Raw genomic sequence first — 72,089 nt, 5'->3', positions numbered from 1 at the left:
ATTAGGGGGGGAGGGGAATTTTCTACTATTTTTGGCTTTTTCTGGACTGTAGGAAATTAAAGAAAATGAAGGATTGGAAGTCTCTCACCGAACAACCTTGCTCTGACTACCAACTGATACGAACCCGCTAGGGTTTGTTCCTGATCTTTCAATGAGAGGCGTGGGATAACTCGACTGATGGAGGAGACGATGTTCACGGTCCGACTACAGCCTTCCAAGGATGCTGTGCCTTAGCAACCGATACACCACCTCCTATGGTTGCCGCGATCTTGTGGAGCGCGACACCCGGCCACTAGGGCACTCATCCTGCAAGAAATCGTAGAACTAGCAAGAACAAGTAGAACAAGTACTGCAGATACGAGATGTAATTGAAGGTCTCAAACGGAATCTCAAATATGGTGGGGTTCCAAAAACAAGTAGACGGGCGGCTGGATCAGCACGCGCACCTACAAGGAAGTAGCAAAAGCTAAACTTGCATCTAACAAAACCCGAGTGTTCTTGGCAGTGGCTAAAGGTTATAAAGAAGTGGGAGAATGACCACAAGGGTGTTGGGGTCCTGTTCCAACCCTAGGACATGTCCGAATTGAACTCAAATTGATACATGGCTCATTGGGCCAAAATAGGGTGACGCAGCACCATGGCTGAAAAAGACTCTGTAGTAAATCGACAATTGCGGTTGACTCCGAACAGATATGGAGGTGATTCTAGATCCTTTGGAAAGTAGATTTGATAAGCTTTTCAGAAAGTACTTGAACAACTAAAACGGAGTCTGGATGAAGCCGTGGCAGCGGTCACAAGTCGTGTCTGTCTGCAGTCCGAAGCCAGCCTGCGTGATGCCTCTTCCCTTTTGATCCAATCCATTGTTCCTGAGTAAAACAAGAGTCCACATGTATCCATTGTCTAAATATGATGAACCTGAGCTTAAGAGTGAACTTACATGATGAGTAAGCCGATGAGCACGAGCGCGAGTAATAGGACCAAGTGATGTTGTCGAAGTAGATACTGGTGTAGGTATGGATGTATCGTTGGTGGCAATGTCCTCATCACGTTCGTTGCAAAAAATTCCAACGTGACTTCGTTGCACGAACTTGTGAAGTCTGAAACGCCCCAAAACATGAGTTTGAGTATAATAGAGTAGATCGGGCGTGTTCGTTGCGATAAATTCCAACACGACTTTGTTGCACGAACTAATGCATTAATCGCACCAGTTTGGCCTATTTTGCACCGAATTATGTGCATTAACGAAACGGTTCAAAACGCCCCAAAACATGAGTTTGAGTACAATAGAGTGGATCGGGCGCGTTCATTGCGATAAATTCCAACAGAACTTCGTTGCAAGAACTAATGCATTAATCGCACCAGTTCGGCCTATTTTGCACCCAAGTATGTGCAATAACGAAACGGTCTGAAACGCCCCAAAACATGAGTTTGAGTCCAATAGGGTGGATCGGTTGCGTTCGTTGTGAAAAATTCAGACATAACTTTGTTGCATGAACTAATGCATTAATCGCACGAGTTTTGCACTGAAGTTCATGCAGTAACAAAACGGTCCAAAATGCCCCAAAACATGAGTTTGGGGTCCAATTGGGTGGATCAGGTGCGCTCGTTGCGAAAAGTTTCGACGCGACTTCATTGCACGAACTAATGCACTAATCGCACTAGTTCGGCCCGTTTTGCACCGAAGTTGGTGCAGTAATGAAACGGTTCGAAATGCCACAAAACTTGAGTTTGAGTCCAATAGGGTGGATCGGGTGCATTTGTTGAGAAAAATTTCGATGCGACTTTGTTGCACGAACTTGTGCGTTAATGGAACTAATTCAGGACATTTTGCACCGAAGCTAGTGCACTAACGAAACGGTCTGAAACACTCTAAAACATGAGTTTGGCATCCAATGGGGTAGATTGGGTGCGTTCATTGCGAAAAATTCTAACGCGACTTCGTTGCACGAACTTGTGAAGTCCGAAACGCCCCAATAGGGTGTATTGGGTGCGTTCGTTGTGACAAATTCCAACGCGACTTCGTTGCACAAATTAATGCATTAATCACACCACTTCGACCTGTTTTGCACCGAAGTTTGTGCAGTAATGAAATGGCCTGAAACGCCCCAAAACATGAGTTTGAGTCCAAGAGGGTGGATCGGGTGCGTTCATTGCGACAAATTCTACCGCGATTTCGTTGCACGAACTAATACATTAATCGCTCCAGTTCGGCCCATTTTGCACCGAAGTTTGTGCAATAACGAAACGGTCTGAAATGTCCCAAAACATGAGTTTGAGTCCAATAGGGTGGATCGGGTGCATTCATTGCGAAAAATTCTGACATAACTTCGTTGCATGAACTAATACATTAATCGCACCAGTTCGGCCTGTTTTGCGCCGAAGTTCGTGGAGTAACAAAACAGTCCAAAGCGCCTCAAAACATGAGTTTGGAATCCAATGGGGTGGATCGGGTGCGTTCGTTGCGAAAAGTTCCGACGCGACTTCGTTGCACGAACTAATACATAATCGCACCAGTTCAGCTCGTTTTGCAATGAAGTTGGTGCAGTAATGTAACAGTTCAAAATGCCCTAGAACATGAGTTTGAGTCCAATAGCGTGGATCGGGTGCATTTGTGGCGGAAAATTCCGACGCAACTTCATTGCATGAACTTGTGCATTAATTGAACCAGTTCAGCACGTTTTGCACCGAAGTTCGTGCAGTAACGAGATGGTCCGAAACGCCCTAAAACATGAGTTTCGGGTCCAATGGGGTAGATCGGGTGTGTTCGTTGCAAAAAATTCCGACGCGACTTCGTTGCACGAACTTGTGAAGTCCGAAACACCCCAAAACATGAGTTTGAGTCCAATAGAGTGGATCGGGCGCATTCGTTGCGATAAATTCCAATGCGACTTTGTTGCACGAACTAATGCATTAATCGCACCAGTTTGGTCTATGTTGCACCGAAGTATGTGCAGTAACGAAACGGTCTGAAACGCCCCAAAACATAAGTTTGAGTCCAATATGATGGATTGGTTGCATTCGTTGCGAAAAATTCTGACATAACTTCGTTGCATGAACTAATGCATTAACCGCACCAGTTCAGCCTGTTTTGCACCGAAGTTCGTGCAGTAACAAAACGGTCCAAAACGCCCAAAAACATGAGTTTGGGGTCCAATGGGGTGGATCGGGTGCGTTCGTTGGGAAAAGTTCCGACGCGACTTCATTGCACGAGCTAATGCACTAATCGCACCAGTTTGGCCCGTTTTGCATCGAAGTTGGTGTAGTAATGAAATGGTTCGAAACGCGACAAAACTTGAGTTTGAGTCTAATAGGGTGGATCGGTGGTTTGTTGCGAAAAATTCTGATTTGACTCTGTTGCACGAACTTGTGCGTTAATTGAACCAGTTCGGCACATTTTGGACCAAAGTTGGTGCAGTAACGAAACGGTCTGAAATGCCCTAAAACATGAGTTAGGGGTCTAATGGGGTAGATCGGGTGCGTTCGCCATGAAAAATTCCGACGCGCCTTCGTTGCACGAACTTGTGATGTCCGAAACACCCCAAAACATGAGTTTGAGTCCAATAGGGTTAACAAAGCAATGGAATGAAATTAGAATCCTCATACTTTCCCTCGACCACTTTACTTTATACTTAAAAATATACTTAATTAAACTAACCTTTATACGGATAAAAAATATATGAGATTCTTCCCTCGACTCAACCCGTACGGTTCAATATACAATATACCGCAGCGCGCCTCCTAGTAACTCTGTCACATTTCTCGGTCTAGCCCATCCATACCTTAACCAATCGTGACTGATTGTTTACACCTTGCGCCTTGGCTACCTATACTTACCTAACCTGGAATGTGACATGGTACCCGAAAGCCCTAAGAAATGCATGGGAAAAAAGGTAAGATTAACCCCCCAAAAAAGTGATCCAAGTCCCAAACTGAGAAGTGCTGCACCCCCTGGAAATGAGTGCATGTACATCACACCTCCTACAGTGGTTGCCAAAGCTCCGAGTGAACCCGAAATAGGCCATGGACTTGGATCTACCAAATGTAAGAATGCCTCTGAGATTCAATCATAAACCACTTTGTCCCGGTTGTATGTAAACTGATAAGAGGTTGAGTCCCAATCTTCCGAGAGGTACGGTAAACTTGATTGGTGGAGAACTCGACGTTGATGATCCAAGGCTCCGAACGAATAGAACCTCGCAATCACTACACCACAGCTCCATTGGTTATCACCTATGCCACACGAATGACCTCGCCACGAAGGCTTATCCCTGCAAGCGCAATCAAGAACACAAGGAAGAACAAGAGATGCAACCAAACAGACTTGATTACGAGATGGAGTCTCACAAATCGATGAACGGCGACACTGTTCGATGACAGATTGAATCTAAGCAAAACCCTAACCCTAAAGTATGCAAAGGAGAGATGTCCTCATCATAAACCCCATTTTCTAAAACCAACACTTTTGCTATTACTTGATGCACAATAATCTCGATATGTCTATTATGGATCTGTACTCCCTGGTATCAAGAAACCTTTAGGATCTTCTTCTTAACAAAAGAAATATGACTTTGAACTTGTGGCAGAACCAACCTGAATTACACCGGCTCAAGTACGCAAGTCCACTCTCAAGGGCTCCAACGTACTTTAAACGGTGTAATCCCTTGGCCTGTCGGGTAACGTCCCGATAAACCACCGAATGCAGGATCAAACAAGGTACCTCGCACGAAGGCGAGTTCAGAGACACAAATGCCATCATATTTCCATCACAGGCAGGTATATTACATGAGTGTTTAAAAGTAACATCAGTTTCCAACTGATGGAAATTATTACAAAAGAGTTTAAGTTTCAAGTCATGGCAGCGGAGTTTAAAACACGGATACTGTACACGTCGTCAGTACGGATATCATGCTAGCCCTGGCATGATATCACTCGGTGGGATCTGTGTTGGCCGAGGATGGGTCCCACTCCACGGACCAACCATCGGGCAGCGGGTAAGGCCATGGCATAGGCAGAGCAGGGTCGTCAAGGGGATTACCTGAACAAAAAGTCATAATGCAAGTCTGAGTATTCTAATACTCAGCAAGGCTTACCCGTTCATGGTATATATAGCCATGTAACTAGACTTATGACGGCTTTTCGGGTTTTGGGTAAAGTTTTTAGCTGAAAAGCAACAAAGAGTAGATCCTTAATTTCAACTTTTAGCTTTTGAGTTCTATGTGATTATTCATTCTAGATAAGCACCTCTAACTATTCAAGCATGGTAAAATCTTTAGCCACACATCCTCTTTGATAATCACAAAGTTGCTCTTGTTACTCTATGTGGTAAAGGGATCAAGCAGTCTCAATTTCCGCGAGAAACGGATGACTCCTGAATCGAATTTCAACCTTGCAAGGGTAAACCTAACTCACACGCTTGGAACATCCAGAGGTTGTTCCGAAGCAACCTTTTGCCTTTCATTCCGACTCGTGGATCAGATCCACCACAAGCGACTGCAGGACCATACGCACATCCAATGTGCAGGACGTACGTCTGTAGAGCGACTACACGACCGTACTCCTGGTTGCCCTGCAACACGTATTCCCACATGTTGAATCAAGTAACAGGAAAAACCAAATACGAGTGGTGGGAGGTATGTCCACTCCTCGGGCCGATTGGTTACTAGGCTTACCGCTTACCATATTTCGCGGCATGTGGCTAGTACTTTCAAACGCTTAACCACCGCTACCACACACTGCGACCTTATCAATTTCACCAACACAGGCGGGGTATCATCTCAATCATGATACCTCACATAAATCCCGTCCGTCATCCTTATAGTGGTTGCAGGAATGTAAACATTGCAACTCCTATAAAGCTCGCAAGTGACAGGAAATCACCCGACTTCTACCGGTCCTATTAGCATAGCGGCTAATCGAACTCAAGTGCTAGTATTCAATACATTGGTTCCTAGAAAAATGTAACTAGGGTTTTCCATACAATTCCTATGAACGTAATGCATAGATAGATATAAATAATATAAGTTGCAGTGTAAATAAAGTAGGGGTTATGTCCGGGGCTTGCCTTCTTGCGTGGGGTTGGGGGCAGGAGTGTCAAAGTTTTCCGAACTTTGGTTTGGAGCTTCAGTTAGATCTTCGACGGCGTTCCTGGAGTCTTCAGCTGATTCCACTCCTTGTTCCGGGATTAGTTCGTAATCACCGTCGGCGAGAGTAGTCGAGTCTACCTGATATGCAAAGTTATAACTTAAGGGATGCATATACTTTTATTTCATTTCACGATAAAGTTGCAATCCAACAAAAATATATTTTACTTACTACACATATCATTTACTTCTCTATTGGGCAGTCATTTATCGGGTATTAACAATTTTGTCTAGTTACATTAAGCAACAGGGTTGGTTACCCTAATTATTTAATTAATGGCATGGGGTAATATGTTGAGTTGGTTTTAAATATTAAACTAATTATATTTAATAGCTTTATTTAGCTGCTTTGCTAATTATTTATATTAACCCTAGGTTATTATTTAACTATGGACTTATTTTATTTAGATAAGAGTATAACATTGTCATAGCATGTTCTTTTTGTTCTGGTTATTTTACACCTGATCCTAGGTTGAGAATTTAGGGACGAGTTACATTATTCAAAAACAATACCTCAAAATATTCCCATGATTTTTGAACATTTGAATCCACATATATTAAATATATAAGGTTAAATAGGTATTATTCATAATTAAACTTACACATTATGAAATTATTATACAAACAGTAGGTTAATTATTTTTCCTAAGTCCTACATGTTAAAGCAAAACTAGCACAATTGAGTTTACATTTTCACCGTTTTTCTGCTATTTATTATGCATTTTCTTAGCCTACAATTACTTAAACTTAACATTTAAATTAGAGCACAAACTACTTAGAAACTGAAAGTCAAACTATAAGGAAAGTTGTAGATCTTAAAATGAGGATTCCAACAAATTTTAGTTTGCATTTTTATAATTTTTCCTTGAATTGATATGGAATTTCAAAGTTGACAGCACAAATAACACAAGGGGGTCCTTCTGGCACTATTCATATGTGTCTTGGCTTTGCAGACATCTCCCTAAGTTTTTGAGTCTTTCAACCCGTGGTCCTTAGCCGTGGTCAGAGGGGGAGATAGGGGTTTGACCGGCCTGTTCCGGCGACGGCGATCGCCGGCGGCGAGGGTGGAGGGGTGGGGAAGTGTCACTGAGTTCTCGCGCATCTGGGGGCGGTCGGGATCGGGTCGGGGTAGCTTGTAACAGCGGCACGGCGAGGACAGTGCGGCCGGCGGCGAAGGTGAACGGCAGGAACGGCGCTTTGGTGGTCAGGGGTGGTGAGGAAGAGGTCGGGGAGCTTCTAGACAGTGTAGGGAAGCTCGGTGTGGGACCAATTGGGGTCGTGGGGGGTCGGAGAAGGGTGCTCCACGGCGAACAGAAAGCGGCGGCGGGTGGAGATCGCCGGCACTCGTCGGGGAGCCGGTGTGGTGCACTAGGGATTCAATTGAGAGGTCGTAAAGCTCCACGGGGTCGAGAGGAGTCTACCTGAGGTGTTGTTGTGGTGCGGGAGGGCTCGGAGTGGGCTGCCCACGGTGAGCAGGAGGCGGCGGCGGAACTCGAGCTAGCCAGAGCTGTGGAAGACGAGGCTCGGATGCGGGAGGATGAAATTGGATGGGCTGTAGAGCACCAGTGGGTCACTGCGGTGCTATGGGAGCACTAGATTGGGGCGGAGTGACGGTAGCGGCGGCTGTCGACGCTGGCCAGAAGGGGCGGCGGAGGTCCGGTGAGGGGGTTGAGCTCGGGAAAGGAAAATGCTGTGGAAAAGAAGGGCGGCAACAGGTAAGCAAGATCACAGGGCGGCCGTTGGGCGTGTGTTAAGGCCAGGAGCGGTACTGTGGGTACCAGCAGGAGCTGGCAACGACGGCGAGAGCGTGGCGGTTGGCGGTGGCTCGGGAATGCGTGGCGCGCACAAGGGAGGGCAGTAGGGGAGGGGAAGTGGGCCGGGGAAAGGAGAGGACGACGCGTGGAGGTTGATCCAGCAGGAGGTGGAGCGGCGGCGGCGGCAGAGCGGCGGCTAGGGGTGAAGCTCTGCACCGGCGGCAGGGGGGCAGAGCAGAGCACGTGCCTGAGGAAGAAGAAGAGAGGGAGGGGTCCGGGGGACCTGTTTGGAAATTCCAAGAATTTCAGGGACCTCTCGGTAAAGAAAGATTTCCCGCTGATGTAGAGGTCTAATGAGGAAATTCCCAAAATGAAAGTTGGAGAGTTTTTCAAACTCTACAATATTGTTTAAGGGCTCAAGTTCAAAAACTCAAAGTTTATAGCTTTACATGTTAAATTTTGAATAAAAGTAGAATTTGAATTACTTTTGTCCTTACCAAGATGGATTTGATGTAATTTTGGATACATTTGTAAGTTTTCATGGGATGTCATGATGACTTGTATTCTTGCATTTTAGCCCTTAAGTAAACTCTGAAAGTTACTCTTATACTTCAATAATTTGCATAAGAGGACCCAAAATTTTGCATTAATTATATTTAGGTCCCTGCTTTCACATAAAGACTTATTTTTCTTAGGATTTAATCTATCTATTGCATTTTCTTTCCTATGGTGATATAAATTTGACACCTAGTGTTATATTTTTCCTAGGTTTTGGTACTATCTCCCATTTTATCCAATTAACACTTAAGGACCTATACTTTACAGAATTACAATTATACCCCTATTCCTTTGTGCTATACACATACACCATAGCAAACATACACTTTTCACACTAGAACCTAGTGTCTATATTTCTAATTACCTGAATATCACAGCTGGTTAGCTCAGCTCCAATAAAGAAAACCCAGGGTACTCCAAGTGGGGGAGTGTTGTCACACAGCTGCCCGACTAGAAGAGCTACTCGCTCTGTAGTGTTGTCACACAAGATAAGCACGTCGCCCGCCTGCTGGCCGGGCGAATCGAAGTTATCTTCTGGTCAAATGTCCACCCAGCCAAGTGCAAAAAACACAGTGGAATCACGCAACGCACGCAGCTGGTGTGCTTTTTGCCCACGAGGAAACAAGAAAACTCTTGCGACATTGCCAATGGGCATTCACACTATGTATGGGCGATCCCTCCCTATATGGATACCCTAGATGTGTGCCTACAAAATAACCAGGGAATAGACTGATCGAGATGAGGAAAGAACTGACTTTGATACGAAAGAAAGTCTGAATCTGACTATCCCAATTCAGAAAGACGGAAATTGTCAGTTGGGTTAGTCCAACCAAGAAAGAAATGGGATTCTTTGGGCATTGCTTGGGCTGACTTCATCAGTTTGGCTATCTCTAAAGATCTATTACTGCACACTTGAGAGATCTCTAGCTGGATCTCAAAGGTAATGGCATTCACATCTCGACCCGCTCGCCTCCTGAAAACTATGCCTAGAGCGATGCAGACTGTCCCATCCTTTAGGCACCTTTGGAAAGCAGCAGGCAACCCTATTTTTAAGGTAAAGCTGGCTAAAGGATGGATCGAGTAGGAAACCCCATATTCTGGTCATAACATTGATTTGAACAAAAGAAGGAAGTTTTTTATTTTTAAAAGAGAAGGGATTGGAATCATGGTAGCAGTAGAAGTTCACGCCGCTCCCGAACCGTATGTGAGCAACCTCGTACGGCTCTTCCTAAGAAGGTCGAAGCCCCTCTGTATAAAAAAGTTAGAAAAAGCCTTCGCCCTCCTATTCAACAGGGCTATTAGAGAAGCAGCTTTGTTCCTTGACTTCTTTGCTTTTGATTTTGGAAGGGTTTCATTTTTGATATCGACTTTCTTAGTTATGAGCTCACTTTCGCTGACTTCTTCCTTAGTGTAGTCTTGGTAAATACTTTAAGACTTCGTTCCTTAGCCTAGTATATATCCACAGCTGACGTGACTCCGTACTGACACCTTTCCCTTTGTAGACGGATAAATGAGTCTATAACCTTCGCTTTTCTCCTTTTACGAGTTATTTAGTAACATTTCTCTTGGACGTATCCACTGTTTTTGCTTTTTCCAGGTGAAGAGTGCACAAATGAGGGAGCTCAGACTTCCTTTCCCAATGAAATGATTCTACGAGAAAGCACCTTCTGGCGCCTCGCTCACACCAATGCGCGACTAAGGCCAGTTGAACCCTAGGAAAGACGACTTTACCTTTATGATTTTTTTCATAGATATCATTTGTTAAGTCTAGAAGTTCCTCCAGGCTTAAGTGCTTTTCCTGATACTGTGAAGTGAAATTGAAAGATATGCTTTCTTTTTCACTCAGAGGCTGCCCGGTAGTAGGAGGCTGTGTAGATTTTTTTCCGTTGCAGAAAAGAGATCCCTTACCATTTCTTTATAAAATGATGAATATGAAGTCTGGGAGGCTGCGGGTACTATGGATCCTCTGACTCCCAATCGGGTTACCTTCCCGGGTCTCGCCGGTGTTGCCTGTAGGTCGTGATGTGCCTCGAGATGGCCATCTCCTGTCCCCCTGCTCGTGGGGAATCCGCTCCTGGGGCGTCGCTCCGTATTCTAAAATTGTTGAAGAAGTTCTTGGACTTCCTCTTCTGTAAATGCTGAAGTGTCAGCAACAAGCTGATTTTTTTTAGTTCTTCAAAGCGCTCTAACAAACCCACTAAAGCGATGGGCGCCTAGCTTCGGGTTAAGCACTAGGGCAGCTCGGGTCTTTCGTGAAGAGCTTTAGCTGCTCCTCTCCTATTGGAGGTGCATCTCACGTATGGTTCCTTTGAGAAGGGTGTGATACCACCACCTATCAGGCCTGACGAGTGGTCCACAGAGCTGCATCCCTACTTACCCGGTCTATGCACATCGCTCTTTCCAGGAGATTGGCCGCCTATCCTAGATCTTCCCATTTCCAAGAAGATCCCTTGTTCGATCTGGTTTGGTATCAAGGTTCTTTTTTTGTTTCTATATATATGGGTCTCCATTCTGATTGATTCGCTTTTCGCGCAAGCACTTGGTTCGCCCTTACTATAACCATCCCACTCAATCTTTTACACCGATGTTTCGCACTCTCTCGGCCAGGTCATCATAAGAAAATACTGCCAAATCTTTCCAAAATGAGAGCCGAGCCCTTAACTCTATCAATAGAGAAATCTTCGTGTGTGGTGTGAGTTGGAATCCTAGAAAAGATCGATTGAGACTCCCTCCCCGGTGCCACGACCATGTCTCAGTCCTAGTGTGGCTGATCATCTGAAAAGACCAGCTAAGCATCATTGGCTTGGTCAGCCTTTACCTGACCAACTACCTAATACTACGTAGGCTCATCAAACAGCCTTTTGAGCTTTCTTCAGGATTTGGCCCAAATAGTTCGGCAGATTCCCAGGCGTTACGCACCCGTTCGCCACGAAAGGTAAGTGCGAAGGGCGAAGTTGTGAAGGAATAGTTGTTACTACTCTTAGTATAGTACCCACGGTCCATTTGATCATTTGCATCGGTACCTTCAATCGTCATCTTCAGTTGAAAGAGAATCGAGAAAGAGCAAACTCTAGAGGTTTTAGGCTCTCGAGAAGGAAAGACAGAGTAAACGTCTAGGCCCGCCGGCCAAATCAATAGGAAATGCTTGTCAAGTTCTGTTATTTAAAGAATAGGAAGGAAAAGAATGAGGGTGTTAAAAGACATCGGGCTGAAGCAAAAGAAGCAATCGACCTACAAGATTATCTTTCGACTATGAAAAAATTGACTCCGGAAAAATTAAACACAGAGATAAAAATCTTTAAAGAACACTTGTGGTTTTTTTGCAATAAGAAGTTTGGCGTTCAAATGCCACTTTTAGAACAAACAACTAACCTCATTACGAAAGAAGGTGAAGAGGCCTGTGTCCACTACTTAGTTGACACAATTCTACAAAGCCAAAATAAGGCTTTCACTATTGAGAACCTATGGGTTCTAAAAAAAGATTTAGAAAAAAAGGATAAATGCGATGCCATCGGGTGCGTTCATTGTGACAAATTCCAACGCGACTTCGTTGCATGAACTAATGCATTGTAACACCCTAATGTAAAATTTCCAAGATTTATAATGGATTTAATTTGGCTCCATTAATTTTCTAAGGATTTATTGTGTTCAGTTTGCATTAACCTAATTAAATTATACAAAGAATTAAAATTTATTTTAGGAACAACATGATTGTGCATTCATGCTGGTGCATATGTTTTATTGGAATGAGTGCACAGGGTTTGAATTCAAAAGTTCATTTGAATTCAAATAGATTTGAGCTTCAAAAGGAGTAGAAAAGAAAAAGAAAAGGAGAGAGAAAAGAGAAGTCAGCCCGACAGCCCATCCCTTCCCTCCTGTAGCCCAACTTCCCCCTCTTCCCTCTTGGGCCGGCCCCTTTCCCCGGCGGCCCATCTCCCACTCCCATCTCCTAGCTCGCCGCGCTCGGCCTAGCAGCCGGCCTGCTCTCCCCTTCCTCCCTCTCTCTCTGGCACAGCGACCCCACACGTCAGCGCCTTTGCTCTCTTTCCTCCTCCCCGCGCACCGGCCGCCCGAAATCTCCGGCGAGCCCTAGCGCCGGGCCCACACGCCGAGATCCCCGGCCCGGCCTTTATCTGGCTCCCGTGGACCCCCTGCACCTCATCTCCTACCCTGCAGCCGCCCCAAACCCTAGCGCCGCTGCCCCGTTCTGCTCCGCCGCACCGAGCCTCTACGCCACCGCGCACCCGTCGCTCCGGTGCACCCCAGCTCCGGCCAAGACCCGCAGCAGCTCCGCCTTGCCGCCAGGAAGCTTCCCGAGGCTTCCACTCTCAAACCCGAGCCCTGCCACGCCGGAATCGAGCCCGAGGACCGCCGCCGGTATCCTGCTCCGCCCTTGCGATTGCTCGCCGCCGGTGATCCCCGGACCTCCCTAACCCCCGTAGAACCTTCACAGGATCTCCACGAGTCGACCCACAGTGACTAGAAGCCCGGAGACGCCTACATCAGTTCTCCCCGCGAGCGCCGCCCATCCCCGCCGCTCGGCCCTCGTCGTTGGCCAGCCTGCGCTGCTTCTTTGGCCCGTTCAAGCCCTCGGTGAGCACCACATCATCCTCCTGGTCGTCTTGCGCTAGATTTCATGGACCAAGGCTCGCTCTTGTAGCCGGAACGCGCGCGCCGGCGATGCGCCGCCGTGCCGATCCGCCCCCATCGTCGTGCGCGCCGCCTGAGCCCTCTCCGAGCCCCGCAGTAGCCCCAGGTGGATCACGCATGCTGCGCTGAACCTTCCAGACCCGAGCTCAAGTAGTTTTGACCCCCGGAGCGCCGTTTAGGGCGAAGTCCGGTGAGCTGAGCCGCGCGCCGCCGCGGAAGATGATCTCCGGCGACCCAGCGCCGCCACCCCTGCAGCCCAAACCCCCTGAGCGCCCGATCTGTAACGAACGGCCAGGATTAGATCGTGACTGAGCAGACCCAGGCCACCCGATCGTGATCCAGCGGATCAGATCGACGTGTACCGGTTCGGCCTGGCTATTTTGTTAAAGAGCCCCTAGGTTTTCTCGAAATCAACCCGCAGTCCGGCGCCGTTCAAAAGTATTTGCAGATCAGCCTAGTCTTTAGTGTTTAGACCCCTGGATTCTTTTGAAATAGAACCCGCCATCCATCCCCGGTGTTTTGCGTGTTAGACCCTAGGTCTAACCTTTAATTAGGTTTAAGTCCCTAGTTTTTGCGCAGGACCCCTTAGAACCTCCTGTTTTCTTATAGAAAAGCCCCTGGACCTTGTTTTAACCCTAGTTTTCGCGTCTTAGCTCCGTTTTTGGTGGGTTTCACGCTCACGCGATCGTTGTAACGCGTAGAATAATTTTAGCTTAGTTTTGTATGCTGTTTTACTATATTGTTGTACTGTTTCTTATCTTTTGCCATTATTTGTATGTATGTGCATGTGTGGACCATGTGTTGGCGTTGCGATCATGAGTAGACGTTGAGCCATCGGAGGAGTACCAGGAGCCACTTTCTTCAGAGCCCTTTGAGCAGCAGCAGGAGAACCTTGAGGAAGGCAAGTATAACATGAATATCCTATCACTTTTAAATACAATTTCATACTACATTTTAATTCTGTATGGCTATAAAAATTTCCTAGCCACTTTTATCCTTTATATAAATACCTTGGGTTGCATCTTGGTTAGTTGTGCTAGGTGCTGCACTCTCACATATAATGGTCCTTTTTAATTAATTTGATTAATGGTATATGCAACTTGATTCCGAGAGTGGCCCTCTGTGCTGTGTGCTTGAGCGGCTCACGTCTCGTTAAAATATGTTTTTGTAGAAACATGGTTTAGGAGGCCAGCATGGTGCTTAGTGCTTGGTTGGCCACTCTCCATAAGGACCGGTTCATAGAGCGACAACCTGGGACAACCGCGCAACCACAAGACTGGAATGGGACGGTCTTGACTTACTAATTAGGTCATTTTGGTTTGGGAGTAACTTACCTGCGGGGCAAGAGGGGTGGTAAGCTTCAATGGTCCCTGCTCCTGCGGCTTGGTCTGTGCTGTGTGCTTGTACCCCCGTGAGGTGGGCCCCATCGTTGCTGATCTAGAAACCTTAGCGGTTACACCTTACTAACGTGATTCTTTGTAAAAGTCTCGTAGTGCGCTCACTAGTCATCTCACCTAAGGAAGTGTGATGAACAACTAGCGTAGCTGACGACTTGTGGGTAAAGTTGTGCAACCTCTCGAGAGTGTAAAACTGGTATACTAGCTGTGCTCACGGTCATGAGCGGCCCAGATCCTCCGTCTGATTAGTGGGGTTTACCTTTGGTGGTTTTGGCTTGGTTTTCAGTAGACTCATGGTTAATTTTGTTTAATTATTATGTAACTTGGGTTATGGTAATTCATCCACTTGTAGTAAATAGCTTAATAAAATCTGCCAAGATTAAAAGCTAATGCAGTTGAGTCAGCTAATTTTAGAGCCTCATAATTCGTGTTATACTTGTTGAGTACAAGTTGTGTACTCACACTTGTCTCCTTTACCCTTCTGTTCTCTTTGGGATATCTTCGATTGCTGCTCAGTACCAGGCAACATGGAGGACTACATCAGCGGACTTGATGATTTCTAGGCGTTGTCTCCCAGCCAACGTCCCTGTGGCGCCCTGTTCTGTATGTATCTATTTTACGCTTCCGTATCCCTTGAACTGATTCTTGATTCAGTTGTAATAAAGATATTCATTTATAATTTATACGCTCTTATTTCGAGATATGTGTTGTGATATCTTGATGATTCTATTGTATATATGCGTGACTTGATCCTGGCGCATATATGATTGCTCGATTTATGTTCTTATAAATCGGGTGTGACAGAATTGGTATCAGAGCCAGGTTGACTGTAGGACGAAGCCTAGGTAGAAATGGTCGAGTTTAGAGATTTCCTTTCTCTTACCTTGCTTCCACAAAACTCACACATTCATTTCTGATTCTATTCCTTGAGCTCTAAACCTTGATTTGCTAACCCTCTCTGTATTTTCCGAGAACTAGTCTATCTTCCATAGACGTTGGCCCACAATTTTCTGCATGTCCTCATAAGCCTAGGATGCCCTGCAAAGAAAAATACGCTAGAGTGCCTGTTTGCTTTAGTCGAGTGGAGTGATAAACTCGGCTAAAGATGTGGATATTGAGTGTTTGTGATTGTGCAAAATGTTTGATTTGGATTTTTGGTTGATTGCATAGTTTAGAAGTTGAACTTGCTGATGTAAAGCAACTTAATGCAAACTTGAATTAAGTAAAAAAAATTGAGGTAGACCGTTGGGAGGGTAAAACTGTACACTCTTTACTCTCTACTTATCCTAATATCTATCTCTTATAAATTTCGTTCTGCTGCAAACAGATGGTGAACACCAGGAGCACCGGCACCGGTTCTGGCCAGCAGGGGCAGAACAACCAGGGTACTGACCAGCCGCTGCCGATGCCTCCACCTCTGACTCCGGGGCAGTTCTTCCAGCTCCAGATGCAAATGATGGCCACCCTGAACAACACTGTTCAGACGTTGCAGCAGATCCACGCTCAGCCGCCACCTCCTCCACCGCAGCAGCCCCGCGACAGGCGTGCGGACTTTCTGAGGGGTCACCCGCCGACGTTCTCTCATGCGGCTGATCCACTCCAAGCTGATGACTGGCTTCATTCGGTGGAACGCCAGTTGGATGTCGCTTAGTGCGACGATAGGGAGCGAGTTCTATACGCAGTAGGGCAGCTGCGAGGCTCAGCTCTCGATTGGTGGGAGTCCTACCCAGCTCGGGACCGTGACGCCCTCACTTGGGTCCAGTTCCGGGAGCGTTTCAGAAACCACCACATCCCTGCCGGAGTGATGAAGATGAAGCACAAGGAGTTCCTTGCACTTAAGAAGGTAAATTAGAGTAAAATCTTTCCGCAATTCCTTTTTGAGCGCAAGCCCACCCTTGTTTATCTTCGTGAAACTGGAAATGCTGAGTAATTTCCATTCTCTTTTTTCGGTGCTTATCATTTCAGGGAGCTATGACGGTGATCGAGTACCGTGATTGTTTCCTCCAGCTCGCTCGCTACACCCCCGCTGAGGTCACCAATGTTGGCGATAAGCAGGAGCGCTTCAGGGAAGGGCTGGATGATCACCTGAAGTACGCGCTCATGAATCACCGCTTCGACAACTTCAACCATCTGGTTGACTCTGCCCTCAACACTGAGCGCAAACGCCGGGAGATTGAGGACAAGAAGAGGAAGATGGCTCCTGCTGCGTCTGGCAGCAACACTCGGCCTCGGTACCAGCACCCGCAGCAGCAGAGGCAGATCCAGTCGTACCAGCAGCGATAGCAGCAGTACCAGCCTCGTCCTCAGCAGCAGCAGGCGAGATAGGGCCAGAGGCTTCCAGCGCCTCCGGCATGCTCTGCTCCACCAGCTCCACCAGCTCCACGACAGGGAGTGCCTACTCCTCCTGCCGGACAGCAGGCTCTAGCATTCCCACGGGCGTGCTATCACTACGGCGAGCAGGGACACTACGCCAACGTTTGTCCCCAGAAGGCGCAGCTTGGACAACAGGGACGCCCAGCTTAGCCCAAGGCGCCATCCCAGGGCAGGGTGAACCACGTGACGGCCGAATCTGCGGCCGAGGCTCCCAACGTGGTTATTGGTACGTTCATGGTCAATACCCACCCTGCTACAGTGCTTTTTGATACTGGTGCTACGCATTCCTTCATTACTCGGTCTTTTGTCGAGCATCATGGCATTCATACTAGCACATTAAAGAGGGCATGTTAGTATCATCACCGGGAGGGCAGTTGAGGTCTCATATCTTCTGTCCCAGAGTCAGTGTTGTCATAAGGGGGTAGAGTTCAGTGCAAATCTGATGGTGCTAAACACCAAGGGTATCGATGTGATCTTGGGAATGGAGACCCTTGTTAGATGGGGTGTCAGGATTGATTGTGCTCAGAGGACTGTCCACTTGTCAGCACCGGATGGACAGGATGTCACAGTCAGTGCTTCGGAGCCTTCTGGATTTCTTTGCCAGATGGAGGCTAGACCCACGGATGGTATTCGCGTGGTGTCTGAATTCCCGGATGTCTTTCCTGATGATTTGCCAGGTATGCCGCCTAATCGCGATATTGAGTTTTCTATTGATCTCTTGCCTGGCGCAGCTCCTATTGCTAAACGGCCTTATCGTATGGCACCCGTTGAGCATGAGGAAGTTAAGAAGACTGTCGACGAGTTGCTAGCCAAGGGTTATATCCGTCGTAGTTTCTCTCCTTGGGCTTTCCCTGTATTGCTTGTAGAGAAGAAGGATGGCGCGAAGAAAATGTGCGTCGATTATCGGGATCTGAATGCAGTCACCATCAAGAACAAGCATCCATTGCCCCGCATTGAGGATCTCTTTGATCAGCTTCAGGGTGCTTGTGTATTCTCGAAGATTGATCTGCGTTCGGGTTATCACCAGCTGAAGATTCGTCCCGAGGATATCCTGAAGACGACATTCACCTGCAAGTACGGGCTATACGAGTATACGGTCATGTCCTTTGGCTTGACCAATGCTCCGGCTTTCTTCATGCATCTGATGAACAAAGTTTTCATGGATTATCTGGACACCTTTGTGCTGATATTCATTGATGATATCCTGGTATATTCCAAGTCAGAGGCAGAGCATGGGAAGCATCTGAGGCTCGTGTTGCAGAGGCTTAGAGAGCACAAGCTGTATGCCAAGCTCAGCAAGTGTGAATTCTGGATTGAGGAGGTTCCATTCCTCGGTCATGTCATCTCCAACGGAGGTATTGCTGTGGACCCCGGCAAGGTGAAGGATGTGCTTGACTGGGTGGTACCGCAGATAATGAAGGAAGTCTGCTCTTGTCTAGGCTAAGCAGGATATTATCGGAGGTTCATTGAGAATTTCTCCAAGATTGTGAAGCCTTTGACTTCCTTGCTAGAGAAGGGTGTGGATTTCTCTTGGACTGATGAGCGTCAGAAGGCCTTCGAGGAGCTGAAGAAGAGGTTGACTATGGCGCCAGTCCTTACTCTGCTAGACCAGAGCAAGAGGTTCACAGTGTATTGTGATGCTTCGAGGGATGGTCTTGGTTGCGTTCTGATGCAGGAAGGCAGAGTGATAGCTTATGCTTCACGGTAGTTGCGCCGGCACGAGCTGAATTATCCCACTCATGATCTGGAGTTAGCTGCAGTTGTGCATGCTCTGAAGATATGGAGGCATTACTTGTTTGGGCAGAGTGTGACATTTACACCGATCATAAGAGCCTCAAGTACATTTTCACTCAGAGTGAGCTGAACATGCGGCAGAGAAGATGGCTAGAGTTGGTCAAGGATTATGACCTGAAGATTCACTATCATCCGGGCAAGGCCAAAGTTGTAGCAGATGCTCTGAGCAGGAAGAGCTATGTTAACATAGCCGTGGCTTTTCAGATGCCTCAGGAATTATGCGAGGAATTTGAGAAGTTGAGTTTGGGTTTCTTGCATCACACCTCGGGTACATCATTCGAGGCAGAACCTACTCTAGAGGCAGAGATCAGGCAGCATCAGAAAGATGATAAGAAGCTGCAGGAGATCCGTGAACTGATCAAGATTGGCAAAGCACCTCATTTCAGAGAGGATGATCAGGGTACCTTGTGGTACAAGGGTCGGATATGTGTGCCGGATGTAGAGGATCTCAGGAAGCTGATCTTGAGTGAGGCTCATGATACAGCGTATTCCATTCATCCGGGCAGCACGAAGATGTATTATGACCTCAAGGAACGATTCTGGTGGTATGGAATGAAGCGTTCTGTTGCGGAGTACGTGGCTATCTGTGACACTTGTCAGCGTGTCAAGGCAGAGCATCAGAGACCAGCAGGTCTAGTGCAGCCATTGAAGATTCCAGAGTGGAAATGGGAGGAGATCACTATGGATTTCATCGTTGGATTGCCTCGTACTCAGAAAGGGTACAACTCCATATGGGTAGTAGTGGATCGGTTGACGAAGGTTGCCCACTTCATCCCGGTGAACACTACTTACTCTGGTGCCAGACTCGCAGAGTTGTACATCTCCAGGATCGTCTGTCTGCATGGTGTTCCGAAGAAGATCATATCTGACTGAGGATCTCAGTTCACTTCACGGTTTTGGGAGCAGTTGCATGATTCATTGGATACGAAGCTGCGTTTCAGCACCGTTTATCAACCTCAGACAGATGGGCAGACAGAGAGAACCAACCAAGTGTTGGAGGATATGCTTCGAGCCTGCGCTATTCAGTATGGTACCAGCTGGGATAAATGCCTGCCGTTTGCAGAGTTCTCGTATAACAATAGTTATCAGGCCAGTCTGAAGAAGTCTCCCTTCGAGGCTTTGTACGGTCGGAAGTGCAGAACTCCGCTATATTGGGATCAGATTGGCGAGAGGCAAGTATTTCGTCCGGATATTGTTGAGGAGGCAGAACAACTGGTTCAGCAAGTGCGAGAGAACCTGAGGGTCGCACAGACTCGTCAAAAGAGCTACACGGATGTTCGTCATCGAGATCTGACCTTTGCAGTAGGTGATCATGTGTACCTGAAGGTCTCGCCGATGAGAGGAATCCGCAGGTTTAACGTGAGAGGGAAGCTAGCCCCTCGATACATCAGTCCATTCAAGGTGTTGGAACGGAAAGGTGAGGTAGCATACTGCTTGGAGTTGCCTCCCAACCTCTCAGGAGTGCATGATGTGTTCCATGTATCCCAGCTGAAGAAGTGCTTGAGAGTGCCAGAAGAACAAGCACCGCTAGAAGGGCTGGATGTGCAGGAGGACCTGACTTACACCGAGCATCCGGTGAAGATTCTGGAGACATCTGAGAGAGTTACCAGAAACAAGAAGTTCAAGATGTGCCGTGTTCAGTGGAGTCATCACACGGAGGATGAGGCTACCTGGGAGCGAGAAGATGAGCTGAGGAAGACATATCCCGATCTCTTTGCTAGCTAGCCTATCCGAATCTCGGGACGAGATTCCTGTAAGGGGGGTAGGTTTGTAACACCCTAATGTAAAATTTCCAAGACTTATAATGGATTTAATTTGGCTCCATTAATTTTCTAAGGATTTATTGTGTTCAGTTTGCATTAACCTAATTAAATTATACAAAGAATTAAAATTTATTTTAGGGACAACATGATTGTGCATTCATGCCGGTGCATATGTTTTATTGGAATGAGTGCACAGGGTTTGAATTCAAAAGGTCATTTGAATTCAAATAGATTTGAGCTTCAAAAGGAGTAGAAAAGAAAAAGAAAAGGAGAGAGAAAAGAGAAGTCAGCCCGGCAGCCCATCCCTTCCCTCCTGCAGCTCAACTTCCCCCTCTTCCCTCTTGGGCCGGCCCCTTTCCACGGCGGCCCATCTCCCACTCCCCTCTCCCTTCCCTCCCGCGACCCAGCTCGCCGCGCTCGGCCCAGCAGCCAGCCTGCTCTCCCCTTCCTCCCTCTCTCTGGCACAGCGACCCCACACATCAGAGCCTCCCCTCTCCTCTCTTTCCTCCTCCCCACGCACCGGCCGTCCGAAATCTCCGGCGAGCCCTAGCGCCAGGCCCGCACGCCGAGATCCCCGGCCCGGCCTTTATCTGGCTCCCGTGGACCCCCTGCACCTCATCTCCTACCCTGCAGCCGCCCGAAACCCTAGCGCCGCTACCCCGTTCTGCTCCACCGCACCGAGCCTCTGCGCCGCCGTGCACCCGTCGCTCCGGTGCACCCCAGCTCTGGCCATGACCCGCAGCAGCTCTGCCTCGCCGCCAGGAAGCTTCCCGAGGCTTCCATTCTCGACCCCGAGCCCTGCCACGCCGGAATCGAGCCTGAGGACTGCCGCCGGTATCCTGCTCCGCCCTTGCGATTGCTCGCCGCCGGTGATCCCCGGACCTCCCTAACCCCCGTAGAACTTTCGCAGGTTCTCCACGAGTCAACCCACGGTGACCAGAAGCCCGGAGACGCCTACATCAGTTCTCCCTGCGAGCGCCGCCCATCCCTGCCACTCAGCCCTCGTCGCCGGCCAGCCTGCGCTGCTTCTTTGGCCCGTTCAAGCCCTCGGTGAGCACCACATCATCCTCCTGGTCATCTTGCGCTAGATTTCATGGACCAAGGCTCGCTCTTGTAGCCGGAACGCGCGCGCCGGCGATGCGCCGCCGTGCCGATCTGCCCCCGTCGTCGTGCGCGCCGCCTGAGACCTCCCCGAGCCCCGTAGTAGCCCCAGGTGGATCACGCATGCTGCGGTGAACCTTCCAGACCCGAGCTCGAGTAGTTTTGACCGCCGGAGCGCCGTTTAGGGCGAAGTCCGGTGAGCCGAGCCGCGCGCCGCCACCCCTGCAGCCCATACCCCCCGAGCGCCCGATCTGTAACGAGCGGCCAGGATTAGATCGTGACTGAGCAGACCCATGCCACCCGATCGTGATCCAGCAGATCAGATCGACGCGTACCGGTTCGGCCTGGCTATTTTGTTAAAGAGCCCCTGGGTTTTCTCGAAATCAACCCGCAGTCCGGTCTTTAGTGTTTAGACCCCTGGATTCTTTAGAAATAGAACCCGCTGTCCATCCCCAGTGTTTTTGCGTGTTAGACCCTAGGTCTAACCTTTAATTAGGTTTAAGTCCCTAGTTTTTGCGCAGGACCCCTTAGAACCTCCTATTTTCTTATAGAAAAGCCCCTGGACCTTGTTTTAACCCTAGTTTTCGCGTCTTAGCTCCGTTTTAGGTGGTTTTCGCGCTCACGCGATCGTTGTAATGCGTAGAAAAATTTTAGCTTAGTTTTGTGTGCTGGTTTACTGTATTGTTGTACTGTTTCTTATGTTTTGCCATTATTTGTATGTATGTGCATGTGTGGACCATGTGTTGGCGTTTCGATCATGAGTAGACGTTGAGCCATCGGAGGAGTACCAGGAGCCACTTTCTTCAGAGCCTTTTGAGCAGCAGTAGGAGAACCTTGAGGAAGGCAAGTATAACATGAATATCCTATCACTTTTAAATACAATTTCGTACTACATTTTAATTCTGTATGGCTATAAAAATTTCCTAGCCACTTTTATCCTTTCTATAAATACCTTGGGTTGCATCTTGGTTAGTTGTGCTAGGTGCTGCGCTCTCACATATAATGGTCCTTTGTAATTAATTTGATTAATGGTATATGCAACTTGATTCTGAGAGTGGCCCTCTGTAATGTGTGCTTGAGCGGCTCACGTCTTGTTAAAATATGATTTTGTAGAAACATGGTTTAGGGGGCTAGTATGGTGCTTAGTGCTTGGTTGGCCACTCTCCATAAGGACCGGTTCATAGAGCGACAACCTGGGACAACCGCGCAACCACAAGACTGGAATAGGACGGTCTTGACTTACTAATTAGGTCATTATGGTTTGGGAGTAACTTACCTGCGGGGCAAGAGGGGTGGTAAGCTTCAATGGTCCCTGCTCCTGCGGCTTGGTCTGTGCTGTGTGCTTGTACCCCCGTGAGGTGGGCCCCATTGTTGCTGATCTAGAAACCTTAGCGGTTACACCTTACTAATGTGATTCTTTGTAAAGGTCTCGTAGTGCGCTCGCTAGTCATCTCACCTAAGGAAGTGTGATGAATAACTAGCGTAGCTCACAACTTGTGGGTAAAGTTGTGCAACCTCTCGAGAGTGTAAAACTGGTATACTAGCCATGCTCACGGTCATGAGCAGCCCAGATCCTCCGTCTGATTAGTGGGGTTTACCTTTGGTGGTTTTGGCTTGGTTTTCAGTAGACTCATGGTTAATTTTGTTTAATTATTATGTAACTTGGGTTATGGTAATTCATCCACTTGTAGTAAATAGCCTTAATAAAATCTGCCAAGATTAAAAGCTTAGTCAGTTGAGTCAGCTAACTTTAGAGCCTCATAATTCGTGTTATACTTGTTGAGTACAAGTTGTGTACTCACACTTGTCTCCTCTACCCTTCTGTTCTCTTTGGGATATCTTCGACTGCTGCTCAGTACCAGGCAACGTGGAGGACTACATCAGCGGACTTGACGATTTCTATGCGTTGTCTCCCAGCCGACATCCCTGTGGCGCCCTATTCTGCATGTATTTATTTTACCCTTCTGCATCCCTTGAACTGATTCTTGATTCAGTTGTAATAAAGATATTCATTTATAATTTATACACTCTTATTTTGAGATACGTGTTGTGATATCTTGATGATTCTGTTGTATATATGCGTGACTTAATCCTGGCGCATATATGATTGCTCGATTTATGTTCTTATAAATCGGGTGTGACATGCATTGATGGCACCACTTCGGCCTGTTTTGCACCGAAGTTCGTGCAGTAATGAAACGGTCAGAAACGCCCCAAAACATGAGTTTGAGTCCAATAGGGTGGATCAGGTGCGTTCATTGTGACAAATTCCAACACGATTTCGTTGCACGAACTAATGCATTAATCGCACCAGTCCGGCCTGTTTTGCACCAAAGTTTGTCCAGTAAAGAAATGATCTGAAATGCCCCAAAACATGAGTCTGAGTCCAATATGGAGGATTGGGTGCGTTCGTTGCGAAAAATTTTGATATAACTTCGTTGCATGAACTAATGCATTAATCGCACCAGTTCGGCCTATTTTGCGCCGAAGTTCGTGCAGTAGCGAAATGGTCCAAACGCCCCAAAACATGAGTTTGGAGTCCAATGGGGTGGATTGGGCGCGTTCGTTGCGAAAAGTTCCGATGCGACTTCGTTGCACGAACTTGTGAAGTCCGAAATGCCCCAAAACATGCGTTTGAATCCAATAGGGTGGATCGGGTGCGTTCATTGCGACAAAGTCCAATGCGACTTCGTTGCATGAACTAATGCATTAATCACACCAGTTGGCCTGGTTTGCGCTGAAGTTTGTGCAGTAACAAAACGGTCTGAAATGCCCCAAAACATTCGTTTGAGTCCAATAGGGTTTGTCGGGTGCGTTTGTTGCGGAAAATTCCGACATAACTTCGTTGCATGAACTAATGCATTAATTGCACCAGTTCGGCCTGTTTTGCACCGAAGTTCGTGCAGTAACAAAATGGTTCAAAACGCCCCAAAACATGAGTTTGGGGTCCAATGGGGTGGATCTGGTGCGTTCGTTGCGAAAAGTTTCGACACGGCTTCGTTGCACGGACTAATGCACTAATCGCACTAGTTCGGCCCATTTTTCACCAAAGTTGGTGCAGCAACGAAACGGTTTGAAACGTCACAAAACTTGAGTTTGAGTCCAATAGGGTGGATCAGGTGCATTTGTTGCGAGTAATTTTGACGCGACTTCGTTGCACGAACTTGTGAGTTAATTGAACTAATTTGGCACGTTTTGCACTAAACTTCGTGCAGTAACGAAATGGTCTGAAATGCCCTAAAACATTTGTTTGGTGTCCAATGGGGTAGATCGGGTGCGTTGTTGTGAAAAATTCCAACGCGACTTCGTTGCACGAACTTGTGAAGTCTAAAACGCCCCAAAATATGAGTTTGAGTCCAATAGGGTGGATCGGGTGCATTCGTTGGGACAAATCCAACACAACTTCGTTGCACAAACTAATGCATTAATCGCACCAGTTCAGCCTATTTTGCACCAAAGTACGTGCAGTTATGAAACGGTACGAAACAGCCAAAAATATGAGTGTGAGTCCAATAGGGTGGATTGGGTGCGTTCGTTGCGACAAATTCCAACGCAACTTCGTTGCACGAACTAATGCATTAATCACACCAGTTCAGCCTGTTTTGTACCAAAGTTTGTGCAATAATGAAACGGTCTGAAACGCCCCAAAACATGAGTTTGAGTCCAATAGGGTGGATCAGCTCGTTTTGCGAAAAATTCCGACATGTCTTCATTGCATGAACTAATGCATTAATTGCACCAGTTCGGCCTGTTTTGCGATGAAGTTTGTGCAGTAACGAAATAGTTCAAAACGCCCCAAAATATGGGTTTGGGTCCAATGGGGTGGATCAGGTGCGTTCGTTGCGAAAAGTTCCGAAGCGACTTCGTTGCACGAACTAATGCACTAATCGCACCAGTTCGGCCCGTTTTGCACCGAAGTTGGTGCAGTAACGAAACGGTTTGAAACACTACAAAACTTGAGTTTGAGTCCAATAGGGTGGATGGGGTGCATTTGTTGCGAGAAATTTCAACGCGACTTCGTTGCACGAACTTGTGCGTTAATTGAACCAGTTCGGCACATTTTGCTCCGAAGTTCGTGCAGTAATAAAATAGTCCAAAACGCCCTAAAACAACAGTTTGGGGTCCAATGGGGTAGATCAGGTGCGTTCGTTGCGAAAAATTCTGAGGCAACTTTGTTGCACGAACTTGTGAAGTCCGAAACGCCCCAAAACATGAGTTTGATTGGGTGGATCGGGTGCGGTCGTTGTGACAAATTCCAACATGACTTCGTTGCACTAACCAATACATTAACCGCACCAGTGCGGCCTGTTTTGCATTGAAGTTCGTGCAGTAATGAAATGGTTTAAAACTCCAAAAAACATGAGTCTGAGTCCAATAGGGTGGATCGGGTGTGTTCGTTGCGACAAATTCCAAGGCGACTTCATTGCATGAACGAAACGGTCTGAAGCGCCGCAAGACATGTGTTTGAGTCCAATAAGGTGGATCGGGTGCGTTCGTTGTGAGAAATTCCAACGCGACTATGTTGCTCAAACTAATGCATTAATCGCACCAGTTCGGTCTATTTTGCACCGATGTTCATGTAGTAATGAAATGGTCTGAAACGCCCAAAAATATGAGTTTCAGTCCAATAGGGTGGATCGGGTGCGTTCGTTGCGACAAATTCCAACGCGACTTCGTGGCACGAACTTCTGAAGTCCGAAATGCCCCAAAACACGAACTAATGCATTTGTCGCACCAGTTCGGCCTATTTTGCACCGAAGTTTGTGCAGAAACGAAACGGTCTGAAATGCCCCAAAACATTAGTTTGAGTCCAATAGGGTGGATTGGGTGCGTTCGTTGCAACAAATTCCGGCATATCTTCGTTGCATGAAGTAATGCATTAATCGCACCAGTTCGGCGTGTTTTGCGTTGATGTTCGTGCAGTAATGAAATGGTCCAAAACGCCTCAAAACATGGGTTTGGGGTCCAATGGGGTGGATTTGGTGCGTTCGCTGCTAAAAGTTTCCGACGCGACTTCGTTGCACGAACTAATGCACTAATCGCACCAGTTCGGCCTGTTTTGCACCGAAGTTGGTGCAGTAACGAAATGGTTCGAAACGCCACAAAATATGAGTTTGAGTCCAATAGAGTGGATCGGATGCGTCTGTTGCGAAAAATTCCGACGCGACTTCGTTGTACGAACTTGTGCGTTAACAGAACCAGTTCGGCACGTTCTGCACCAAAGTCGTGCAGTAACAAAATGGTCCGAAACGCCGCAAAACATGAGTTTGGGGTCCAATGGGGTAGCTCGGGTGCGTTCGTTGCAAAAAAATTCCAACGCAACTTCATTGCACAAACTTGTGCGTTAATTGAACCAGTTTGGCACGTTTTGCACTGAAGTTCGTGAAGTAATGAAACGGTCTGAAATGCCCTAAAACATGTGTTTCGGGTCCAATGGGGTAGATCGGGTGCGTTCGTTGCGAAAAATTACAACACGACTTCGTGGCACGAACTTCTGCAGTCCAAAACGCCCCAAAACACGAAGTAATGCATTAGTCGCACCAATTCGGCCTTTTTCGCACTGAAGTTTATGCAATAACAAAATAGTTTGAAATGCCCCAAAATAGGAGTTTGAGTCCAATAGGGTGGATCGGGTGCGTTCGTTGTGAAAATTCCGACATAACTTCGTTGCATGAACTAATGCATTAATCGCACCAGTTCGGCCTGTTTTGCAATGAAGTTCGTGCAGTAACAAAACGGTCCAAAATGCCCCAAAACATGAGTTTGGGGTCCAATGGGGTGGATCGGGTGCTTTCACTGCTAAAAGTTCCGATGCGACTTTGTTGCATGAACCAATGCTCTAATCGCACCAAATCGGCCCGTTTTACACCGAAGTTGGAGCAGTAATGAAACAGTTTGAAACGCCACAAAATATGAGTTTGAGTCCAATAAGGTGGATCGGGTGCGTTTGTTGTGAACAATTCCGAAGCGACTTCGTTGCACAAACTTGTGCGTTAATTGCACCAGTTTGGCACGTTTTGCTTCAAAGTTTGTGCAGTAACGAAATGGTCCGATACGCCCAAAAACATGAGCTTCAGGTCTAATGGGGTAGATCGCGTGTGTTCATTCCGAAAAATTCCGACGCGACTTTGTTGCACAAATTTGTGTGTTAATTGAACCAGTTCAGCACGTTTTGCTCTGAAGTTCGTCAAGTAACGGAATGGTCCAAAACGCCCTGAAACATGAGTTTGGGGTCCAATGGGGTAGATCGGGTGCGTTCGTTGCGAAAAATTCCGACGCGACTTTGTTGCACGAGCTTCTAAAGTCCGAAAGGCCCCAAACTTGAGTTTGGGGTCCAATGGGGTAGATCGGGTGTGTTCGTTGTGACAAATTCCAATGCGATTTTGTTGTACGAACTAATGCATTAGTAGCACCAGTTCGGCCTATTTTGCACCGAAGTTTGTGCAATAACGAAATAGTTTAAAACGCCCCAAAACAGGAGTTTGAGTCCAATAGGGTGGATCGGGTACGTTCGTTGTGCAAAATCCGACATAACTTCGTTGCATGAACTAATGCATTAATCGCCCTAGTTCGGCCTGTTTTGCACCAAAGTTCGTGCAGTAAGAAAACGGTCAGAAACGCCACAAAAAATAATTTTAGGGTCCAATGGGGTGGATCGGGTGCGTTCGTTGCGAAAAGTGCCGACGCGACTTCGTTGCATGGACTAGTGCACTAATCGCACTAGTTCGGCCTGTTTTTCACCGAAGTTGGTGCAGTAACGAAATAGTTCGAAACGCCGCAAAACTTGAGTTTGAGTCCAATAAGGTGGATCGGGTGCGTTTGTTGCGAAAAGTTTCGACGCGACCTCGGTGCACGAACTTGTGTGTTAATTGATCCAATTCGGCATGTTTTTTTACCGAAGTTCGTGAAGTAACGAAACGGTCCGAAACATCCGAAAACATGAGTTTGGGGTCCAATGGGGTAGATTGGGTGCGTTCGTTGTGAAAAATTCCGATGCGACTTCGTTGCACGAACTTGTGAAGTCCGAAACGCCCCAAAACATGAGTTTGATTGGGTGGATAGGGTGCGTTCGTTGTGACAAATTCCAACACGAGTTTGTTGCACTAACCAATGCATTAATTGCACTAGTTCGGCCTGTTTTGCACCGAAGTTCGTGTAGTAATGAAATGGTCTGAAACTCCCAAAAACATGAGTTTGAGTCTAATAGGGTGGATCGGGTGTGTTCGTTGCGATAAATTCCAATGCGACTTCATTGCACGAACTTTTGCATTAATCGCACAAGTTCGGCCTGTTTTGCACCGAAGTTTGTGTAGTAATGAAACGGTCTGAAATGCCCCAATACATGAGTTTCAGTACAATAGGGTGGATCGGGTGCGTTCGTTGCGAAAAATTCCGACGTATCTTCGTTGCATGAACTATTGCATTAATCGCACCAGTTTGGCCTGTTTTGCACTGAAGTCCGTGCAGTAATGAAACGGTCTAAAATGCCTCAAAACATGAGTTTGGGGTCCAATGGGGTGCATCGGGTGCGTTCATTGCGAAAAGTTCCGACGCGACTTTGTTGCACGAACTAATGCACTAATTGCACCAGTTCGGCCCGTTTTGCATCGAAGTTGGAGCAGTAACGAAACAGTTCGAAACACCACAAAATATGAGTTTGAGTCCAATAAGGTGGATCGGGTGCGTTTGTTGCGAAAAATTCCAACGCGACTTCGTTGCACGAACTTGAGCGTTAATTCCAAAATTTTGGCATGTTTTGCTCCGAAGTTTGTGCAGTAACAAACCAGTCCGTTACGCCCCAAAACATGAGCTTGGGGTCCAATGGGGTAGATCGGGAGTGTTCGTTGCGAAAAATTTCGATGTGACTTCGTTGCACAAACTTGTGCGTTAATTGAACCAGTTCAGCACGTTTTACTCCGAAGTTCATGCAGTAACGAAACGGTCCAAAACATCCCAAAACATGAGCTTCGGGTCTAATGGGGTAGATCGGGTGCGTCCGTCGCAAAAAATTCCGACACAACTTCGTTGCACGAACTTGAGCATTAATTGCACTAGTTCGTCCCTTTTTGCACGGAAGTTCAAGTAGTAATGAATGGTCCGAAATGCCCAAAACATGAGTTTGGGTTCAAATAGGGTGGATCGGGTGCGTTCGTTGCGAAAAATCCAACGCGACTTCGTGGCCCAAGCTTGTGCATCAATTTCACTAGTTCAGCCCATTTTGTACCCAAGTTCGTGCAGTCACAAAATGGTCCAAAATGCCCAAAAACACGAGTTTGGGGTCCAATGGGGCGGATCAGGTGTGTTCGTTGCGAAAAATTCCGACGCGACTTCAGTGCACGAATTAATGCACTAATCGCTCCAGTTCGGCCAGTTTTGCACCAAGTTTGTGCAATAATGAAACAGTTTGAAACGCCCCAAAACAGAACTTTGAGTCCAATAGGGTGGATTGGGTGCGTTCATTGTGAAAAAATCCGACATAACTTTGTTGCATGAACTAATGCATTAATCGCTCCATTTCGGCCTGTTTTGCACCAAAGTTCGTGCAGTAACAAAACGGTCCAAAATGCCCCAAAACATCAGTTTGGGGTCCAATGGGGTGGATCGGGTGCGTTCGTTGCAAAAAGAGCCAACGCGACTTCATTGCACAGACAAATGCACAGAACGCACCGGTTCAGCCTGTTTTTCACCGAAGTTGGTGCAGTAAAGAAACGGTTCGAAATGCCACAAAACTTGAGTTTGAGTCCAATAAGGTGGATCGGGTGCGTTTGTTGCGAAAAATTTTGACACGACTTCGTTGCACGAACTTGTGTGTTAATTGATCCAATTCGGCATGTTTTGTACTGAAGTTTGTGAAGTAACAAAACGGTCCGAAATGCCCTAAAACATGAGTTTGGGGTCCAATGGGGCAGATCGGGGTACGTTCGTTGCGAAAAATTCTGACGCGACTTCGTTGCACGAACTTGTGAAGTCCGAAATGCCCGAAAACATGAGTTTGATTGGGTGGATTGGGTGCGTTCGTTGTGACAAATTCCAACGTGACTTTGTTGCACTAACTAATGCATTAATCGCACCTGTTCGGCCTATTTTGCTCCAAAGTTCGTGCAGTTATAAAATGGTATAAAACACCCAAAAACATGAGTTTGAGTCCAATCAGGTGGATCGGGTGTGTTCGTTGCGACAAATTCCAACGCGACTTCATCGCACAAACTTTTGCATTAATCGCACAAGTTCGGCCTGTATTGCACTGAAGTTTGTGCAGTAACGAAATGGTCTAAAACGCCCCAATACATGAGCTTGAGTCCAATAGGGTGGATCGGGTGCGTTCGTTGCGAAAAAATTCTAACATATCTTCGTTGCATGAATTATTGCATTAATCGCACCAGTTCGACCTGTTCTGCACTGAAGTCCATGCAGTAACGAAATGGTCAAAAATGCCCCAAAACATGAGTTTGGCGTCCAATGGGGAGGATCGGGTGCGTTCGTTGCGAAAAGTTCCAACGCGACTTCGTGGCACAAACTTGTACGTTGATTGCACTAGTTCGTCACGTTTTGCTCCGAAGTTTGTGGAGTAACGAAACGTTCCGAAATGGCCCAAAACATGAGCTTGGGGTCTAATGGGGTAGATCGGGTGCATTCATCGCAAAAAATTCCAACGCGACTTCATTGCACGAATTTGTGCATTAATTGCACCAGTTCGTCCATTTTTGCACGGAAGTTCAAGCAGTAAGGAACGGTCCGAAACACCCCAAAACATGAGTTTGGGTTCCAATAGGGTGGATCGGGTGCGTTCATTGCGAAAAAGCCCAAGCTTGTGCATTAATTGCACTAGTTCAGCCCATTTTGTACCGAAGTTCGTGCAGTCACAAAATGGTCCAAAACACCCAAAAACATGAGTTTGGCGTCCAATGGGGCGGATCGGGTGCGTTCGTTGCGAAAAATTCCTACGCGACTTCATTGCACGAACTAATGCACAAATCGCTCCTGTTCGGCCCGTTTTGCACCGAAATTCGCCCTAAAATAGGAGCTTGAGTCCAATAGGGTGGATCGGGTGCGTTCGTTGTGAAAAAAATCCGGCATAACTTCATTGCATGAACTAATGCATTAATTGCAGTAGTTCGGCCTGTTTTGCACCGAAGTTCGTGTAGTAACAAAACGGTCCAAAACGCCCCAAAACATGAGTTTGGGGTCCAATGGGGTGGATCGGGTGCGTTCATTGTGAAAAGTTCCAACGCGACTTCGCTGCATGACCTAATGCACTGATCGCACTAGTTTGGCCCATTTTACACTGAAGTTGGAGCAGTAACAAAACGATTCGGAATGCCACAACATGTGAGTTTGAGTCCAATAAGGTGGATCCGATGCATTTGTTGCGAAAAATTCTAACGCGACTTCGTTGCACGAACTTGTGCGTTAATTGCACCAGTTTGGCACATTTTGCTCCGAAGTTCGTGAAGTAACGATACGGTCCATTACGCCCCAAAACATGAGCTTAGGGTGTAATGGGGTAGAGTGGGTGTGTTCATTGCAAAAAATTCTAACGCAACTTCATTGCACAAACTTGTGCGCTAATTGAACCAGTTCGGCATGTTTTACTCCGAAGTTCGCGTAGTAACTAAATGGTCCGAAAGGGCTGAAAACATGAGCTTCGGGTCTAATAGGGTAGATTGGGTGCGTTCGTCGCAAAAAATTCTGACGCGACTTTGTTGCACGAACTTGTGCATTAATTGCACCAGTTCGGCCCTTTTTGCATGGAAGTTCAAGCAGTAACAAACGGTCCGAAACGCCCCCAAACATGAGTTTGGGATCAAATAGGGTGGATCCGGTGCGTTTGTTGTGAAAAATTCTAAAACGACTTTGTCGCCTGAGCTTGTGCATTAATTGCAGTAGTTCAGCCCATTTTGTATCGAAGTTCGTGTAGTAACGAAACGGACCAAAACGCACGAAAACATGAGTTTGGGGTCCAATGGGGCGGATCGGGTGCGTTCGTTGCGAACAATTCTGACGCGACTTCGTTGCACGAACTAATGCATTAATCGCACCAGTTCGGCCTTTTTTGCACCAAAGTTTGTTCAATAATGTAACAGTTTGAAACGTCCAAAAGAGGAGTTTGAGTCCAATTGGGTGGATCGGGTGCGTTCGTTGTGAAAAAAATCCGACATAACTTCCTTCCATGAACTAATGCATTAATCGCACCAGTTCAGCCTTTTTTGCCCCAAAGTTCATGGAGTAACAAAACAGTCCAAAACACCCCAAAACAAGAGTTTGGGGTCCAATGGGGTGGATCGGGTACGTTCGTTGCGAAAGTTCCGACACGACTTTGTTGCACGAACTAATGCACTAATTGCACCTGTTCGGCCCGTTTTGCACCGAAGTTGCAGCAGTAACGAAACGGTTCGAAATGCCACAAAACATGAGTTTGAGTCCAATAAGGTGGATCGTGTGTGTTTGTTGCGAAAATTCCGACGTGACTTCATTGCACGATCTTGTGTGTTAATTGCACCAGTTTGGCACGTTTTGCTCCGAAGTTTGTGGAGTAACGAAACGGTCCGTTACGCCCCCAAAATATGAGCTTGGGGTCTAATGGGGTAGATCGGGTGTGTTCATTGCGCAAAATTTAGACGCGACTTCGTTGCACAAACTTGTGCGTTAATTGCACCAGTTCGGCATGTTTTGCTCTGAAGTTTGTGCAGTAACGAAACGGTCTGAAATGGGCCAAAACATGAGCTTGGGGTCTAATGGGGTAGATCAGTTGTGGTCATCGCAAAAAATTCCGACGCGACTTCGTTGCACGAACTTGTGCATCAATTGCACCTGTTCGGCCCTTTTTGCATGGAAGTTCAAGCAGTAACGAACGGTCCGAAACGCCCCAAAACATGAGTTTGGTTTCAAATAGGGTGGATCGGGTGCGTTCGTTGCGAAAAATTCTAAAATGACTTCGTGGCCCGAGCTTGTGCATTAATTGCACTAGTTCAGCCTGTTTTGTACCGAAGTTCATGCAATAATGAAACTGTCTAAAACGTCCGAAAACATGAGTTTCGGGTCCAATGGGGCGGATCGGGTGCGTTCGTTGCGAAAAATTCCGACGCAACTTCATTGCACGAACAAATGCACTAATCGCTCAAGTTCGCCCATTTTGCACCCAAGTTCGCCCATTTTGCACCGAAGTTGGTGCAGTAACCAAACGGATCGAAATGCCACAAAACATGAATTTGAGTCTAATCGGGTGGATCGGGTGCGTTTGTTGCGAAAAATTCCGACACAACTCCGTTGCATGAACTTGTGCATTAATTGCACCAGTTCGGCACGTTTTGCTCCAAAGTTCATGCAGTAATGAAACGGTCCGTTACGCCCCAAAACATGAGCTTGGGGTCTAATGGGGTAGATCAGGTGTGTTCATTGCGAAAAATTCCGACGCGACTTCGTTGCACAAACTTGTGCGTTAGTTGCACCAGTTCGGCACGTTTTGCTCCGAAGTTTGTGTAGTAACAAAACAGTCCGAAGCGGCCAAAAATATGAGCTTGGGGTCTAATGGGGTAGATTTTGTCGCAAAAAATTCCGACGCGACTTCGTTGCACGAAATTGTGCATTAATTGCACCAGTTCAACACTTTTTGCACAGATCTTCAAGTAGACACGAGCGGTCCAAAATGCCCCAAAACATGAGTTTGGGTTCAAATAAGGTGGATTAGGTGCTTTCATTGTGAAAAATTCTAAAATGACTTCGTGGCCCGAGCTAGTGCATTAATTGCACTAGTTCATCCGATTTTGTACCGAAGTTCGTGTAGTAACGAAATGGTCCAAAACGCCCAAAAACATGAGTATGGGGTCCAATGGGGCGGATCGGGTGCGTTCGTTGCGAAAAATTCTGACGCGACTTCATTGCACGAAGTAATGCACTAATCGCTCCAGTTGGACCCGTTTTGCACCGAAGTTTGTGCAATAACGAAACAGTTTGAAATGCCCCAAAACAGGAGTTTATGTCCAATAGGGTGGATCGGGTGCGTTCGTTGTGCAAAAGTCCGACATAACTTCGTTGGATGAACTAATGCAGTAATCGCACCAGTTCGGCCTTTTTTGCCCCGAAGTTCATGTAGTAATAAAACGGTCCAAAACGCCCGAGAATATGAGTTTGGATTCCAATGGGGTGGATCGGGTTCATTCGTTGCGAAAAGTTCCGACGCGACTTTGTTGCTCAAACTAATGCACTAATTGCACCAGTTCGTTCCATTTTGCACCGAAGTTGCAGCAGTAACGAAATGTTTTGAAACGCCACAAAACATGAGTTTGAGTCCAATAAGGTAGATCGGGCGCGTTTGTTGCGAAAAATTCTGAGCGACTTCGTTGCACGAACTTGTGTGTTAATTGCACCAGTTCGGCACGTTTTGCTCCGAAGTTTGTGTAGTAACGAAACGATCCGTTACGCCCTAAAACATGAGCTTGGGGTCTAATGGGGTAGATCGGGTGTGTTCATTGCGAAAAATTTAGACGCGACTTCGTTGCACAAACTTGTGCGTTAATTGCACCACTTCGGCACGTTTTGCTCCGAAGTTCGTGCAGTAATGAAACTGTAACACCCTAAATTTTGCAAAGTACAAAAAATTTGAATAACATGATAGGTTAAAGGGGTCTTAGGGTTTTTGATAAACAATTTTCCTTAAGTATAAAAATAAATATAAGGGAAATTTATCATATGTGCACTCATGCTCTTTGCATTGTTTCATTGGTTGTAGTTTATTTGGATTTAAATTTGAATGCAAATTCCATGTTCAAACTCAAAAGCATTTGTTTTGTTTTTCTCTCTCTTTTCCCTCTCTTTTCTCTCCTTTGGGCCCAGCTCGGCCGGCCTGTTTCTTTCCCCTCTCCTTTCTTCTCTTTTTGCAGCCTGGCCCAGCCAGCGGCCCTTCTCTTCTCCGCGTGCGGCCCGCTCGCCCCCGGCCACGGCCTCTCTCCTTCTTTCCCTCTCTTTTCTCTTCCCCGCGCGTGCACGGCCCACCCCGCTCACCCCCGCTCCTCCCTCGCTCTCTCTCCCTCTCTCTCTCTCTGGCGCGTGTGCCCCACCGGTCGGACCTTCCTTCCCCGCACCAGACCGGGACTCTGCTTCGAGTCCGGCCCCCCCGCGAGATCTCCGCCGTTGTATCCGCCTAGGGCCCGCACGCCTAGGCACCTGCGGCCGCCACTACTTAAGCCGCCGCAACCCCGCGCCTCTTTTTCTCCAAGCCGCAGCCGCTCGCGCCCTAACCCTAGCCGCCGCCGCCGCTTTGCCGCTCGAGCTCGGGCCACCACCGCGCCGCCGCCCCGCTACTGCCCGCCGTCGAGCGACCGTCCCCGAAGCACCACGTGGTGGTGAGGAAGCTTTCCGGCCGCCTTCCTCTCTCCCCTCGCTCTTCCGCGCCCGCAAGACGATCCCCGACGGGCCGCTCCGCCTCTCGCCGCCGGCCGCCGTCCAAGGCTGCCCTCGTCCCTTCCAAGTACCCCAATTGGAACGCCCGCGTCGCGAGCTAGCTTCCCGTCGAAGCCACTCGTGAAACCGAGGCCGGGAGCGTGTGATCGCGCGTCTCTGGCGAAGCGCCGCCGCCCCCACCTCACCGCCGGCACCTCCCGCCGCCGCCCGAGCCGCTGGTCTCTCTCTGGCCGTTGGATCTAGATCCAACGGCTCAGATCCGTTTAGCCCACGGGTCAAACAGACCTATACCGGTCAACTCATGTCACTTTTGCAGATTAGGCCTTAAGTTTCCCCGAAATTAACCCGCGATCAACCTCAGCTCAAAAGTAATCGCGTTTTGGTCCTGTTTCTTCTGTTTAGGCCCCTGCATTTTTCCAAAATAGAACCCGCCATCCTAGACTTGTTAGTTTTGCAATCAAACCCTTCTGTCTAGGGTTTAATTTCAATCTAGCCCCTGGATTCTTTGTTTTAGGTCCTTTTAGATCCAAATCTTTCGCAGATAAGCCCCTGGAACCCCATTTTAGTCCTAACTTCTCCGTTTTAACTCCAATTTCATCGATTCTTGCGCTCACGCAATCCTTACGACTTATACAATGTTTTTAAAATATTATTTTGCTCTGTTTACATTGTTTGGTCTATTGTTTCTTATTTGTTTTACTTGTTTGCTTGTATGTGCTTGTGTACGATGTTAGATGGTGCGCAGTTCGAGGATCCGCAGGGTCAAGACTTTGAAGAATTTCCTGAGCAGCAGCAATTTGGTAACGAAGGCAAGTGGTCCTTGATCATGTTTCAGCCCTATTTACTATCACAAATACATCTTTACTTTATATGCATGCATGTGTCTAGAATTTGAGGGAACCCAAATTAAGGACATGCCTAGTTTCAATATATCTTCCTTGATTAAACCTGGGTATTTACATTTATGTTGTAGCTACGCTTATTGCTTCTGCATAGATTTAGGTTGGATAACTCGGATGTCAATGATGATGTTTTACGTATTCTGGAATGCTGTTTGGTGATAAATAAGAATATTAAATCAATTGGAACATGGAGAACCACCCAGGAAAACAGTACAACCACAGTACTACATGGCTCTGGTCTTGGCTAATTAATTAGAAACTTTGGCTTGTGACAATCTTACCGAAAGGGCAAGAGGGGTTGCATCGATGGGGTATAGCTCGGTCCTCTTGAGGCACATGGCTATGTGATCCTTGGCTAAGGTATTTCCTCATTAGGGAGGGTTATGACCGCTTTGACTTGAAACCTTAGCGGATTGTCATAAGTTAGGGAATCTTTGTAAAGGCCTCGTAGTAAATCCCTGCCACTCACCTCGGAAGTGTTTAAGGGCTTTGCAAACCTGGGCATCAAGGGAAACACGAGCTGTGGGTAAAGTGTACAACCTCTGCAGAGTGAAAACTGATATATCAGCCATGCTCGCGGTTAAGAGCGGCTTGGACCCTCACATGATAATTGAACTTAAAGATGATTTAAGATGATGTTCTTTATTTGCCGATGTTGTTTATTTACTCAGTCTTTTATAGAAGGGTTGGTATAAACTTGAACCTAGTTAATGCTCGCTAAATAAAACTTGACCAACTAAAATGCTTATCGCAGTCAAACCATGTCAGCTTATCCTTGATTTGGCCTTGCATGTCATACTATTCCCTCCACTTGCTGAGTACCAACCATAAGTGTACTCACACTTGCTTTATTAAAAACAATGCTGCTCAGAACAAGATAACTTTTTGGAATTTCCTGAAGATATTGGAGATTTCTAGGCGTATGTTCCCCATTCAACTGCCTGTGAAGTTGAAGTCCACTGCTATTTATCGACGTTTATTTATTTACTTAAGGTTAAGACTGTCGGTCATGTAATAAAGTACTATTATACTTCTTTTCGATAATGCATTGTTTCGGATATTCGCTTGTGACGTCTACTGTATGTGCGGAACTTGATCCTTGCGCACATATGGGATGCATTCGGTTATTTTTTCTAAACCGGGTGTGATAGAAGTGGTATCAGAGCAGTGTTAACTGTAGGACGTTAGCCTAGCTAGTAATGGTCGAATTTTAAGTCTTATCTTGCTTAGAAACCAAGCTTCTGCCTGCTTGCTTTTGAAAATTGCTTATTTCTTTATTACATCACTATCTTTTTCTCCTTGAACTCATACTTGTCTCCCAAGTGTGTTGATGTTTTACAAAAAAATACAATCTTGCTTTAAGGTCACTCATAGCATTCTTCTAAATGTCCTCTATCTTGCGTTGCCCTCACTTCTATTGCAGATGGTCAGGACTAGGCAGACTGCCCGTAAGAGCACCCGTGGGCCACCGCATCCGATTCATCACTCACAGGAGGTGTCTGACCCAGAGGATGACTACCACTACGACCATTCCAATGGGGGATGGGTGGACACCAACACTGAGGAGGAGCCCATGGAGTTGCCAGACGACCATCCAGAGGTCTCAAGTGGCAGCAATGAGGGCCCTGCAGGAGGAGATGGTGGTGATTCAGGTGCCGTAGATGGAGATAAGGATGAGGTTGGTGATGGTGACTCCGATGCACCAGGGGATGACGACGACGATCCAGATGATGATCCAGAGCCAGCTGTCACCACAAACCCACCACCACCTGAGCCTCGCTATGAGAAGCAGATACTTCACTTGGACTCTGCTGAGGGTCCATTCCCCGCGCTTCTCTGGAGAGCCATGCAGAGGATTGGTTTTCCAAGGAAGCCCCATTATGAGGCTCACTTGTTCAGGAATGCCCAGCAGGAGGAAGAGTGGTTGGTGTCAGTGTTGATCTGTGTCCCAGATGAGAGACCTGGCTGCTGGGTGGAGTACTCCAAGCATTTTGACGGGATGCCCAGGAAGACCTTGGAGGCAGGGACTAGTGAAGCCGCCAGGAGGGCACTCTACTATCTCTGCCACGCTTACAAGCATGATCTTCAGGGCATGGAGTTTCAGCAAGTTCCCACGGTGCAAGAGAGGAGCTACTTGTGCGCAGATTCCTGCCCCACCCTCTGGGGAAGGGAGCCTGCTCATGGATACTACGCAGGAGCTGGTCGCTGCTCTCAGCACGGATCTAGACGCAGCCGGGACAGAGATACTGGAGGTCAAGGAAAAGCTGCTGAAGACTATCAGGGAGAAGGCAATTCTGGAGGCTCGGCTGAGAGGAGATACCGTGTTACCCCCGGAGTATGACAGTGAAGAGCCGAGGGAGTATCTGCCTGAGTCACCCCCTTGCAAGCGCGTTCACTACGGAGAGCCCGGCTACCGCACCAGCTATAGTTAGAGGATAGATTTAGCGATTAAGATAGGAGTGTGTTTTCTTTCTAGGAAGGAGTTTCTAAGAGTCTTTTGTAATCGCTAGTACGAACGATCTTAATAGTGTGCTAAATTAGATTAATGCGGAGGTGTGCTTGGTTTTGTGACAATGATATGATTTGGATCTTTGTAATGATTGCGATAGGTTGTGGAGTGATGACCACAACCATATCAAGCTATTAATACAAATATATAGTTTAGTAAAAATTTTTGGGGATGTCTCTTTCTTTCTATCTTTACCTTATCCTTGTTCCTGTCCTTTTTCCATGATTGAATTCATGAGTCTCCTTTTTCTAACCCAATCAGATGGTGAACACCAGGTCCGGATCAGGAGTTGATCAGCCTGCAGTGCCGCGACAGAGGGCGCGCAACAACACCAACCCTGACCCGCAACCTAGTCAACCACACCAGACGCCACCCGCAGGGATGGAGCAGTTTCTCGCCGCCCAGACTCAACTGCTGACCAACATGGCGAACACCATCGCCAACATGCAGGCTCAAATGAACCAAGCTCCACCACCTCCACCACCACCAACAAGGGACAGACACAGGGAGTTCATGAGTCACAAGCCTCCCACATTCTCTCACTCACCGGATCCACTTCAAGCTGATGACTGGATCAAGACCGTGGAGAAGATGCTCAACCTCGCCCAGTGTACCGATAGGGAGAAGGTCCTTTACGCCTCAGGCAGGCTGGAAGGGACCGCCGCAGATTGGTGGGATGCTTACACAGCAGCTCATGACAACCCCAACACCATCAACTGGCAGGAGTTCAGAAGCAGGTTTAGGGAGCAGCACATACCCAAGGGCCTGATGAAGCTCAAGAAACAAGAGTTCCTTGCACTGAAACAAGGGACAATGTCCGTGAGTGAGTATCGGGACAAGTTCATCCAATTGTCTCGTTACGCCCCTGCAGATGTCGCAGATGATGAGGAGAAGCAGGATCACTTCAGAGAGGGTCTGATTGGTCCTATCAAGTATCAATTAATGGTGCACACTTTCGACAGTTTCTAGAAGATGGTGGACAAAGCCATCATGGTGGAGCATGCTCGCAAGGAAATGGGTGAGCAGAAGAGAAAGTACAAGTCCTCAACGCAGTCCAGTAGCAATGCACGTCCTCACTTCAATGCCCCACAGGGAACATCTTTCCGCCCAGGAGGACAGAATGTCAACTTCGGGCAAAATCAGTACCAGCGCTTCAACCAACAGGGTCAACAGCTGTGGCAGAACCAATCTGAATTATACCGGCTCAAGTACGCGAGTCCACTTCCGAGGGCTCCAACGTGCTTCAAACGGTATAATCCCTTGGCCTGTCGGGTAACGTCCCGATAAACCACCGATACACAGGATCAAATAAGGTTACCTCACACGAAGGTGAGTCCAGAGATACAATCACCATCACATTTTACATAACAGGAAATTACATTACAAGAGTTTATAAAAGTAGTACAAAGTTTCAAACTTAGAGAAAACAATACAACTCTTTAAGCTATGATTTTTAGCAGCGGAAAAACATACGCGATGATCTACAGCATGTTGACAAGAAGGATGTCATGCTAAGCCCGGGCACGACATCACTCGATATCACCCGTGCTGGCCGGGGACGGATCCCATTCCACGGACCAATCATCTGGAAGAGCACAGGGCCAAGGCAAGGAAAGAGTAGGGTCTTCACAGATATCACCTGAAAAACATTCAACTAGCAAGGCTGAGTATACTAATACTCAGCAAGGCTTACCCGTCTCATGGTATACTTAGCCATGTAACTAGACTTATGAAGGCTTTTAGCTTTGGGTAGTGTTTTCAGCTGAAAAGCAACAAAGAGTAGATCCTTACTTTCAACTTTTAGCTTTCAGGTTCTAGTGGATTAACCATTCTAGGTAAGCACCTATAACTACTCAAATATGGTAGAATCTTTAACCAAATATCATCTTTCATAATCACAAAGTTGCTCTTGTTACTCTATGTGATAAAGGGGGTAAGCAGTCTCATTCATCGTGAGAGGCGGACGATTCCTGAATCGAGATTCAACCTTGCAAGGGTAAACCTAACACACACGCTTGGGAACACCAAAGGGTCGTTCCGAAGCAACCGTTTGCCTTTCATTCCGACTCGTGGATCAGTGCCACCACAAGCGACTGCAGGTCATACGCACTTCCAAAGTGCAGGACGTACGTCTGTAGCGCGACTACAAAACCCGTACTCCTGGTTGCCCAGCAACACGTATGCCTACACGTCGAACAAAGTAACCCAAAGAAGCAAATACATGTGGTGGGTGGTATGTCCACTCCTCGGGCCGATAGGTTACTAGGCTTACCGCTTACCATATTTCACGGCATGTGGCTAGTACTTTCAAACGCTTAACCACCGCTACCACACACTGCGACCTTATCAAATTCATCAACACAGACGGGTATCATCTTGACCATGACACCTCATAAAACTCCCGTCCGTCATCCTTATAGTGATAACAGGAATGTAAACATTACAACTCCTATATCGCGCGAGTGACAGGAAATCACTTGTCTTCTACCGGTCCTATAAGCATAGCAGCTAGTCGGACTCAAGTTCTAGTGTACAATACATTGGTTCCTGGAATTATGCAACTAAGGTTTTCAAACAACTCCTAGGAACTTAATGCATAGATTACATAAATAAATATAGTGTGCAGTGTAATAAAAATAGTAGGTTATGTCCGGGGCTTGCCTTTATTGGTGGGTCTGAAGTCAGTAAGTCAATATCTTCCGAACTTTGATTCGGGACTTCAGATAATCCCGCGACGAAGTTCCCGGGGTCTTCAGAATAACTTCCTTCTGGTTCCGGGATTAGTTGGTAATTTCCGTCGGCGAGAGTGGTCGAATCTATATGATATGCAAGATGGAGTTTAATGAATGCATACACTTTCATTTCAATTCACGATAAAGTTGCAATCCAAATAAAGGAACATTACATTTCAACAAACAACCTAACTACCCTGTACTGGGCAGTCATTTATCGAGTATTAACTAAACTAACTAGTCTCGTTAGGCAACAGGGGGGTTACCCTAAACATCCATACTAACTTCGTTAGGTAGCATGTTTGATTATCTAATTGGTTGGTGTATAGGTCTTGGTCTTAACCGATGAGGATGCATCCGGTTTAGCTGACTGATGTGCTTTGGTCGTGCCTAACAGAGGCGTGTCTACTGTGCGATCTTACTGATCCAAGGTTGTGTACTTTGGTCTGGGTAGCTGGTTGACAGGTGCACTGGTTTTCTAATTGATCGATGAAAATATCGATCACTTTAGCAGAGGGATGTTTCCTAAAGCAGCTGTGTCCTAACTAATTTGTGTGAGCATCGGCGTACTTAACTAATCGCATGTGTATCAGCATAGCGGATCCATGCTTTAGCAAAACTAGTCGATCGGTAATTTGACCTTCTAGCCGATTTAGTGTATCGGCACATTCGCCGATTTAAACATCGGGTAGAATTAGTCGAGTGATGTTGATGAGGACATCGCCACTAACGATACATCCACACCTACACCAGTATCTACTTCAACAACACCTCTTGGACCTATTACTCGCGCTCGTGCTCGTCGGCTTACCCATCAAGTAAGTTCACTCTTAAGCTCAGGTTCATCATATTTAGAGAATAGAGACACGTGCACTCTTGTTTTACTCAGGAACCATGGATTGGATCAAAAGGGAAGAGGCATCGCGCAGGCTGGATTCGGACTGCAGGACAGACACGACTTGTAACAGCCGCCACGACTTCATCCGGACTCCGTTTTGGTCGGTCAAGTACTTTCTGGAAAGCTTATCAAATCTACTTTCCAACGGATCCGGAATCACCTCAATATCTATTCGGAATCAACCGCAATCCTTGATTTACTACAGAGTCCTTTTCAGCCACGGTGCTGCGTCACCCTAATTTGGCCCAACGGGCCGTGTATCAAGTAGAGTCCAAGACGGATGAGTCCTAGGGTTGGAATACGACCCCAGCACCCTTGTGGTCATTCTTCCACTTCTTTATAACCTTTAGCCACCGTCAAGAACACTCGGGTTTTGTTAGATGCAAGTTTAGCTTTTGCTACTTCCTTGTAGACGCGCGTGTTGATCCAGCCGCCCGTCCACTTGTTTTCGGAACCCCTCCATAATTGAGATTCGGTTTGAGACCTTCAATTACATCTCATAATTTTCAGTACTTGTTCTACTTGTTCTTGCTAGTTCTTCGATTGCTTGCAGGACAAGTGCCCTAGTGGCCGGGTGTCGCGCTCCACAAGATCGCGGCAACCAAAGGAGGTGGTGTATCGGTTGCTAAGGCGCAGCATCCTTGGAAGGCTGTAGTCGGGCCGTGAACGTCGTCTCCTCTATCAATCGAGTTATTCCACGCCTCTCATCGAAAGATCAGGAACAAACCCTAACGGGTTCACATCAGTTGGTAATCAGAGCAAGGTTGTTCGGTGAGAGACTTCAATCCTTCGCTATTTTTATTTTCCTACAGTCCAGAAAAAGCCAAAAATAGTAGAATTTTTTTCCCCCACCGCAATCCTATAGACCCTTTTGAGCCTTTACTGGTACTGCTTAGTTAGGGCTTGTTGAGTTTTCGGTTGCATCGGTTGTGTCGAGTTGCTGGTCTTAGTTGTAGTCCTTTAGAGTTTCGAGTTCTTGTCACGTTTGGTCACGTACGTTACCTTTTTCATCACTGTTTTGGCCGAATCAGAAACCACTTTGGTTGTCAAGTTCGACTTGGAATCGGTTAAGCGCGTGTTGGCCGAGACCGATTTGAATTCGGGTAGCCTATTCATCTTGTGGTTGCCGAATCTGAGTGCCTCTTTGTTATCAAGTCTGAGTTGAATTCGGTGCTGGTTGCATCTGAGTCCGAACTGTGCACCAGAAGCAATAACACTTCACACATATATTTAAGTCTCGGCCTACTCCAGAGAGAGAGAGAGCGAGAGAGTATCTTTTAATTACCTGTATACCCCTACTCTTTCTGGAAAAAGCGTGTGTGGTGACTTGCTCACTTGTACTCCTTTGTTCATAGCATCTGTTTTTGAGGTTCCCCTGAAAAAAAAGAAAAAAAAAAGAAAAAAAAAGAAGAAAAAAAAGGATCATTGTTAAAAAAAAAGAAAAAAAAGAAGCAAGGGGCTAATTCATTGTGTTTGTTTTTCCCTTCTGTTCGGAGTGGTGCTTTGTGACTTTCTTTGTGTCCAGGCTCGCGTCTCTAGCATGGTCTAGACTAGGACCAGCACAGTACCACTGTTGAACGATTATTCAGCTTGCCTTTGTGACTAACGTGGTGCTAGTACTTCCTTGTTCAAGCCCACCTACAGCTCCACATATCCGACTACAGCTCCACAGGTCTTGTTGCTGCCGCGCTGATACACTTCATTCCACGGTTGCGGACTTGTTGGTTGCCGTCCCCTCCTAGCAGCAAGGTAAGAATTGGTAAGAGCTTGTGCAACAGGTTGAGAGTGAGCGCCTTGCTGTAGCTACACCCTATTAGCTGTAGGGATTTTACTACTTCACTTGTTTTCTTGTTGTCCTTGTCTTTCTCACCATGGCAGGCTCCGAGGAGGAGGATCATAGCTTGCATCAGTCTCCACGTACCAGGGGCATCATACAACATTTTGAAAGGCAAGTGCAGCGGCACACAGAGGGACTTGATAATGATATGCAGGTGATGAATGACAAGATTGGACAATTGGAGGCTACGCAGATTGCCACCAACACCAAGCTTACGGGCCTGGAGACAGCGGTCGGCAATATTGACAAGAGTCTCGCTGCTCTTTTGCGGCGTTTTGATGAGCTCCATGCGAAGACCAACGAACAGCGTGATGATTGGGCGGATGAATATATTGCTGATACTGAACAGGATGAACAAGACGCTCGCCATCGCCGCCGGCTACGCACTAATCGTAGAGGTATGGGTGGTTTTCGCCACCGTGAGGTACGCAACAATGATGATGCTTTCAGCAAGATTAAATTTAAGATACCTCCTTTTGATGGTACATATGACCCTGATGCATACATTACTTGGGAAATTGCTGTTGATCAAAAGTTTGCATGCCATGATTTTCCTGAGAATGCACGTGTTAGGGCTGCTACTAGTGAGTTCACTGATTTTGCTTCTGTTTGGTGGATAGAACATGGCAAGAAAAATGCTGATGACATGCCACAAACTTGGGATGCTTTGAAACGGGTCATGCGGGCTAGATTCGTTCCTTCTTACTATGCACGTGATCTGTTACATAAGTTACAACAATTGAGGCAGGGCACTAGAACTGTAGAAGAATATTATCAGGAATTGTAAATGGGAATGCTACGTTGTAATTTAGTGGAGGGTGAGGAACCTGCTATGGCTAGATTTTTGGGCGGGTTAAATAGAGAAATTCAGGACATTCTTGCGTATAAAGATTATACTAACGTAACCCGTTTGTTCCATCTTGCTTGTAAAGCTGAAAGGGAGGTACAGGGACGACGTACTAGTGCTAGGTCTAATGTTTCTGTAGGTAAATCTACATCATGGCAGCCACGCACGACTACTTCTATGAGCGGACGTGCACCTCTACCAGCTCCTTCACCGAGTCGTACAGCAGTGTCTTCTCCATCCAGCGACAAGCCACGCACTCCTCCCATCACTTCAGCAACCAAGGCTGTCCAGAAACCAGCCGCTAGTGCTTCCTCGGTTGCATCCACGGGTAGAACAAGGGATGTCCAGTGTCATCGGTGCAAGGGCTTTGGGCACGTGCAGCGTGACTGTCCTACCAAGCGCGTTTTGGTGGTCAAAGATGATGGTGCGTATTCCTCTGCTAGTGATTTTGATGACGATACACTTGCGTTGTTTGCTGCTGACCATGCAGGTAATGAGGGACCACCAGACGAACATATTGATGCAGGGGCAGCCGAACACTACGAGAGTCTCATTGTGCAGCGTGTGCTTAGTGCACAAATGGAGAAGGCGGAGCAAAATCAGCGACACACGCTATTTCAAACTAAGTGTGTCATTAAAGAGCGTTCTTGTCGTATGATTATTGATGGAGGTAGTTGCAACAATTTGGCTAGCAGCGAACTGGTGGAGAAGCTTGCACTCAGCACCAAACCACACCCACACCCGTATCACATTCAATGGCTAAACAACAGTGGTAAGGCTAAGGTAACGAGGCTGGTGCGCATTAATTTTGCAATCGGAGCATATCATGATGTTGTTGAGTGCGATGTTGTGCCTATGCAAGCTTGCCATATTCTGCTCGGTAGGCCTTGGCAATTTGATACGGATTGTGTGCATTATGGTAGATCAAATCAGTTTTCGCTCTTGCACCATGATAAGAAAATTGTGTTGCTTCCTATGTCTCCTGAAGCTATTGTGCGTGATGATACTGCTAGAGCTGCCAAAGCTAAAAGTGAGACCAATAAAATTGTCAAGTCGGTTGCTAATAAGCAAGATGAGATACGCTTGAAAGGGACTTGCTTGCTTGCTACTAAATCTGATATTAATGACTTGATTGCTACCACTTCTGTTGCCTATGCTTTGGTGTGCAAAGATACTTTGATTTCCATTCATGATATGCAGCACTCTTTGCCCCCTGCTGTCGCTAACGTTTTGCAGGAGTATTCTGATGTGTTTCCAAGTGAAATACCAGCGGGGCTGCCACCAATACGAGGGATTGAGCACCAAATTGATCTGATTCCAGGTGCATCGCTGCCCAACCGTGCGCCGTACAGGACCAATCCGGAAGAAACGAAAGAGATTCAGCGACAAGTGCAAGAACTACTCGACAAAGGTTATGTACGTGAGTCCCTTAGTCCTTGTGCTGTTCCGGTTATTTTAGTCCCCAAGAAAGATGGAACTTGGCGTATGTGTGTCGATTGTAGAGCTATTAACAATATCACAATTCGATACCGACATCCTATTCCACGTTTGGATGATATGCTTGATGAATTGAGTGGTGCTGTTGTGTTTACCAAAGTTGATTTGCGTAGTGGGTACCACCAGATTCGCATGAAATTGGGAGATGAATGGAAAACTGCTTTCAAAACTAAGTTCGGGTTATATGAGTGGTTAGTCATGCCTTTTGGGTTAACTAATGCACCTAGCACCTTCATGCGATTAATGAACGAGGTTCTGCGTGCTTTCATTGGCAAATTTGTTGTGGTCTACTTTGATGATATATTGATTTACAGCAAATCTATGGAGGCACATCTTGATCATCTACGTGCTGTTTTTACTGCTTTACGTGATGCACGTTTATTTGGTAACCTTGAGAAGTGCGTCTTTTGCACAGATCGAGTATCTTTTCTTGGCTATGTTGTCACTCCACAGGGAATTGAAGTTGATCAAGCTAAGGTGGAAGCTATTCAGGGATGGCCTGTACCAAAGACCATCACACAGGTGCGGAGTTTTCTAGGACTTGCTGGGTTCTATCGTCGCTTCATGAAGGATTTCAGCACCATTGCGGCACCGTTGAATGCGCTTACGAAGAAGGGGGTGCCCTTTTCTTGGGGCACCACACAGAGAATGCGTTCACCATGTTGAAAGATAAGTTGACACATGCACCTCTCCTCCAACTTCCTGATTTTAATAAGACCTTTGAGCTTGATGTGATGCTAGTGGAATTGGTTTGGGTGGTGTTTTGTTACAAGATGGTAACCTGTTGCATATTTTAGTGAGAAATTGAGCGGACCTGTTCTGAATTATTCTACTTATGACAAGGAATTGTATGCTCTTGTGCGCACATTAGAAACATGGCAGCATTATTTGTGGCCCAAAGAGTTTGTTATCCATTCTGATCATGAATCTTTGAAACATATTCGTAGTCAAGGAAAACTGAACCGTAGACATGCTAAGTGGGTTGAATTTTATTGAATCTTTTCCTTATGTCATCAAACACAAGAAAGGGAAAGAGAATATCATTGCTGATGCTTTGTCTAGGCGATATACTTTGTTGACACAACTTGATTGCAAGTTTTTTGGTTTGGACACAATTAAAACACAATATGTGAATGATGCTGATTTTAAGGATGTTTTGCTGCATTGTAAGGATGGAAAAGCATGGAACAAATTCATCATCAATGATGGGTTTGTGTTTCGAGCTAACAAGCTATGCATTCCAGCTAGCTCCGTTCGTTTGTTGTTGTTACAGGAAGCGCATGGTGGTGGCTTGATGGGGCATTTTGGAGCAAAGAAGACAGAGGATGTACTTGCTGGTCATTTCTTTTGGCCAAAAATGAGAAGGGATGTGGAGCGATTTGTTGCACGCTGCACTACATGTCAGAAAGCTAAGTCCCGTTTAAATCCGCATGGTTTGTATATGCCTTTACCAGTTCCTAGTGCTCCTTGGGAGGATATTTCTATGGATTTCGTGTTGGAATTGCCTAGAACTAGGAAGGACGTGATAGCGTTTTGTGGTTGTGGATAGATTTTCCAAGATGGCACACTTTATTCCATGTCATAAAACTGATGATGCTACACATGTTGCTGATTTATTCTTTCGAGAAATTGTTCGTTTGCATGGTGTGCCAAACACAATTGTTTCTGATCGTGATGCCAAATTTCTTAGCCACTTTTGGAGAACTTTATGGGCACAATTGGGAACTAAGCTTCTATTTTCTACCACTTGTCATCCCCAAACTGATGGTCAAACTGAAGTGGTTAATCGAACCTTGTCTACCATGTTAAGGGCTGTTTTAAAGAAGAATATTAAGTTGTGGGAAGAATGTTTGCCTCATGTTGAGTTTGCTTATAATCGTTCCATGCATTCTACTACAAAGATGTGCCCTTTTGAGATTGTTTATGGCTTGATTCCTCGTGCTCCTATTGATTTAATGCCTTTGCCCACTTCTGAAAAATTGAACTTTGATGCTAAGCAACGTGCTGAACTGATGTTAAAACTGCATGAAACAACTAAAGAAAACATTGTGCACATGAATTCTAAGTATAAGCTTGCTGGTGATAAGGTAGAAAGCAATTGATTTTTGAACCTGGTGACTTGGTTTGGTTGCACTTGAGAAAGGATAGGTTTCCTACTTTGCGAAAATCTAAGTTGATGCCTCGGGCTGATGGACCGTTTAAAGTGCTAGAACGAATTAATGATAATGCATATAAGCTAGACCTGCCTGTGGATTTTGGGGGTTAGTCCCACATTTAACATTGCAGATTTGAAGCCATATTTGGAAGAGAATGATGAGCTTGAGTCGAGGACAACTCAAATGCAAGAAGGGGAGGATGATGAGGACATCGCCACTAACGATACATCCACACCTACACCAGTATCTACTTCAAACAACACCTCTTGGACCTATTACTCGCGCTCGTGCTCGTCGGCTTACCCATCAAGTAAGTTCACTCTTAAGCTCAGGTTCATCATATTTAGAGAATGGAGACACGTGCACTCTTGTTTTACTCAGGAACCATGGATTGGATCAAAAGGGAAGAGGCATCGCGCAGGCTGGATTCGGACTGCAGGACAGACACGACTTGTAACAGCCGCCACGACTTCATCCGGACTCCGTTTTGGTCGGTCAAGTACTTTCTGGAAAGCTTATCAAATCTACTTTCCAACGATCTGGAATCACCTCAATATCTATTCGGAATCAACCGCAATCCTAGATTTACTACAGAGTCCTTTTCAGCCACGGTGCTGCGTCACCCTAATTTGGCCCAATGGGCCGTGTATCAAGTAGAGTCCAAGACGGATGAGTCCTAGGGTTGGAATACGACCCCAGCACCCTTGTGGTCGTTCTTCCACTTCTTTATAACCTTTAGCCACCGTCAAGAAACACTCGGGTTTTGTTAGATGCAAGTTTAGCTTTTGCTACTTCCTTGTAGACGCGCGTGTTGATCCAGCCGCCCGTCCACTTGTTTTCGGAACCCCTCCATAATTGAGATTCGGTTTGAGACCTTCAATTACATCTCGTAATTTTCAGTACTTGTTCTACCTGTTCTTGCTAGTTCTTCGATTGCTTGCAGGACAAGTGCCCTAGTGGCCGGTGTCGCGCTTCACAAGATCGCGGCAACCAAAGGAGATGGTGTATCGGTTGCTAAGGCGCAGCATCCTTGGAAGGCTGTAGTCGGGCCGTGAACGTCGTCTCCTCTATCAATCGAGTTATTCCACGCCTCTCATCGAAAGATCAGGAACAAACCCTAACGGGTTCACATCAGATGTATCGGCATAGCTAGTTGACTAATGCGAGTAACTAGCCGATGGTGTATTGATAGACTAGTCGAACTATGTATCCGTACGGTCTGTGTCTCAGCGTATTCAGCTGATTGGTGAATCAGCTGTGTAGCTGGTTTTCATCCTTAATGTTCTCCTATATCTATGAGGGCATATCAGCTGTTTAGCTGATTGTCCTACTCTGCACTGGCTATGCCTAAATGAGATGTGCTTAAGTGTTATCCTAGGTAACTAGGTGTGGTTGCATCGGCTTGACTATGTCAGTACAACAATCAATTGTCATTCAGCCGATGGGGTTATCTAAGTTAGACCTATTTCAAGAATTAGGTGTAACAGAACACTAATATTAAACTAGGTTGGTGAGATCATAAGTGTAGAGTTAGACTAAGGAGGATGTGGTTGAGGGTATGTAACTGGTAAGCATATAGCCGATCTCTCAGCCGATAAATCAGCTGATAACAGTGTGTGGATAAGGATGGGAAAACTAAGGATTGACCGGCCATATTTGACCGCTATGGGAAACAACTGGAATTGGCTTAGGTCAGTGGATAACAGAACTCTAAGATCGTGTGTGTATCTCCGATACGTCGACTATGTGCAGCCGATACGTTATTTAAATCGGAGGGTTAGTTGATCACTGTGCACCTCGGCATAGCCGATTTATGTTTTTAGCAATTTAGTTGATTTGTAAACATCAGCATGCTAGCCGATCAGGGTATGTAACAATTTGATTGTGCATTGGTAAACTAGTTGAGAGTGAACGTTGGCCGAGCTAATATGTGCGCATGTGTTAGATTTGTGAGTCGGCACAAGTAGCCGATTCCCTATGCTGTACTGGCTGTGCTTAGCCGATAAATACGTTCTCTATTGGATGTGCCTATCCGATTCTTGACTGGAGTGTTAACCAAAGTAATCAGTGTTTAAGTGGTTCGATGATATTAATAAATAACTGACTAACGCATAGCTGGTGTGCTGGTCTAGATCGGACCAGGTCGGTCAGGGTACTAACATCAGATCGGACCGATAGAGTGGTTAACATCGGGCCGATGGGCTTTTGCCGATAGGGAAGAAGTCAAAAGGCTTATGGCCGATGGGGTTACGCCTATCAAAAATTGGGTTAACTAATAGTCGATTGCTAAGCCTAGTTACAAAGGTGTATCAGCTAAGTAGTCGATACACGAGGTAGACTAGGACCTTTACATAGGAAGGGGCTCTGACAAGATTGTAATCAAGACTAAAGCAAAGGTATGAGCATCCATATGAACAAGGGTTAATCAATCATCACAAAAAGTCTGCCATAGGGGCGGCAAGTACATCAGACATGGTGCACAATTTATCTTTAGTCAATCTATGGCAAGGACTTTGGCTACCAAAAGCTAATTAAGTTTAGCGTCACACAAATAGTAGGCTAAATATAAATCAAACATTTCATGTTCGAATTAGACCTCTCTTATGCTTTAAAGTTGCACAACAAGTCTAATTAAGATTTAAACAAGCGGCACAAGAAACACATTGCAATAACAAGCAAACATGACTAAATATAGCTTTAAGTGGATATGCTTAATTATTTCTTCTATAAACAAATTGAATTGATTAACTTAAAAGAATTTAAGTTACAAAGCAAAATTAGGTTTGAAAATTCCACATCAATTCATACTTAATCTATAAAAATTGTATACCAAAAATCATGATCTACAAAGTTAACATGTAGGAGCTATGAATATTACACTCTCTTATCTTGGATTTAACATAGATTCAAAACTATTTGGTTTCATATCAAACTCACTTAATAGAAGTTGTAGAGTTTCAAATCTAGTTTCTAACCAAACTGGTTTTGCAATTTTTGGAATTTCCTACTATTTCCTATTGAATTTACAAGTTAACAGCGCTTCTCACATGAAATAACAAACATTCTTACATATAGGTCCCCACACAGCACTATTTCTGTGAGTCTATAACTTGCAGAAAACACCCTGACCTTGTCTCAATTGTTGCACGAAGTCCTTCCTGTGAGCTCGAAACGGGAAATAGAGGAGGCGCCGTGGGGGGGGGGTCGATTCCGGTGAGAGCAAGCCATGCCGGCAGCCGGGAAGCTCGAGTGGCACACCAGGAGTCCGTTTGAAGGGTCAGAAGGTGAGGAGGAAGACCGGAAGGATGTTCTCGACAGAGGGGGGGGGGGGGTGGAGCTCAGAGTGCGGGTTGCTCCTGCGCTCGCCCGGCTTCTGCATGCGTTCTTGGCCGCGCCGCCTGCGCGCCTGGGCCTGCTCGCCCACGCGCTCAACCCGAGCCGCCGCGGCTCGCTCCGCCTCCATACTCCGCTCGCCCGCGTGCGCCCTGCCTGGGCTCGCCAGCCCGCGCATCCACCTGCCACGCGCACGCTCGACCCGAGCCGCGCCGCCTGGCGCCTGCCGCGCGCCGAGCCGCAACCCCGGGCCCGCATCGCCTCCGCTCGGGCCTGCCCGCACCTGCTCGCTCGCCGTGCGCCGCTCGGGGCCGCAGCTGCCTGTGTGCACCGCTTGCCTGCTGAGGAAAAGAAACAGGAAGGGAGGAAGGAAAAGAAGATTTGGATTGAGCTGCCCTGCCGCCGGTGGGGAGGAGATAAGGGCGCCAGAGGAGAAGGAGCTAAGGGGTAGTGGCGCGTGGAGTTTTTGCAGCAGGAGGTGGCAAGGGTGGGGAACAGAGGTGAACTGCAGCAGCAGGAGGTGGCGAGGGTGGGGGATCAGCGGTGGCTGCAGAGCAGAAACAGAGCAGAAACGGAGCCGCGCCAAAGGAAGAAGAGAAAGGGGATTTCCCAAGGACTTGTTTGTGATTTTAGAAAATTACAGGGACCTCTTGGTAAAAACAAATTTAACCACTGTTCTAGGGCTCAAACATAAATGTGACCAAAATGAAAGTTGTACAACCTTTCAAGCTCTACAACTTTGTTTTAAGGTTTGATCTCCAAAACTTGAAATATGAAGTTTTATTTTAAGACTTGGACTAAATTTGAATTTTACAAAATCTTTGTCATTGTTAGTGTAAATTACATATAACCTTGGGCCTATTTGCAAATTGCTATGTAAGTCATGATTGCTTACATTATTACCTTTTTACTTCTAGTAATTTTTGGAAAGTTACTCTTGTAAATCACCTATTTTGCATAAAAGGACTTGTTCTTTTATAAAATTACTTAAATACCCTTATTATCACCATTTTACCCAAAATTTTTACACACTTCAGCACACGCATTTCTAATGAAACTTTTGGATAAATATATATTCTTACAAGACACAAAGTAAGAAAAATATATTTCCTTTATTTTGAAATTACCTCCTATTCAAATACATTTTACAGAAACAACCCTAGGTTTTTCTGTAATTACGAAAATGCCCTTTTTACTTGCACTTTAAATTTTGAAAAGTTTCACACAAACACACAAAAGTTTAACACTTAACCAGCGTACACTTCACACTATCAAATTATAAGCCTAGCTTACAAACACATGAACTGTCACAACAGCAAAAGCAAGGTCAGTACGCAGGTCAGTCAGTGCAGCGCTCCAACTTTCCGCAGAGCCGTCAGGACACTCCTACAGGCACACCGGTGAGGAACAATGCCACTGCTCCTGCCAGTGGTAATACTTGCTTCAGATGTGGTGAAGCGGGACATTATGCCAATGGGTGTCCCAAGAAAAATACTCAGAACACTCCAGGCCAGTTCAACACAGCGGACAGAGGCAGACTCCGCAGCAGCAGCAACAGCCCCGAAACAACACGCAGACGTCCCAGAGCAACCGGGGTCAGCAAAACTACGTCCGCGGGCGTGTGAATCATGTGGCCGCGGAGACTGCTCAGGAGGCTCAGGACATTGTGTTCGGTATGTTCCTAGTCAACTCTGCCCCTGCATCCGTTTTGTTTGATTCTAGCGCATCGCATTCTTTTATTTCCGCTCAGTTTGTTGCAAAACATGGCATTCCCGTGGATTCTATGTCAAACCACATGCTAGTTAGTTCACCTGGGGGAAATATGAGGACCATGTATCAGTGTCTTGGAGTCAGTTTCAAGATTGTGGGCAGAGAGTTTCATGCAAATTTTGTGGTACTGGATTCCAAGGGAATCGATGTCATACTCGGAATGGGATGGCTGAGCAAGGTTGATGCAGTAATTCAGTGTGCCAAAAGATCAGTACTTCTCACTAGCCCAGAAGGTGAAAGATTCGAGTTCATTGCAACACTCCTGTCAGCAGCAGATTGTGCAGTGAATCAGTTGAAGGCAAATTCGATGGCGGATATCATAGTTGTCTGCGTGTACCCGGATGTCTTCCCTGATGATTTGCCAGGTATGCCACCTGAACGTGACATTGAATTTATTATAGATCTTTTACCTGGTACTGCACCTATTGCCAAGAGGCCATATAGAATGTCAGTTGGAGAATTAGAGGAACTTAAGAAACAACTGAAAGAATTGCTAGATAAGGGGTACATTCATCCTAGTTCTTCACCATGGGGAGCACCCATAATATTCGTTGAAAAGAAAGATGGTACACAGAGGATGTGTGTCGATTATAGAGCCTTGAATGAGGTTACCATCAAGAATAAGTATCCATTGCCTCGCATCGAAGATTTGTTTGATCAGTTGAAGGGAGCCAAGGTATTCTCAAAGATTGATTTGAGGTAGGGTTATCATCAGCTGAGGATACGACCTTCAGATATTGCCAAGACAGCATTCACTACCAGATATGGGCTATATGAATACACAGTCATGTCGTTTGGATTGACTAATGCTCCAGCTTACTTCATGTATCTGATGAATAGGGTGTTCATGGAGTATCTTGATAAGTTTGTGGTGGTATTCATTGATGATATTCTGGTGTACTCCAGGAATGAGAAGGAACATGAGGAGCATTTGAGACTTGTTTTGCAGAAACTCAGGGATAATCAGTTGTATGCGAAGCTCAGCAAATGTGAATTCTGGTTGGAGGAGGTCTCGTTCCTTGGCCATGTTATCACCAAGGGAGGTATTGTAGTAGACCCATGGAAAGTCGGAGACGTGCTGAATTGGAAGCCACCTACGACCGTATCGGAAATCCGAAGTTTCTTAGGACTCGCGGGATATTATCGGAGGTTTATAGAAGGCTTCTCTAAGATAGTGAAACCTCTTACTTCACTACTGGAGAAATACAAGAAGTTTGAGTGGTCAGAGGCATGTCAAAGTAGTTTTGAAGAGTTGAGAAAAAGGCTGACGACCGCACCAGTATTGACTATGCTCGATATCCACAAGAGTTTTGACATTTATTGTGATGCTTCTAAGCAAGGTCTTGGCTGTGTGTTGATGCAAGAGGGACATGTGATTGCATATGCGTCCCGTCAGTTGAGGAAACATGAACAGAACTATCCTACACATGACTTGGAGCTAGCAGCAGTGGTACATGCTCTGAAGATATGGAGGCATTATTTGCTGAGTCACAAATGCCAGATATACACCGACCATAAGAGCCTGAAGTATATCTTCACTCAGAATGACCTCAACTTGAGACAGCGAAGATGGTTAGAGCTCATCAAGGATTACGATCTGGAGATACACTATCACCATGTAAAAGCAAATGTGGTTGCTGATGCCTTGAGTCGCAAGAGTTATGTGAATGCGATCATGGTTAGTCAGATGCCTCGGGAGTTGTGCAAAGAGTTCGAACGTCTCAATCTGGGGTTCGTCGCTCATACGGGGGGAATCACTATAGAAGTGGAGCCAACCCTCGAGCAGGATATACGAAAGGGTTAGCTTGAGGACTCTAAGGTACAGGAGATAAAGGAAATGATAGAAGCAGGCAAGGCACCAGATTTTACCGAAGATGAACACGGAACTGTATGGTTCAGAAAGCGGATATGTGTGCCAGATGTGGATCACCTCCAAGAGAAAATTTTGCAGGAAGCCCATGACTCGGCTTATTCTATCCATCCTGGCAGTACTAAGATGTATCAGGATTTGAAGGAAAGGTATTGGTGGTATGGCATGAAATGTGATGTTGCAGCTCATGTGGCATTATGTGATGTGTGTCAGAGAGTTAAGGCAGAACATCAGAGACCAGCCGGATTGTTACAGCCCTTGGAGGTGCCGGAGTGGAAATAAGAAGAAATCGGTATGGATTTCATTGTGGGGTTGCCACGTACTTGAGATGGTTACGATTCTATATGGGTTATAGTGGATCGACTGACCAAGGTGGCTCACTTTATACCGGTAAAGACAACGTATACAGGTGCACGATTGGCAGAGTTTTATATCTCCTGAATTGTGTGTTTGCATGGGGTACCTAAAAAGATAGTGTCAGATAGAGGAACACAGTTCACGTCTCGATTTTGGCAAAAGTTGCATGAGTCAATGGATACGAAGTTGAACTTCAGCTCCGCTTATCATCCGCAGACTGATGGACAGATGGAAAGGACGAACCAGATGTTGGAGGATATGCTCAGAGCTTGTGCATTGAAACATGGAGGCAGTTGGGATAAGAGTTTGCCGTTTGCAGAGTTCTCTTATAACAACAGTTTTCAGGCTAGTCTGAAGATGGCACCGTTTAAGGCATTGTATGGCAGGAAGTGCACGACTCCGTTGTATTGGAGTGAGATAGGTGAAAGCTGTTTGGGCTGAGATTATTAAAGAGGCTGAAAGACAGGTACAGGTTGTTCGTGAGAACCTGAAGGTGGCTCAGTCGAGGCAGAAAAGCTATGCAGATACTCGATGACGAGAGTTGACCTTTGAGGAAGGGGACTACGTATATCTGAAGGTGTCACCTATCAGAGGTTTGCGCAGATTCAAGGTAAAAGGGAAATTGTCACCTCGTTACATTGGTCCGTTCAAGATCCTAGAATGGAAAGGTGAGGTGGCCTACCAACTGGAGTTACCCGCACGGTTGTCAGACTTACACAATGTGTTTCATATCTCTCAGTTGAAGAAATGCTTGAGGGTACCCGAGGAGCAGTTGCCACTGGAAGAACTGGATGTGCAGGAGGACTTGACTTATGAGGAGCACCCGATCAAAATACTGGACACAGCAGAGAGAGTTACCCGGAGTAAGAGAATACGGATGTGCAGGGTTCAGTGGAGTCACCATTCAGAGGATGAGGCTACCTGGGAACGAGAGGATGAGTTACAGGCAGAATTTCCCCAGCTCTTTGCTAGCCCACCCGAATCTCGAGGATGAGATTCCTTTTGAGGGGGGTAGGTTTGTAACACCCTAAATTTTGCAAAGTACAAAAAATTTGAATAACATGATAGGTTAAAGGAGTCATAGGGTTTTTGATAAACAATTTTCCTTAAGTATAAAAATAAATATAAGGGAAATATATGATATGTGCACTCATGCTCTTTGCATTGTTTCATTGGTTGTAGTTGATTTGGATTTAAATTTGAATGCAAATTCCATGTTCAAACTCAAAAGCATTTGTTTTGTTTTTCTCTCTCTTTTCCCTCTCTTTTCTCTCCTTTGGGCCAAGCTCGGCCGGCCTGTTTCTTTCCCCTCTCCTTTCTTCTCTTTCTGCAGCCTGGCCCAGCCAGCGGCCCTTCTCTTCTCCACGCGCGGCCCGCTTGCCCCCGGCCCACGGCCTCTCTCCTTCTTTCCCTCTCGTTTCTCTTCCCCACGTGCGCACGACCCAACCCGCTCACCCCCGCTCCTCCCTCGCTCTCTCTCCCTCTCTCTCTCTGGCGCATGGGCCCCGCCGGTCGGACCTTCCTTCCCCGCGCCCGACCGGGACTCTGCTCCGAGTCCGCCCCCCCCCCCCGCGAGATCTCCACCGCCGTATCCGCCTCGGGCCCGCACTCCCAGGCACCCGCGGCCGCCACTACTTAAGCCGCCGCAACCCCGCGCCTCTTTTTCTCCAAGCCGCAGCCACTCGCGCCCTAACCCTAGCCGCCGCCACCGCTTTGCCGCTCGAGCTCGGCCGCCGCCGCGCTGCCGCCCCGCTACCGCCCGCCGTCGAGCGACCGTCCCCGGAGCACCACGTGGTGGTGAGGAAGCTTTCCGGCTGCCTTCCTCTCTCCCTCTCGCTCTTCCGCGCTCGCACGATGATCCCCGACGGGCCGCTCCGCCTCTCGCCGCCGGCCGCCGTCCAAGGCTACCCTCGACCCTTCCAAGTACCCCAATTGGAACCCCCGCGTCGCGAGCTAGCTTCCCGTCCAAGCCGCTCGCGAAACTGAGGCTGGGAGCGCATGATCGCGCATCTCCGGCGAAGCGCCGCCGCCCCCACCTCGCCGCCGGCACCTCCCGCCGCCGCCCGAGCCGCTGGCCTCTCTCTGGCCGTTGGATCTAGATCCAACGGCTCAGATCCGTTTAGCCCGCGGGTCAAACAGACCTATACCGGTCAACTCGCGTCACTTTTGCAGCTTAGGCCTTAAGTTTCCCCGGAATTAACCCGCGCTCCACCTCAGCTCAAAAGTAATCGCGTTTTGGTCCTATTTCTTCTGTTTAGGCCCCTGCATTTTTCCAAAATAGAACCCACCATCCTAGACCTGTTAGTTTTGCAATCAAACCCTTCTGTCTATGGTTTAATTTTGATCTAGCCCCTGGATTCTTTGTTTTAGGTCCTTTTAGATCCAAATCTTTCGCAGATAAGCCCCTGGAACCCCGTTTTAGCCCTAACTTCTCCGTTTTAACTCCGTTTTAACTACGACTTATACAATGTTTTTAAAATATTATTTTGCTCTATTTACATTGTTTGGTGTACTGTTTCTTATTTGTTTTACTTGTTTGCTTGTATGTGCTTGTGTACGACGTTAGACGGTGCGCAGTTCGAGGATCCGCAGGGTCAAGACTTTGAAGAATTTCCTGAGCAGCAGCAGTTTGGTAACGAAGGCAAGTGGTCCTTGATCATGTTTCAGCCCTATTTACTATCACAAATACATCTTTACTTTATATGCATGCATGTGTCCAGAATTTGAGGGAACCCAAATTAAGGACATGCCTAGTTTCAATATATCTTCCTTGATTAAACCTGGGTATTTACATTTATGTTGTAGCTACGCTTATTGCTTCTGCATAGATTTAGGTTAGATAACTCGGATGTCAATGATGATGTTTTACCTATTCTGGAATGCTATTTGGTGACAAATAAGAATATTAAATCAATTGGAACATGGAGAACCACCCAGGAAAATAGTACAACCACAGTACTACATGGCTCTGGTCTTGGCTAATTAATTAGAAACTTTGGCTTGTGACAATCTTACCGAAAGGGCAAGAGGGGTTGCATCGACGGGGTATAGCTCGGTCCTCTTGAGGCACATGGCTATGTGATCCTTGGCTAAGGTATTTCCTCATTAGGGAGGGTTATGACCGCTTTGACTTGAAACCTTAGCGGATTGTCATAAGTTAGGGAATCTTTGTAAAGGCCTCGTAGTGAATCCCTGCCACTCACCTCGGAAGTGTTTAAGGGCTTTGCAAACCTGGGCATCAAGGGAAACACGAGCTGTGGGTAAAGTGTACAACCTCTGCAGAGTGAAAACTGATATATCAGCCATGCTCGCGGTTAAGAGCGGCTTGGACCTCACATGATAATTGAACTTAAAGATGATTTAAGATGATGTTCTTTATTTGCTGATGTTGTTTATTTACTCAGTCTTTTATATAAGGGTTGGTATAAACTTAAACCTAGTTAATGCTCGCTAAATAAAACTTGACCAACTAAAATGCTTATCGCAGTCAAACCATGTCAGCTTATCCTTGATTTGGCCTTGCATGTCATACTATTCCCTCCACTTGCTGAGTACCAACCATAAGTGTACTCACACTTGCTTTGTTAAAAACAATGCTGCTCAGAACAAGATAACTTTCCGGAATTTCCTGAAGATATTGGAGATTTCTAGGCGTATGTTCCCCAGTCAACTGCCTATGAAGTTGAAGTCCGCTGCTATTTATTGACGTTTATTTATTCGCTTAAGTTTAAGACTATCGGTCATGTAATAAATTACTATTATACTCCTTTTCGGTAATGCATTGTTTCGGATATTCGCTTGTGACGTCTATTGTATGTGCGGAACTTGATCCTGGCGCACATATGGGATGCATTCGGTTATTTTTCCTAAATCAGGTGTGAAAGAAACGGTCCGAAACGGCCCAAAATATGAGCTTGGGGTCTAATGGGGTAGATCGGGTGCGTTCATCGCAAAAAATTCCGACGCGACTTCGTTGCACAAACTTGTGCATTAATTGCACTAGTTCGGCCCTTTTTGCATGGAAGTTCAACGAGTAACAAACGGTCCGAAACGCCCCAAAACATGAGTTAGGGTTCAAATAGGGTGGATCGGGTACGTTCGTTGAAAAAATTGCAAAACGACTTCGTGGCCCGAGCTTGTGCATTAATTGCATTAGTTCAGCCCATTTTGTAACAGAGTTCGTGCAGTAATGAAAAGGTCCAAAACGCTCAAAAACGTGAGTTTGCGGTCCAATGGGGCGGAACGGGTGCATTCGTTGGGAAAAATTCCGACACGACTTCATTGCATGAACTAATGCACTAATCGCTCCAGTTTGGCCTGTTTTGCACCGATGTTGGTGTAGCAATGAAACGGTTCGAAACGCCACAAAACATTAACTTTAGTCTAATAGGGTGAATCGGGTGCTTTTGTTGCGAAAAATTCCGACATGACTTTGTTGCACGAACTTGGGCATTAATTGCACCAGTTCGGCACATTTTGCTCTGAAGTTCGTGCAGTAACGAAACGGTCCGTTATGCCCCAAAACATGAGCTTGGGCTCTAATGGGGGTAGATCAGGTGTGTTCATTGCAAAAAATTCCGACGCGACTTCGTTGCACAAACTTGTGCGTTAATTGCACCAGTTCGGCATGTTTTGCTCCGAAGTTCGTGCAGTAACAAAAGAGTCCGAAACGGCCAAAAACATGAGCTTGGGGTCTAATGGGGTAGATCGGGTGCGTTCGTTGCAAAAAATTTCGACTCAACTTCGTTGCACGAAATTGTGCATTAATTGCACCAGTTCGGCCCTTTTTGCACGGAAGTTCAAGCAGTAATGAACGATCCGAAACACACCAAACATAAGTTTGGGTTCAAATAGAGTGGATCGGGTGTGTTCGTTGCGAAAAATTCTAAAATGACTTCATGGCCCGAGCTTGTGCATTAATTGCACTTGTTCAACCCATTTTGTACCAAAGTTCGTGCAATAACGAAACGCTCCAAAACGCCCGAAAACATGAGTTTAGGGTGGATCGGGTGCGTTCATTGTGAAAAATTCCGACGCGACTTCATTGCACGAACAAATGCACTAATCGCTCCAGTTCGGCTCGTTTTGCACCGAAGTTGGTGCAGTAACAAAACAGATAGAAACGCCACAAAACATGAATTTGAGTCTAATAGGGTGGATCGGGTGCATTTGTTGCGAAAAATTTCGACACGACTTCGTTGCACGAACTTGTGCATTAATTGCACCAGTTTGGCACGTTTTGTTCCAGAGTTCGTGCAATAACGAAATGGTCTCTTACGCCCCAAAACATGAGCTTGGGGTCTAGTGGGGTAGATTGGGTGTGTTCATTGCGAAAAATTTCGACACGACTTCGTTGCACAAACTTGTGCGTTAATTGCACCAGTTTGGCACATTTTGCTTCGAAGTTCTTGCAGTAACGAAACGGTCCGAAATGGCCCAAAACATGAGCTTGGGGTCTAAAGGGGCAGATCGGGTGCGTTCGTCGCAAAAAATTCCGAGGCGACTTCATTGCACGAACTTGTGCATTAATTGCACCAGTTCAGCCCTTTTTGCACGGAAGTTCAAGCAGTAACGAACGATCTGAAACGCCCCAAAACTTGAGTTTGGGTTGAAATAGGGTGGATCGAGTGCTTTCGTTGCGAACAATTCTAAAACGACTTTGTGGCCCGAGCTAGTGCATTAATTGCACTAGTTCAGCCCATTTTGTACCGAAGTTCATGGAGTAACGAAATGGTTCAAAACGCCCGAAAACATGAGTTTTGGGGTCCAATGGGGCGGATCGGGTGCGTACGTTGCGAAAATTCCGACGCGACTTCATTACACGAACTACTGCACTAATCGCTCCAGTTGGACCCATTTTGCACCGAAGTTTCTAAAATAACGAAACTGTTTGAAACTCCCCAAAACAGGAGTTTGAGTCAAACAGGGTGGATCGGATGCGTTCGTTGTGAAAAAGTCTAACTTCGTTGGATTAACTAATGCATTAATCGCACCAGTTCGGCCTTTTTTGCCCCGAAGTTCATGTAGTAACAAAACGGTCCAAAACGCCCCAAAACATGAGTTTAGGGTCCAATGGGGTGCATCGGGTGCGTTGTTGCGAAAAGTTCCGAAGCGACTTTTTTGCACGAACTAGTGCAATAATTGCACCAGTTCGGCCCGTTTTGCACCGAAGTTGCAGCAGTAATGAAACGGTTCGAAACGCCACAAAACATAAGTTTGAGTCCAATAAGGTGGATCGGGTGCGTTTGTTGCGAAAAATTCTGACGCGACTTCGTTGCACGAACTTTTGTGCTAATTGCACCAGTTTGGCTCATTTTGCTCAGAAGTTTGTGTAGTAACAAAATGGTCCGTTACGCCCCAAAACATGAGCTTGGGGTCTAATAGGGTAGATCGGGTGTGTTCATTGCGAAAAATTTAGACGCGACTTCGTTGCACAAACTTGTGCGTTAATTGCACCAGTTCGGCACGTTTTGCTCCGAAGTTCGTGCAGTAACAAAACGGTCTGAAATGGCCCAAAATATGAGCTTGGGGTCTAATGGGGTAGAACGGGTGCGTTCATCACAAAAAATTCCAACGTGACTTCGTTGCACGAACTTGTGCATTAATTGCACCAGTTCGGCCCTTTTTGCATGGAAGTTCAAGCAGTAACGAACGATCCGAAACGCCCCAAAACATGAGTTTAGGTTCAAATAGGGTGGATTGGGTGCGTTCGTTGCGAAAAATTCTAAAACGACTTCGTAGCGTGAGCTTGTGCATTAATTGCACTAGTTCAGCCCATTTTGTACCGGAGTTCGTGCAGTAATGAAACGGTCCAAGACGCTCGAAAACATGAGTTTGGGGTCCAATGGGGCGGATCGGGTGCATTCGTTGCGAAAAATTCCGAGGCGACTTCATTGCATGAACTAATGCACTAATCGCTCCAGTTCAACCTGTTTTGCAACGAAGTTGGTGCAGCAACGAAACGGTTCGAAACGCCATAAAACATTAATTTGAGTCCAATAGGGTGGATCGGGTGCGTTTGTTGCGAAAAATTCCGACACGACTTCGTTGCACGAACTTGTGCATTAATTGCACCAGTTCGACACGTTTTGCTCTGAAGTTCGTGTAGTAACGAAACAGTCCAAAATAGCCAAAAACATGACCTTGGGGTCTAATGGGGTAGATCAGGTGCGTTCGTCGCAAAAAATTGCGACACGACTTCGTTGCATGAACTTGTGCATTAATTGCACCAGCTCGGCCCTTTTTGCAGGGAAGTTCAAACAGTAATGAACGGTCCGAAATGCCCAAAAACATGAGTTTGGGTTCAAATAGGGTGGATCAGGTGCGTTCATTGTGAAAAATTCTAAAATGACTTCGTGGCCTGAGCTTGTGCATTAATTGCACTAGTTCAGCCTATTTTGTACCGAAGTTCGTGCAGTAATGAAACGGTCCAAAATGCCCGAAAACATGAGTTTGGGGTCCAATGGGGTGGATCGGGTGCGTTCATTGCGGAAAATTCCGACGCGACTTCATTGCACAAACAAATGCACTAATCGCTCCAGTTTGGCACGTTTTGCACCAAAGTTGCGTTTGTTGCAAAAAATTCCGACATGACTTTGTTGCACGAACTTGTGCATTAATTGCACTAATTCGGCATGTTTTGCTCCGGAGTTCGTGCAGTAATGAAACGGTCCGTTACGCCCCAAAACATGAGCTTGGGTCTAGTGGGGTAGATCGGGTGTGTTCATTGCGAAAAATTCCAACGCGACTTCGTTGCACAAACTTGTGCGTTAATTGCACTAGTTCGGCACGTTTTGCTCTGAAGTTCGTGCAGTAACAAAAGAGTCCGAAACGGCCAAAAGCATGAGCTTGGGGTCTAATGGGGTAGATCGGGTGCGTTCATCACAAAAAATTCCGACGCGACTTCGTTGCAGCAATTTGTGCATTAATTGCACCAGTTCGGCCCTTTTTGCACGAAAGTTCAAGCAGTAATGAACGGTCCGAAATGCCCAAAACATGAGTTTGGGTTCAAATAGGATGAATCGGGTGCGTTCGTTACGAAAAATTCTAAAACGACTTCGTGGCCCGATCTTGTGCATTAATTGCACTAGTTCAACCCATTTTGTACCGAAGTTCGTGCAGTAACGAAATGTCCTCATCATCCTTCCCTTCTTGAATTTGAGTCATCCTCAACTCAAGCTCATCGTCCTTTCCCAAATATGGCTTGAAATCTGCAATGTTAAATATGGGACTAACCCCAAAATCTACACGCAGGTCTAGCTTATATGCATTATCATTAATTCGCTCTAACACTTTAAACGGTCCATCAGCCCAAGGCATAAATTTAGACTTTCTCAAAGTAGGAAACCTATCATTTCTCAAATGCAACCAAACCAATTCACCAAGTTCAAAAATCAATTGCTTTCTACCTTTATGACCAGTAAGCTTATACTTAGAATTCATGTGCTCCATGTTTTCTTTAGTTGTTTCATGCAGTTTTAACATCAGTTCAGCACGTTGCTTAGCATCAAAGTTCAATTTTTCAGAAGTGGGCAAAGGCATTAAATCAATAGGAGCACGAGGTATCAAGCCATAAACAATCTCAAAGGGGCACATCTTTGTAGTAGGATGCATGGAACGATTATAAGCTAACTCAACATGAGGCAAACATTCTTCCCACAACTTAATATTTTTCTTTAAAACAGCCCTTAACATGGTAGACAAGGTTCGATTAACAACTTCATTTTGACCATCAGTTTGGGGATGACAAGTGGTAGAAAATAGAAGCTTAATTCCCCATTGTGCCCATAAAGTTCTGCAAAAGTGGCTAAGAAATTTGGCATCGTGATAGAAACAATTTTGTTTGGCACACCATGCAAACGAACAATTTTTCGAAAGAACAAATCAGCAACATGTGTAGTATTATCAGTTTTATGACATGGTATAAAGTGTGCCATCTTAGAAAATCTATCCACAACCATAAAAACGCTATCACGTCTCTTCCTAGTTCTAGGCAAACCCAACACGAAATCCATAGAAATATCCTCCCAAGGAGCACTAGGAACTGGTAAAGGCATATACAAACCATACGGATTTAAACGTGACTTAGCTTTTTGACATGTAGTGCAGCGTGCAACAAATCGCTCCACATCTCTTCTCTTTTTTGGCCAAAATAAATGACAAGCAAGTACATCCTCTGTCTTCGTTGCTCCAAAATGCCCCATCAAGACACCTCCATGCGCTTCCTGTAACAACAACAAACGAACGGAACAATCTGGAATGTATAGCTTGTTAGCTCGAAACACAAACCCATCATGGACGATGAATTTGTTCCATGCTTTTCCATCATTACAATGCAGCAAGACATCCTTAAAATCAGCATCATTCACATATTGTGTTTTAATTGTGTCCAAACCGAAAATCTTACAATCTTGTTGTGTCAACAAAGTATATCGCTTAGACAAAGCATCAGCAATGATGTTCTCTTCCCTTTCTTGTGTTTGATGACATAAGGAAAAGATTCAATAAATTCAACCCACTTAGCATGCCTACGGTTCAGTTTTCCTTAACTACGAATATGTTTCAAAGATTCATGATCAGAATGTATAAAAAACTCTTTGGACCACAAATAATGCAGCCATGTTTCTAATGTGCGCACAAGAGCATACAATTCCTTGTCATAAGTAGAATAATTTAGAACAGGTCCGCTCAATTTCTCACGAAAATATGCAACAGGTTTACCATCTTGTAACAAAACACCACCCAAACCAATTCCACTAGCATCACATTCAAGCTCAAAGGTCTTATTAAAATCAGGAAGTTGGAGAAGAGGTGCATGTGTCAACTAATCTTTCAAGATGGTGTACGCATTCTCTTGTGTGGTGCCCCAAGAAAAAGGTACCCTTTCTTCGTAAGCGCATTCAACGGTGCCGCAATGGTGCTAAAATCCTTCACAAAGCAATGATAGAACCCCGCAAGTCCTAGAAAACTCCGCACCTGTGTGATGGTCTGTGGTATAGGCCGTCCCTAAATAGCTTCCACCTTGGCTTGATCAACTTCAATTCCCTGTGGAGTGACAACATAGCCAAGAAAAGATACTCGATCTATGCAAAATATGCACTTCTCAAGGTTACCAAATAAACGTGCATCACGTAAAGCATTAAAAACAGCATGTAAATGATAAAGATGTACCTCCATGGATTTGCTGTAAATCAATATATCATCAAAGTAGACAACAACAAATTTTCCAATGAAAGCACACAAAACCTCGTTCCTTAATCGCATGAAGGTACTAGGTGCATTAGTTAACCCAAAAGGCATGAATAGCCACTCATATAACCCGAACTTAGTTTTGAAAACAGTTTTCCATTCATCTCCCAATTTCATGCGAATCTGGTGGTACCCACTACGCAAATCAACTTTGCTAAAGACAACAGCACCACTCAATTCATCAAGCATATCATCCAAACGTGGAATAGGATGTCGATATCGAATTGTGATATTATTAATAGCTCTACAATCAACACACATACGCCACGTTCCATCTTTCTTGGGGACTAAAATAACCGGAATAGCACAAGGACTAAGGGACTCACGCACATAACCTTTGTCGAGCAGTTCTTGCACTTGTCGCTCAATCTCTTTCGTTTCTTCCGGATTGGTCCTGTACGGCGCATAGTTGGTCCACGATGCACCTGGACTTAGATCAATTTGGTGCTCAATCCCTCGTATTGGTGGCAGCCCTGCTGGTATTTCACTTGGAAACACATCAGAATACTCCTGCAAAATGTTAGCGATAGCAGGGGGCAAGGAGTGCTGCATATCGTGAATGGAAATCAAAGCATCTTTGCACACCAAAGCATAGGCAACAGAAGTGGTAGCAATCAAGTCATTAATATCAGATTTAGTAGCAAGCAACCAAGTTCCTTTCAATCATATCTTGTCATGCTTATTAGAAACCGACTTGATAATTTTATTGTTCTCACTTTTAGCTTTGGCAGCTCTAGCAATATCATCACGCACAACAGCTTCAGGAGACATAGGAAGCAACACAATTTTCTTATCATGGTGCAAAAGCGAAAACTAATTTGATCTACCATGATGCACACAATCCGTATCAAATTGCCAAGGTCTATCGAGCAGAATATGGCAAGCTTGCATAGGCACAACATCGCACTCAACAACATCATGATATCATCTGATTGCAAAATTAATACGCACTAGCCTCATTACCTTAGCCTTACCATTGTTCTTTAGCCATTGAATGTGATACGGATGTGGGTGTGGTTTGGTGCTGAGTGCAAGCTTCTCCACCATTTCGCTGCTAGCCAAATTGTTGCAGCTACCTCCATCAATAATCATACGACAGGAATGCTCTTTAATGACACACTTAGTTTGGAACAGCGTGTGTCGCTGATTTTGCTCTGCCTTCTCCATTTGTGCACTAAGCATACGCTGCACAATGAGACTCTCGTAGTGTTCGGCGGCACCTGCATCAATATGTTCTTCTGGTGTTCCCTTGTTACTTGCATGGTCAGCAGCAAACAAAGCAAGTGTATCTTCATCAAAATCACTGGTGGAGGAATACGCAGCATCATCTTTGACCACCAAAACGTGCTTGCTAGGACAGTCACGCTGCACGTGCCCAAAGCCCTTGCACCGATGACACTGGACATCTCTTGTTCTACCTATGGATCCAACCGAGGAAGCACTAGCGGCTGGCTTCTGGACAGTCTTGGTTGCTGAAGTGGTGGGAGCAGCACGTGGCTTGTCGCTGGATGGAGAAGGTGATGCTGCACGACTCGGTGAAGGAGTTGGTACAGGTGCACGTCTGCCCATAGAAGTATTCGTGCGTGGCTGCCATGATGTAGATTTACCTGTAGAAACATTAGGCCTAGTACTAGCACGTCGTCCCTGCACCTCCCTTTCAGCTTTGCAAGCAAGATGGAACAAACGGGTTACGTTAGTATAATCTTTATACGCAAGAATGTCTTGAATTTCTCAATTTAACCCTCCCAAAAATCTAGCCATAGCAGGTTCCTCACCCTCCACTAAATTACAATGTAGCATACCCATTTGCAATTCCTGATAATATTCTTCTACACTTTTAGTGCCTTGTCTCAATTGTTGTAACTTATGTAACAGATCATGTAGGAACGAATCTAGCCCGCACAACCCGTTTCAAAGCGTTCCAAGTTTGTGGCATGTCATTAGTATTTTTCTTGCCATGTTCTATCCACCAAATAGAAGCAAAATCAGTGAACTCACTAGTAGCAGCCCTAACACGTGCATTCTCAGGAAAATCATGGCATGCAAACTTTTGATCAACAGCAATTTCCCAAGTAATGTATGCATCAGGGTCATATGTACCATCAAAAGGAGGTATCCTAAATTTAATCTTGCTGAAAGTATCATCATTGTTGTGTACCTCACATCGGCGAAAAACCACCCTACCTCTACCATTAGTGCGTAGCTGCTAGTGATGGCGAGCGTCTTGTTCATCTTGTTCAATATCAGCAATATATTAATCCTCCCAATCAACACGCTGTTCGTTGGTCTTCGCATGGAGCTCATCAAAATGCCGCAAAAGAGCAACAAGACTCATGTCAATATTGCCGACCGTTGTCTCCAGGCCCGTAAGCTTGGTGTTGGTGGCAATCTGCGTAGCCTCCAATTGTCCAATTTTGTCATTCCTCACCTGCATATCATTATCAAGTCCCTCTGTGTGCCGCTGCACTTGCCTTTCAAAATGTTGTATGATGCCCCTGGTACATGGAGACTGCTGCAAGCTATGATCCTCCTCCCCGGAGCCAGCCATGGTGAGAAAACAAGGACAACAAGTAAAACAAGTGAACTAGTAAAATCCCTAGAGCTAATAGGGTGTAGCTATTGCAAGGCGCTCACTCTCAACCTGTTGCACAAGCTCTTACCAATTCTTACCTTGCTGCCAGGAGAGGACGGCAACCAACAAGTCAACAACCGTGGAATGAAGTGTATCGGTGCTGCAGCAACAAAACCTGAGTAGCTGTAGTCGAATATGTGGAGCTGTATGTGGGCTGGAATAAGGAAGTACTAGCACCACGTTAGTCACAAAAGCAATCTGAATAATCATTCAATGGTGGTACTATGCTGGTCCTAGCCTAGACCGTGCCAGAGATGCGAGCCTGGACACAAAGGAAGTCACAAAGCACCACCCCGAATAGATGGAAAAAAACAAACGCAATGAATTAGCCTCTTGCTTTTTCTTTTCTTTTTTTCACTTTTCTTCTTTTTTATTTTTTCTTTTTTTTAAGGGGAACCTCAAAAATAGATTCTATGAATGAAGGAATACAAGTGAGCAAGTCACCACACACACTTTTCTATGAAGTGTTATTGCCTCTATTGCATAGTTCGGACTTAGACTCAACCAGCACCGATTCCAACTTGGACTTGATAACAAAGAGGCACCCAGATTCGGCAATCGAGAGATGAATAGGCTACCCGAATTCAAGTCGGTCTAGGCTAACATGCGCTTAACCGATTCCAAGTCAAACTTGACAGCCAAACTCTATTTTGATTTGGGCAAAGCAGTGATTAAAAAGGTAGCGTACGTGACCAAACGTGACAAGAACTCGAAACTCTAAAGGACTACAACTAAGACCAGCAACTCGACACAACCGATGCAACCGAAAACTCAACAAGCCCTAACTAAGCAGTACTAGTAAGGGCTCAAAAAGGTCTATAGGATTGCGGTGGGGGGGAATGTCTACTATTTTTGGCTTTTTTTGGACTATAGGAAAATAAAAATAGCGAAGGATTGGAAGTCTCTCACTGAACAACCTTGCCCTAATTACCAACTATGTGAACCTACTAGGGTTTGTTCCTGATCTTTCAATGAGAGGTGTGGGATAACTCGATTGATGGAGGAAACGATGTTCACGGCCTGACTACAGCCTTCCAAGGATGCTGCGCCCTAGCAACTGATACACCACCTCCTACGGTCGCTGCGATCTTGTGGAGCGCGACACCCGGCCACTAGGGCACTCGTCCTGCAAGCAATTGAAGAACTAGCAAGAACAAGTATAACAAGTACTGAAAATAAGAGATGTAATTGAAGGTCTCAAACTGAATCTCAAATACAGTGGGGTTCCGGAAATAAGTAGACAGGCGGCTGGATCAACACGCGTGCCTACAAGGAAGTAGCAAAAGCTAAACTTGCATCTAACAAAACCCGAGTGTTCTTGGCGGTGGCTAAAGGTTATAAAGAAGTGGGAGAATGACCACAAGGGTGATAGGGTCGTGTTCCAACCCTAGGACGCGTCCGGATTGGACTCAACTTGATACACGGCCCATTGGGTCAAAATAGGGTAACGCAGCACCGTGGCTGAAAAGAACTGTGCAGTAAATTGACGATTGCGGTTGACTCCAAACAGATATTGAGGTGCTTCTGTTTCCTTTGGAAAGTAGATTTGATAAGCTTTCCAGGAAGTACTTGAATGACCAAAACGGAGTCCGGATGAAGTCGTGGTGGCCGTCACAAGTTATGTCTGTCCTGCAGTCTGAATCCAGCCTGCGTGATGCCTCTTCCCTTTTGATCCAATCCATTGTTCCTATGTAAAAAAAGAGTGCACGTGTCTCCATTTTTTAAATATGATGAACCTGAGCTTAAGAGTGAACTTACTTGGTGGGTAAGCCGACGAGCACGAGCGTGAGTAATAGGACCAAGTGGTGTTGTCAAAGTAGATACTGGTGTAGGTGTGGATGTATCGTTGGTGGCGATGTCCTCATCACGAAACGGTTTAAAACGCCCGAAAATATGAGTTTGGGGACCAATGGGACGGATCGGGTGCGTTCGTTGCGAAAGATTCCGACGCGACTTCATTGCATGAACTAATGCACTAATCGCTCTAGTTCGGCCCGTTTGCACCGAAGTTTGTGCAATAACGAAATAGTTTGAAACGCCCCAAAACAGAAGTTTGAGTCCAATAGGGTGGATTGTGTGCATTCGTTGTGAAAAAATTCGACATAACTTCATTGCATGAACTAATGCATTAATCGCACAATTTCAGCCTTTTTTGTTCCGAAGTTCATGCAGTAACAAAACGGTCCAAAACATGAGTTTGGGGTCCAATGGGGTGGATCGGGTGCATTCATTGCGAAATGTTCCGACACGACTTCGTTGCACGAACTAATGCACTAATTGCACCAGTTCGGCATGTTTTGCTCCGAAGTTCGTGCAGTAACGAAACGGTCCGAAATTGCCCAAAACATGAGCTTGGAGTCTAATGGGGTAGATCGGGTGTGTTCATCGCAAAAAATTCCGATGCGACTTTGTTGCATGAACTTGTGCATTAATTGCATGAGTTCGGCTCTTTTTGCACGGAAGTTCAAGCGGTAACGAAAGGTCCAAAACGCCCCAAAATATGAGTTTGGGTTCAAATAGGGTGGATCGGGTCCGTTCATTGCGAAAAATTCTAAAACGACTTCATGGCCA

This window comes from Panicum hallii, chromosome 3, assembly GCF_002211085.1.
Source record: "Panicum hallii strain FIL2 chromosome 3, PHallii_v3.1, whole genome shotgun sequence".
Classification (NCBI taxonomy): domain Eukaryota; kingdom Viridiplantae; phylum Streptophyta; class Magnoliopsida; order Poales; family Poaceae; genus Panicum; species Panicum hallii.
This window is presented reverse-complemented; position numbering follows the sequence as displayed.